The sequence below is a fragment of the Mus musculus genome, chromosome 3, assembly GCF_000001635.26.
Source record: "Mus musculus strain C57BL/6J chromosome 3, GRCm38.p6 C57BL/6J".
NCBI lineage: Eukaryota > Metazoa > Chordata > Mammalia > Rodentia > Muridae > Mus > Mus musculus.
The window spans coordinates 83,766,165-83,827,112 of NC_000069.6; the positions used below are offsets into that span (position 1 = coordinate 83,766,165).

At 44.5% G+C, this 60,948-nt stretch overlaps 1 protein-coding gene and 1 pseudogene across 2 annotated transcripts in view; both read left to right on the forward strand.

Moving 5' to 3' along the window:
* Nucleotides 1–8,150, forward strand: part of Sfrp2 (secreted frizzled-related protein 2) — an 8,565-nt gene extending 415 nt beyond the window's left edge. The window contains exons 1-3 of one of the 2 annotated variants that reach the window (XM_006501183.4): nucleotides 1–879; nucleotides 3,162–3,242; nucleotides 5,876–6,934. The exon at nucleotides 1–879 is cut by the window's left edge and continues 415 nt beyond it. In XM_006501183.4, the coding sequence (XP_006501246.1) occupies nucleotides 378–879; nucleotides 3,162–3,242; nucleotides 5,876–5,931 (639 nt within the window). In that variant the 5' untranslated portion in view covers nucleotides 1–377 and the 3' untranslated portion in view covers nucleotides 5,932–6,934. The other variant, NM_009144.2, reaches the window with a different exon arrangement.
* Gm7115 (predicted gene 7115) lies at nucleotides 23,561–60,135 on the forward strand (annotated as a pseudogene).
* Nucleotides 60,136–60,948: the final 813 nt, after the last annotated feature.

The window sequence follows — 60,948 nt, forward strand, 5'->3', positions numbered from 1 at the left end:
CGAGCGCGTGAGGGGCATTCTCAACGCAGCCAGCCCCAGAAAGTAGTGACCGGCCTCCTCGGATTACTCCGGTTTGGCTCCTCCCTTGCTCCCCCTCCTCCACCTCCAGATTTGCATAAAAAAGGCCAAGAAAACTCTGGCTGGGCCCCAGCCTCTGCTCACTCTGCTCCCCCGGGTCGGAGCCCCCCGGAGCTGCGCGCGGGCTTGCAGTGCCTTGCCCGCGCCGACCTCCCGGCGCCCGGCTTCGCGCGTTCGCGCCGCCCGCTGTCCAGAGCCCCCACGAGCAGAGCGAGGGAGTCCCGGACGAGCTCGAGCTCCGGCCGCCTCTCGCTTCCCCCGCTCGGCTCCCTCCGCCCCCCGGGGGTCGCTAGTCCACGATGCCGCGGGGCCCTGCCTCGCTGCTGCTGCTAGTCCTCGCCTCGCACTGCTGCCTGGGCTCGGCGCGTGGGCTCTTCCTCTTCGGCCAGCCCGACTTCTCCTACAAGCGCAGCAACTGCAAGCCCATCCCCGCCAACCTGCAGCTGTGCCACGGCATCGAGTACCAGAACATGCGGCTGCCCAACCTGCTGGGCCACGAGACCATGAAGGAGGTGCTGGAGCAGGCGGGCGCCTGGATTCCGCTGGTCATGAAGCAGTGCCACCCGGACACCAAGAAGTTCCTGTGCTCGCTCTTCGCCCCTGTCTGTCTCGACGACCTAGATGAGACCATCCAGCCGTGTCACTCGCTCTGCGTGCAGGTGAAGGACCGCTGCGCCCCGGTCATGTCCGCCTTCGGCTTCCCCTGGCCAGACATGCTGGAGTGCGACCGTTTCCCGCAGGACAACGACCTCTGCATCCCCCTCGCTAGTAGCGACCACCTCCTGCCGGCCACAGAGGAAGGTAAGCCTTCCCTATTCGATCCACCCACTCCCAAGAAGCCTGAGGTGCTAGGACCTGGGGAGTGGGGTGGGTGGGGTGGGGGACACCCCGCAGCCACCACTCCACATCCTAGTTTGTCCAGGCTGGAGGTCCCAACCTTGGATATGGCAGCTCTCCTTGCCCTAATCTGTTGCCATACGGAGTTAGAGATATCCACCCATGCGCCAAGATTCCTCCTTGGTTCTAACAGTTCCTCTTAGGTAGTTAAGAAAGCCAAACAAAAGTGGCAAGCCTTTTTTTAAGATTCTTGCTCTGCGTCCCCGCTTCTGAAAGCATTTACCATGATTGGGTCCTAGTGATGAGCACCCAGGCTCAGCCTCTCTCTGCACGTTCTTGTCCCACTGGATAAAAACAAACGATACACGTTGATCACCTTTTGAGATTGTTTTTTTGTCCTTCGCCAATGTAGGTTTGGAGATAAAAAAACGAAGACTGTCTGGGAGCGAGTGGAACCCTGACTATTGGTTTTAACTCCCCAGGTGTTTGGGGGAGAGAGGCTAAAGGCAATCAACAGGACTCATCTCTCTGTCACTATCTGCTTTTATCTTAGGAGTGGTTTTAATTAGCTGGGGAAAAAATCATGCAGAAGAGTTCCCTCAAGTTTTTAGAAAACAGAGGGAAGTTCATAGGCAAAAACCATCAAAGCAATGAAAACCTCATGCACTCTTGATACTTTTCCTGAAAGGAAAAAGTATACAATGTGTCTGAGCTGATTTGGGCCCCGGAGATAGAAAAGGGGGCTTCCTTACCCCTCTCTGGCTGCAGCCGCATCTCCCTTTCAATCGCTAATTTTTTTCCTGCAGACATCATTAGTTAAAGAAAATACAAAGTTGTTTAGCAATCTTTCCTGGCAGGCACCATGAGTCTGCAATCATCTTATTGGTTAGGTTTCTAATTTATTGCAAATGTTTGGCATTTTTCAAACATTTGCCCAACATATACAATAGAATAACCAATACAGGTTGGTAGCATTTCATACACACTCCGAGCCTCCCGATTGGAAGTGTTTCTCTCTGGTTGGGTAGGGCTGGGGTTGTTTTGTGGGGGTTGCCTTTGTTGTTTTTCTTCCTGCCATCAACCCAAATAGACACAGGGTATTCCTCCAGAGTTCACTTTCCTCCTTCAAAATAAGCCTGGACGCCTGCGAAGTTTGCTTGATATTTTCAAAAATCAGATAACTTTTCTTTTATGGGTCACAAGGTTTTTTTTTTTCTTTTTCCCTGTGAAAATTTGATTTCATACTAGTGAAAACCTACAAGATTGCACTTGAATTTTAATGATATCATTGGGCATATTTATAAATTAGAGAAAGAAAGTGTTTCCTTCATGAGAGTATGTTTTTTCACGAGGGCCCCAGACAGACTGATAGCTGTAAGCCCACAGCGCGCGCGCACACACACACACACACACACACACACACCGGGTCTGTTCAGACAAACCCCACCAGGAAGTTCTTACTCACTCACATCGCCTTGTCCCTAGGTTTATTTGCTGGCACAGGCAAGGCTAGGCAACAAGCACCTGTACCAAGGAGCTGGAGTGGGGGGATAATGAAATAAATCATAACTGAACCGCAGACTTGGCAGGGAGTACAAGGTGAAGGAGAGCCGGTTATTTGCTGGCTGTGGGAATGACTGAGCTGTGCTTCCAAGATGCAAACAAGCAGGCCCTATAGGTTCCTCGCAGCACAGCACTGCCATCCTTCCCAGCCCAGATGAGGAAAAAAAAAATCTGCAAAAGATCCCTAGAGCCCTGCTGAGCAGGAGGGGCTTTCTCCATGTCCTGCAGATGAGAAGCATCTTTCCATTGTGTTTTATGGTTATACCTTTTCCCATGCCCCTGTGGGGTTTGGATTCCTGACGGTCTTCTTAGAGATCCTGGGATGGCTGGAGTCATGTGAGGAGGGGAAGGAACTGAGAAGCACAGACTCTCCAGAGCATCTTGCCACACACTCCTACCCACCCACTGTCCACGGCTCCTACCCACCCACTGTCCGCAGCTCCCTTTTTATTTGAGGGCTAGTGCTCATAAAGCTAGACATGCGGCCACTCTGATGTCACCCAACCAGAGTTGGAAAGGGCAGCTAGGGAACAGAGGGGTCCGATTTCTATGGAGGAGGCTGAAGCAGGGGTCACACAGGACAATGGCTGCGCTGGCCTGGCTCGGTCCTTTTGAGCTGTTTACAGACGCCACCTGCTGTTCCCTTCTTAGCAAACTCACTGAAGCTCTTTTCACACCCCCAGCTCCCAAGGTGTGTGAAGCCTGCAAAACCAAGAATGAGGACGACAACGACATCATGGAAACCCTTTGTAAAAATGACTTCGGTAAGTAGCCGCCACCGCCAACAGATGTCACATCCATCCAAGTTTCAGTCACCAGGAAAAGTTAAAAGTAGACATCATGGGTAAGAAGTCGCCAGATGAGGCTGGGTGAGACATGATCACCTCTCCCGGTCCCTAAAGTCACCTAACTGGCTCTTAAGTCACTTGATATGTAACTGTCGCACTCTGAGTTACACTGAATTACACTCACTGTTTCCTTAGACAACAACCAAATGTGAATTTCCCAAGGCACCAGTGTACAATGGCTAACTTCTCATCTCTTCGGCGTCTTTTTGGTTTTTTTGGTTCTGGTTTGGTTTGGTTTGGTTTGGTTTGGTTTGGTTTGGTTTTGGTGCCAACACACAGAATCCCATGCCATGTATCTTTTTCAGTTGCTTGGCATGTGTGCCAGGCACTGGGAGGCACCTATGACCCTCAGCAAAATAGATTCAAACTTTTAAGGTGACACAAAAGAAACACTTGCACTAGCATCAAATGAAAATATTTTCACTCGATCTGTAGCCCCATAGCGACACATTGGTCACAGTTTGAGAGAGGGAGAGGGAGAGAGAGAGAGAGTTTTCCCAAGTTAGGTGAGGTGAAAGAGGTTGGTCGTGATCGAGTAGTGTCAGGGTAGATGAAGTAATGCAACCCAGGTGACGTTATTCAAGGAGCATAAACAATAAGTCACTCCCTTTAGGAGATGATAGGAGGAAGGAGAGACTTCTGCAAAGAACATTACCTGCACCTACTGCTGTCTACAAGCTCCACCCCCAGGTGTGTGGGGGGGGGGGAACTACCTAAACAAGGGGTAAAGCCAAAATCCCACATGGATGTCCCACCCATCAGCACTGTTGCTTTAATCGTACCTCAAGGATAGACATGCTTGGTTGTATTACAGGGGACTGTACCCCTAAAGGGTATTATTCAGTCGAAAGCTGGAAGTTACTGGTAAGCAGAGATCACTGGTCTACCAAACAACATAGAGTCTAACAGAGCAGTGTTAACATTTCCATAAATTCAACACATCTTTAAGACTGAGGAAACGGGTGCCACTGTTGACGCACGCACACACACACACACACACACACACACACACACACACACACACACGCACGCGCGCGCGCACGCACGCATCCCCTCATTACCTGCTACCTTGAACTCTCAGGCCAAGTCAGGTCTCGAACACTGAGAACAGTCCTGGTCTCTGCTCCTCAGGGACTTCAGATCTTTTCAGGAGGTGTCCTGAGTTGAACCTTGGCTGGTTCCTGAACTGTGGCCCTGACACAAGGAAACACTTGGAGCTGTTGAGGAAGGAGACAGACAGAACAAGAACTCCAAGTCTTAACTAATAACTGCCAAGTAGGAGGAGCCTCACAGGAGGTCATAAGGTTTCACATGTCTGTCTTCAAACAACAGACCTCATAGTATCTATCTCAGGGCCAGCTGTGTTCACAGTGGATATTCTTCAGTCTTGAGAGTCTTAACAAATCACAATTCTTTGCTGCCATGTCAGATAATCATTTAGGAAAATGTATAATTCTATAAAGTATTTGTTTCAGCTTTTTGTACTATACATACAATTTCTCTCCTGACTTTCATGGCTCTTAAAGCAAATACATTTAGCACACACACACACACACACACACACACACACCCCACTTGCTTGCTTTGTGGCTTACCTAACAGAAGACAAACTTTCTCAAAGGGCCATGTGAAGTTCTGAGCCAAAGAAGCGGTGTGAGTAACCTGTACAGCGCAGCCGTCAGGATCTTTGCTCTCCGGTGCCCTGCTCCTTTGAGATAGGGACAATGCAGGAGTAGCTCACTTGGCCTCTGTGCTTTGAGGAGCAGTAGATGGAGCAGGCTGAGCGATGGAGCTTATTTAGCTTGCACCATCCTGGCAGGCCCAGCACTCCCCACCCTAGCTCCACACTCAGAGAAATGCAAAGCTTCTCCATACCTCCATAGCACAGGTTACACAACATGCCACTGGGCTTGTGACTGTCACCTCTGCCTGTATCCTCAGTCACACCTTCCAGAGCAAGAATTGTACCTTGGCTCTTTGATTCCCTATGTTTTGTCTCAGCTTCGAGTCTAAGGAGGAATCACTATCGCCTCCCCTATGATCTGTATTTTAGAGGTAAAGAGAGGTAACTCACCTCCTAGCTCAAACTGATGACGCTTCTGGTATTTGGCAATCAAGAATGTTTCATTGATCAGGTGGAGCCTGGCCCCGGCCCCATCTATGTCAGAGACTAGACTCTTGGCTAATGTATAACCAGTTCAATTCACCCCTATAGCAGCCTCTTATACCATAGTAGAGTCATGTGACATTTCCACATAGCATATTCCATAGTACTGAGGAGTCAGTACTATGGTTCAGATGAATACCACACCAGGAAAAACTGTCACTCACCAAGTCACAGCACCCACGCTTCACCGTGCAACACCATTCATTTCTATTTTGGCTGTTTCGAAAGCCAGCTCAGTTGAGTTCCCTGTCTGAATTTTTTTTTAAAGGAAGAGAAAACCTCAAAGACATACACACACAAAATTCTCCACTATTACTAATTTAAACAATGCATTAAACCCCATCAAAGTTGGGAAGTCAGACATGCGTGTCATCTATTACAGCTGTCGGTGGCACCAAGAGTCTTGGGACACACTGGAGCACGAGGACGGGACTTTGACATTGCCTCAAGAGAACACAGTGGTAGTGGAGGAGGAGGCTTGGAGACTGAGATAGGACACACGCTACCTGGGTGGCCTGGTACATGTCACAGACACTTCTCTCGATTTGCATCCTCGTGGACTAATGAGCTTTTAATGGGATGGCCCTCTCTAACCTGAAAGTCCTATCCTTTTCCGGCATGTGTGGAGTCCTGACATTTAATCCCGGCCTATGTGTTTCCCAACGCATAGTGTTCATGGCTATAAAATGTGTCTTTTACAGTAAACAACTTGCTTTTTGGTCTTAACATTCTGATGACTCTACATACACATTTTGAAAAGTGCATACATGATCTGTGAGTGCCTCGGTCCTGGCCAGGCAAGGGAGAGCACGTGAGGATGAAGTCTTCAGAAAAACACTTTTATGGCTAAACATGTTGTGCTCTTAAAAAAAAAAGAGACTTGCATTTTTTTTTCTCCTTGTTACTTTACCAAATCAAAAGCAGCTGCAAGACCCATTTCTCCTTCCCCTGTAATCTGGTCTTCAGAAAACGGTGACCATGATACCATTTCCTCAGGAGTTTGCCTAAAAACCTCTCTGACATAATAAACCCAGCTGAACGGTTGCCGCCAGGGAGGCTCACGTATCACGGAAGAGTCAGGCATTTCTCCGCATGCTGAAGACTCCTCCAATAGGGGAGTCGTTTGCTGGGGGTAGCAAGAACTACATGCCAAGCAACTTATCAAGACAAGGGTCAGTGTGAGGACAAGAGTTAATTCAATCCTGCAAGAAGGTTCTGGAACGATAGCTGGTTGGAAACAAAATGCTCTGCCAATGTTTGGGGACTTTAGAAATGGAGCTGCCTGCAGACCCCAGGGCCAAAGCCCCTACCCACAACACTAATGGTCTGTTCGGTTATAGGAAGCCCCTCTTTACCACATATCAAGGGCAGAATAGGCAGCAAAGCTTACAAGCTCCACAGTTCTCCGCCGTCATCACCCGTGTTTTCTGATGTCCTTTCTGCCCCTCTTGTCTTCACAGCACTGAAAATCAAAGTGAAGGAGATAACGTACATCAACAGAGACACCAAGATCATCCTGGAGACAAAGAGCAAGACCATTTACAAGCTGAACGGCGTGTCCGAAAGGGACCTGAAGAAATCCGTGCTGTGGCTCAAAGACAGCCTGCAGTGCACCTGTGAGGAGATGAACGACATCAACGCTCCGTATCTGGTCATGGGACAGAAGCAGGGCGGCGAGCTGGTGATCACCTCCGTGAAACGGTGGCAGAAGGGCCAGAGAGAGTTCAAGCGCATCTCCCGCAGCATCCGCAAGCTGCAATGCTAGTTTCCCAGTGGGGTGGCTTCTCTCCATCCAGGCCCTGAGCTCTGTAGACCACTTCCGCTCCGCGACCTCATTTCCGGTTTCCCAAGCACAGTCCGGGAAAGCTACAGCCCCAGCTTGGAGCCGCTTGCCCTGCCTCCTGCATGTGTGTATCCCTAACATGTCCTGAGTTATAAGGCCCTAGGAGGCCTTGGAAACCCATAGCTGTTTTCACGGAAAGCGAAAAGCCCATCCAGATCTTGTACAAATATTCAAACTAATAAAATCATGACTATTTTTATGAAGTTTTAGAACAGCTCGTTTTAAGGTTAGTTTTGAATAGCTGTAGTACTTTGACCCGAGGGGCATTTTCTCTCTTTGGTCAGTCTGTTGGCTTATACCGTGCACTTAGGTTGCCATGTCAGGCGAATTGTTTCTTTTTTTTTTTTTTTTTCCCTCTGTGGTCTAAGCTTGTGGGTCCCAGACTTAGTTGAGATAAAGCTGGCTGTTATCTCAAAGTCTTCCTCAGTTCCAGCCTGAGAATCGGCATCTAAGTCTTCAAACATTTCGTTGCTCGTTTTATGCCCTCATGAGCTCTGACCATTGCATGCGTTCCCATCCCAGCTACAGAACTTCAGTTTATAAGCACACAGTAACCATTCCTCATTGCATGATGCCCTCAAATAAAAAGTGAATACAGTCTATAAATTGACGAGTATTTTAAGCTTTGTTTAAAACATCTTTTAATTCAATTTTTTAATCATTTTTTTTGCAAACTAAATCATTGTAGCTTACCTGTAATATACGTAGTAGTTGACCTGGAAAAGTTGTAAAAATATTGCTTTAACCGACACTGTAAATATTTCAGATAAACATTATATTCTTTGTATATAAACTTTACATCTTGTTGTACCTATTCTTTGTCTTCTGTCATGTCTCCTTTGACCAACGACCTTGGAGGGAGCTCTGTCATTTCCTTCTCAGGAGGCCCAGTCCTCCCCACAGCAGGTTGAAGTTACCAGCTACTCCAGTGGTTTAAGACTGGTCTCCCCATACATTAGCATGTACCCCACATTTCAGCCAGATTCGTGGCCACTGCTCCTGCAGACAGCAGAGACTTCGAAGGCTCTCATTGGTCCATCTCAGCAATTCAGTTACATATCAATGGGACTCTGAACTGTGCCTCACAGTCCTGCTGTGTATTGCTGGAGATTCTTAGAGAAGAGCAGCCATTGTGAATGTGGTAAGTCCTTCCATACTTAAGTTCTGAGGTTAAAAAAAAAAAAAAAAAAAAAAAAAAAAAGCTATGATTTGTAGAACATCCACTGGAAGCCAGGATACAGAGAGAGGATGCTGAAAGACAGGGTAAGAAAGAGAAAGACAGACATCCATAAATGCTTGCCTTAATCCGTGTAGGCCACTGTGACAAGCTTTCTTAGACTGGGCAATGAATACACACCAGAAATCTATTTCACACGGAGCCAGGAGATTCAGTGTCCTATGAAGCCTCTCTGCTCCATATATGGATCCTCCTTACTATTCACTAATATGACAAAGGGGTGGCAAAACTTCCCTGGGCCGCTTTGATAAGAGCAGCAATCTCAATTCTGCCAGCGGGACCTCATCTCAAAGGCTCCACTTCCTAATAGCAACTCACTGGGGATCTCACCTTATGTCGAATTTCAGGGAAACACAAACAGACCTCAGCAATGACCATCCACATACTTCATTATTTTATTATAAAACTTGCTTAGACAGTCTATCTGGCACATGAAAGTGAGGCCCAGGGACCAGCCAGCAGCGCTCCTAAAGCACTCAAGCCAGGGAGAAAACAGATGCTGACACCTGTTCGGTGTGGGAGTGCACTGCAGACGCGCAAGGATGCTCGCCTTGGCCCAGGTGCTTAGTGAGCAAATAGTGACTGATAATGTGCCAGACGTGCTTTAGGGACTGGGGACACGGGTGTCGGTTTTATTCCTTATAGAGACCGTGTAAGGAAATGAAGAAAAGCGAAGCGCAGGAAGATTATGTCAGTAAAGCTGGTGGCTTGTCTGGAGATGGAATGCAGACAAGTATGAACACAGCAGTGCCTCAACAGCTCTGATTTTCTAAAAGAAAATCCCTGTGTGTGTGTGAGTGTGCGAGCGTGCGTGCGTGTATGTCTATTCATCCGTCTGGCTGGCTGGCTGGCTGTCTATACGAGAGTGCAATGCTTGGCAAGTCCAGAAGATGACATCACATACCCTAAAGCTGCAGTTACAGCAGTTGTGAGTCACCCAGTGTGGGTCCTGGAAAATAAGCTTGAGTTGTCTGCAGGTGAGGCACATGTTCTTAACCCCCCAAGTCACCTCTCGTGCCCCAAGGCTGACACTTCTAATGGTTGTCATGTGAGGGCTTCATCTAGCAGCATTTTCCCTGTCAGCTGAGTAGCTTCTCACCTTCTATCCCTGGCCATCTCTCTGCAGCACCTCAGGCTTCTCTGCCTCCACAGCTAATGCGGCCCACTGCCCAGGCCTCAGAGTTTAGCTGATACCTGTCATTTTTTTCCTCTGCACCCCTGCTAGATTCTGCTTCTCATCAGATCCTCAAGGCAAATCCCATGGATATCTAAATGGCATGAGAGCAGGAGTAGCAGTGCGAGGGGGTGGGGAGAGAGGGTTGGGGGAGGTCTGTGGGCTCCCTGCAGACGCTGCCTGCCGCCCTGCAGAGTAACAAGAAGCATGAGGCAAGAAGGAGATCCAGTTCGGCATGACTTAGCCAGCCAGTGTTGGCTCAAAGTTCTACAGTCTGACCCCGAGCCATTTACTTTTGACAGACTTACATGGTAAAACTTTAGGGGGAGAAAAAAGAGAAAATGATCCCTATAAAGTTTAAGGCGCGCCTATACTGAAACCCTTTTGCAAAGCACCTGCTGCCCTTCCATAAGAACGGGTCCTATTGACTCAGAAGCAATGCTCAAGAGCCTGGAAAGGGTCTGGAGTATACGTGAGAGTCCGAGGGATTTGAGACTTGGTCCTACAGATAGCAAAGATCACCAAGTTATTAACTCACCCATTCCCAGCTTTCCAGGCAGAAATGGGTATAAACCACTTCCACTGAAGAGAAAAGCATCCGTGTTTAACATTTCTGGTTCCCCTAGTGTTGTATGTGAGCATGAGGGCTGAGTGCCACTCCCAGAACTCATAGTCAGACAGTTAAACCAGGAAGCTTGGGGCTTAGGGAAAGGACAAAAACAAGGAAGAGACAAAGAAGCAAACAGTAAATAAAAGATCCACTTCATCCAAAGTCAGGAGTCAGAGTGGGATGGACACACTCAGCAGAAGTGGTGAAAAGAAACCACTTGGAAACAAGAGAAGTGCAGTGTCAAAGGATACACTCTCAGCACCAAGGAGGTGGAGGCTAGAAGATCAGGAATTCAGTCTCAGCTACACAGCAAGTCCAAAGTCAACCTGCGCTACCATAGAGCATGTCAAAGTCAACAAGCGAACACACTTGAAAGAAAGAAATCTACTTGAATGTTCTCTCTGCAAGCAAGCCAGAGGTTAGCAAACAAGCCAGAGATTACATGTTTATATAACGGGATGCATGACTTTGGGCTCTAGAGACTACGCTGAGGCCAGACAGGGCTTCTGTCAGTCACTGTGGCTCATGCTCTGTCTCCTTCTTGCCATGTGCGCCTTCTGGTGGACTTTCCAGCTCTGGCCACTACTTATCCTGTTCCCATCTTTGATGTAGGCAGAAGCCATAAAGTGGGCCCCGAGTAGGGCAGGTAGGTCTGTGCTCAACCTTGTTTATTCTTGTTTGTTTATTGCTATGTTGGTAACAGTAGTCTTAATTACTTCTTCAGTTACTAGGTTTCTTTTGTAGGCAGATGGAGCTGTGAATGTACACCCACGAATGGAAACAGGGAGAGCTTTGGACTTCTGAGTTCCTAGAAATGGTTTGTGACTCCTGGAGAAGCTCAAACACTTAAAGTAGGAGAGTTCCCTAAACAGAAAAGCTAAAGGATATTAAAATTATATATCCCCAGGCAGCTCATTCCTCATCCCTTTAGTAAATAGCTCAAGATAGGATTTGATCCATAAAGACAAAACTTCAGAGTTCTTTGAGTAGCATTTCCTAACTCCACAAAGGATAAACGCACTTATAAACAGAGTTCAGTAGAGAGTCATAGCACAAAGGGCTCAGGTACCCCAAAATATTCTCCATCCCTCCTTCCCTGTTTTCTGGTCAAACAACAGTATGTCTGAGATTTGCAATGTTTTGGGGAGAAAGAGGTATCAACACTGGAAATCAAATGCAGGCAGAAGCCCCCATGACTGCTCTTCACCCTGTATTTCCCTTATGCAGTTATACTGAGGCTGACAGACTGAGCAGTGTGATGAAACACATTATGTACGTACACACTAGTTTATTAACTCAGCAAATATTCACTGATCACCAGTTATTTGACAGTGGTTTATTCTTCAATAAATAGATGGAGCAATTCTGCCCTACCCCAGCTTTACTCTAGAGGAATTATATCCCATTCTGCTGATACAGGAGTGGGCATTCCAAAAGGACTCAGAACCCAATAAAGAAGAAAGGCATAGTCAACATGGTATCGGAGGGAGCTGCACACGGCCTTCAGCAATGCACAGAGGAGAGAACAGTTAGCCAGCATAGAACATGGAATGCTGAGCTCAGGTCCACTTTGGGATCATCATATAAATGCTTACAGAGATAGAAATGTCAGTGAGTCACTGTGGGGTGCTGTCTATTAAGACAGTTAAGGGAGAGTACACTGCCTCTGATGGCTACTTTGAGGTATTAACCTGACTGGAGGGTGGAGAAATGTCAAGTGCGTCAGGGAAGCACAACTCTGGGCATCCTGGAGACTGTGACATCCTGTGGGCTCTGATCTAATCCTTGTTGGGTACATAACGTGCTAACATTTTTTTTAATTTGGCGGGGGCGGAGGGAGGGTATTTTGAGACAGGGTTTCTCTGTATAGCCCTGGCTGTCCTGGAACTCACTTTGTAGACCAGGCTGGCCTCGAACCCAGAAATCTGCCTGTCCCTGCCTCCCAAGTGCTGGGATTAAAGGTGTGTGCTACCACTGCCCGGCACATGCTAACATTATTAGGAAGCGGTGAGAGGTGGGAGGTAGAACCTAGGTGGAAGAAGACAATAAGAGGTCATAGGGAAGGTGACTGGAGGGCTGTGTCTTGCTTGGTCTCTCCCTTTCGATGTTTCCTGGCTGCCATGACTTGGCATGAACTTCTCCACACCGCCATGTCCTCCAACCCTCTAAAACCAAGAGCAAACACAACCCATTTTCCTTTTAAGCTGATTGTGTCAGGCATTTTGGCACAGCAATGAGAAGGGTGACTAGCACAGCGCTGCCCCTTTGGGAGGTATCTGATCCAAAGACTCCCTACCTTGCTAGTCTGTGATATTCCATGATAACCCAGAAAGCACCTTCCTTTTCTAGTGACAGCTGCTGTGTCTGGAAGGCCTCCGACTGTGAGGAAAGTCACCTCTCCTACAATCCTACCTGTACACTACCTAATACATCCGCTGGGTCCACTGTGATAGTGCCAACTTGTGATCTTTTCCTGCCTTGCCCTGAGAGTCATGCACTCACTGTGACACAAGCACAGCAGAGCATCCTCCAGCTCAGATAACACAGGAGACAGGACCAACCTCAGCACACCTGAAAGGATTGTCCCAAAGACAATGGATAGAAGTAGACATGAATGACAGAGGAAGTCGGGGAAACTCACAAAAAAGTGGGAAATAACACATTCCTAGACATTGAAATTGTGATAAACAAAAGGAACCATATGGAGATGCACAGGACAGAGCTAAATCAATGGTCAGGCAGGAGTAGCTACTGAAAAAGAAGTTCTCACATAGTAACCTGGCATCCACCTGAACACGCAAGGGGCACAAACCACACCCAAAGTGAACAGAAGGAAAGGGACAGCAGAGCTTAGCACGCAGGACAATAAAGTCTCTGGAATTTACTAGACAAAGTCCATCAACACAATCAACAAAAGCTCCGACTGACCAAACAAAGAGACAAAACCCAAATAATTAGCGTCAGGAACGAAGGAGGGGCGGTACCAGCAACCTTTCAGAAATACGCGTGATTATAAAGGAGTGCTGGGAAGAACTTCCATACTTATGTATGGAAAGGAGGAGGGGAGGAAAGAGATCATGAAAATGTGTATTGGAAAAGGAAGATCTTGTTTATTAACAAACAAGATGATCTAAAATATGGTATAAAAAATTAAAACCAGCAAATAACAGGATCTTACCAATAGAAAACTTTAAGGAACACACACAAGACAAAAAAAAGGGGGGGGGGAGAAAGAGAAAATATTACCACTAAAAATTAAGCTCCTAAAATTTACAAGATATAATACAACGTATCAAGCAATTGCATTTCCATAACAGTAAGCAATCCTAAAGATGAATTAAAAGTATGGTTGCATTTATACCATATTAACAAAAATAACCAGAAATAGAATCTAATGAAAGAAATTCAATACTTTCACACTAAAAACTAAAACAAAATCCTAGAAAGAAAATATAAAAACAAAAACAAAAATAAAAAAAAACCTAAATTAATGGGAAGGCATCCCATGTTCATGACTTCAAAGATTCAATATTATAAACATCAAAACATTCCTCCAACTAGTCTGCAAGCACAGCATAATACAGTTGCTATCTCAGGTGCCTCTTTTGTGGAAACTGACAAACTATAAAATTCTTACGAAAATAGAGAGCAGCCGAGATGAGGTGGCAAGAGAACAAAGGTGAATGATTCATACTTTAAAATTTAGTATTTCAAAATCTAATACAAACCTTCAAGAAGTAAGATAGTTTGTCAGACCCACTCAAAAAACGAACAGAATCAAGTGCGTAGAAATAAATAATTATAATCATAATAAGGCAATTCAACAACTCAATGGAGAGCTAATAGTTTTATAATGACTGCTACCACGACAAATGGTTATCTACATACGTACAAACAAACAAAACAACACCCAACAGAGAAGATGGACCCTAACCTTACGTCGGATGTAACAGTAACTCGGAGCTAACCACACACTCTTAGAGAAACTGCAGTGAATTTCCACAGCCTTGGATTAAGCAACAGACAACAGCTACAGCACAGGAGTCCCAAGCAGCAAGAGAAAACACAGATAAATGTAAGACTAAGTGCATGCCACAGTTTACTGAGGAAAAAAATATACAGCCACAGAGTTAGGGACAACACCTGAAAACTGTGTATCAGAGACAAGCATCCATAGATACAAAGAACCAGGGGAAGACTCCGAGGCCATGTATCTTCTAAGACACTGAAATATGTGACATACATACAAAAAGATTCTGTGTGACTGCTTGGTAGGGAAATACAGACCAAAACCACACTGAAACACTGCTTCTCACCCACCAGAATGGTAGACTGATCTTCGGGTGAGCATGTGAGATCCCTCACACATTACAAGCAGAATTGTAACACTGCAGTCATTTTGGAAAATGGTGTGGTAGATCTTCAAAATTCTAAACACACAGTTAACTGGCCGCGCCTGTCCAGACACATTGAGAAGAATGAAAATGTATGTCTGCAAAGAGAGCTGGTTTACAATTTTCCATAGGGTCATTATTCACACTAGTCCCAAAGTACAAACATCCCCAGAGTGCCTGATTTGTGAACAGAACGTGGTGTGTTCCCGAACTGGAGTACTATTCATCCACAAAAAGGAACGGAGCGCTGTCGTGTGCTACACCTATGAGAGAAGCCAGGCAAAAGCCCACATAATAGAGGGCTGCATTTATGCACAGCAACGTCCATTAGAGACAAGCCATGGAGATAGAGGGTGGACTGATGGTCACCACATGAGAGGCCAGGGACAGAATAAATCGTGACAGCTAATGAACCTGGGGTTTCCTGGGAGGCAGGGGGGCAGGTAATAAATATGTTCTGGAGTCAGAAGTGGTGGCTGATCCACTTTGTGAATCTATAAAAAGCACAGAACCATCAGCTTTAAAAGGGTGAATGATGCAGTGTGTAAGTTATATGTCTCAAGTGTTCTCTTAACAAAGCCTGGTGTCCCAAGGTTGGTAATCATATGAGGTTGTGTGTCACTGAGACTTGAGTGAACCCCAGCTGTTTGACTAGAAATCCCACAGCTTCCACCACCAGTGTTGCTCCTGGACCTTCTTCTTGTCTCAAATTACAGGCCCCTGGTGACACGGTCACGCCTGGAGGATCCCCTACTGTCAAACACCAGCTCTCTACCCCTAACTTTGTGCTTCCATTTGTCTTCTGACAAAACACACACACACAAAAAATAACGTGATCATTGTTCTATAGAAATACAAAATCAAGAGAAACAGGACAGACCTGGGTTTTGCCCTTTGTGTTGACTTCCTTCTCCCAAGCATGTCAGAGCACCTCCACGTAATGGCAAAATCGCACATCCTAATTAACAAGCTGTACACGAAGAAGTACAGTAACAAAGATGTACAGTAACGTGCTAGGTAGCAGATGGAGTGTGTTTCAAGAAATCCACCACTAGGCGATCTTATTAATGTTTATCACCCAGTGAACCCACACAAACCAAGGACAGCCCTGGTGACTCATAGGTCACAGAATCTTATGGAACCACAATAGAACAGAGTCTATTGTTAGCTAGAACATGGTTATAGCACATGGCTGTAACGCATGCCCATTACAAAACATTAACGGTTTCATATAAAACAAGAACCTGCTCACACAGATGTGTGCCTCCTGCCCACTGTACTGCAAGTCCCAGCAGGTGATCCTTCTGAACTTCATGGAACTGTGTGGACACACTAGCAGCCTCTTTCCTTATTTGCAACCCATAACCCCGTGAAACTCTCAATGGTTCTGGAATGGGTAGGTATAGAAAGGCTGTGGCCACAGGAACAACAGTGCTCTCTCCTAAGAGGACCTTCTGCGGGTGATGGGCTGAGGGAGACCATATGTCCTTCCTCTCCCTCCAGATTCCAGGGAGAGGCCTGGAGCAAAGTGGCACCCATTTGGTTTGGCTTCACATGGAAGACAGTCTCTATTCTTCAGAGGTTTAGTCTCTCTCTCTCTCTCTCTCTCTTTCTCCTCTTCCTCCTCCTCTTCTTCCTCCTCCTCCTGCTCCTCCTGCCATCTCTCCCTCTCTCCCTCTCTCCCTCTCTCCCTCTCTCCCTCTCTCCCTCTCTCCCTCTCCCTCTCCTTCTCCTTCTCCTTCTCCCTCTCCCTCCCTGGCTCTGACACGCACACAAACACACACACACACACACACACACATAGTTTTGCTTTGATTAGTTTCATTTGCCTGTAGTCACTTGTGGCCTTAAAATATTGAGTGGGAAATTCCAAAGATACACAATTCACCAGTTTAAAACTGCACTGCCTGGGTAGCACAATGAAAGTTCTTTTGGTGATGTCTTGCCAAGGACATAAACCACCCCTTTGTCCACTGTGTCCACACTCTATGCACTACCCATCAGCTAGTTCCTTAGTAATTCCTTCAGTTATTAGATCCACTGAGGAGATGCTACGCCTTGTATATTCCGTTCGGTACTGTCCACAGTTTTAGGAATCCACTACGTCTTTGGATGCCTCCCTCAAGCACAAAGGAGAATTATTCTACATACCAGCACCTTGAGCAATCCACTACTAAGCAATCTGGAATTGAATTGGATGCAAAAGACTGGGAGAGCCAAGAATTGAAAGAGGCATATTGCCACTGGGGTCTGGGAAAGACCAGTAGGGGAACAGAGGCAGCCAGGCCCTGGGATGAGGGTGGGATTTCCAAAGAGTCGAAGGAGAAGAGAGAGTGTTCTGCAAGCTTGGGGGTGGGGTGGGGGAGTCCTTAGATGTAGGTACTACAAAAAGCTTCAGTTATCTAGAATGGGGATGGAGCTTGTTGGCAGAGAACTTGCCTAGCATGCAGGAAGCCCTGGTTCTACCCCTAGTGTGAAGCTAATGATATTGATGATGATGGTGATAAATAATAATTTTCAGCTATTGCTATGGATAAGAAGCAGAGTAGGAGATCAGGCCAAACGTGTGTTAGAAGCCAAAATTAACGGTGGTCTCTGGATGGAGGGTCTATAGCTGAGCATAAGAATGTTCTATAAGAATATTCTTGTTTCTCTTTCCTAAGAGTGTGACTTTGGTGGGACAGAGCTGTGGTGTGATTTTGGCAATTAACTGAAGTTCTGAAGCTATGCTGGCAAGTCCTACATAGAGGACCCCACACCACAGGCTTGAGGTCAGACTGCTGGGACAGCCTGGATGCTGCTACCCACTCTCTTTTGATCTTGCTATAAACTGGTGACAGCTACCACGGGGAATGAGTCCACAGATGAAATGATATCAGACACAACCTGTGCTTAGCCCTGTGCCTGGGCTGACTGAGTGTCTGCGAAAGATCAGCTCCTTTTATGGCTAGGCCAATGGACTGGCTTGCCTGGGATGGGCTGTCTGGCTTCTAACTTAGTAAAGAGGAGACATGTTAAAGGCGCTGGCAAAAAGAAAACAGGGCGAGGGGAGGGACAGGCGCCCCAGGGAGGACTGAAATGTGGTTTTCCCTCCCACTGAGGGGCCCCTGCACTCAATAAACCAGAATGACCCTGGCTGAACTTCCAAGCTTGAAACTACGGCTGCTTTTTAAAAGGAGTTCTTCTTTCTCAAGATCAATTGTTCAGCAGAACTGAAAAGCTTACCCTCGGAAGAGGATCGGTCCTAAAAACCTGCAGGGCAAGCCACTAAAAGCAGGAATGTGGCATTTCTCCTAGGGAGTGGGCACACCACACCCACCCTTGTCACTGTGGAGTCGCTTGCCCTCCACTCTAAACTACCCAGAAACCGGAGAACCTGAAAGCCCCGGGTCTAGCTAACATTATTTAAATGAACTGGCTGTTACATGAACCTTAAACCACATGTCATTTGGTTGTGGGGCTGCCCTGGGCCAAGAGCTGTTTGTTAATACTGTCAGCCCCAGCTTACAAACAGACTGTGTTCCAAAAGTGCATTTGCAAGGCTGTGGTTTGAAAGGCAGAAGGCATTTCCCCAATGGATGCAAGGTAATAAATGACAATTGGGGCTACAGGCCAGCATGCAGGGGCACCCAGGGGTGCACGTACACACACACACACACACACACACACACACACAAAATGGTCAAGTGGGAAGAAAAAATAGCAATCAGTAGTGTCACAATACCAATCACTAAAGAATGAGAAAAGCAATTAAGTTGAATATCTTTCCTTTGCACTGATTCTCATTATTTAAACAAAACCAGATGGCCTCAAAGGGCACAAATAGGTCTGGACAGCCAGGCTCAGGACTCCAGGAAAACTGGGGCTATAGAGACTGGGTAGTTTGGGGGTCATACCAACTTGCAGGGATCTTGGCAATTCTCAAGGGCCCAATGCCTGCACCTGAGGGTTATCCACAAAGCATCCCGGGGGAGCAGAGCGGAGAACTTAGCTTGGTCAAGACTACACAGCTGTTCCTTCACCTAAGATGGAGGCTGACTTCAGGCTCTAGCCTGTAGGTGATTAGTACCGCTGAAGCACAAGTTGGCCTCTGACCCCACTAATCAGGGCACAGAACCCAAGTGCCTCTTCCACACTGGTAACTGAGACCAGACAAGCTACTTCCACTCTCACTGCCTGTATGACAGTGAGATTTAATGCTCCCACCCCCACAGACACTGAATCTACGCTCCACTGAGGCCTGCCCCCACCCCCCACCCCCCAGGTGCCTGGATTGTACCTTTGCTTGTCCAAGTGCCCTTGGCTGTGCTGGATTCATTTGGAGACATTGAATTAGCTTAATGCTAATCAGTTACATATTTTATGGGGGGGGGGAGAAATGAATCAATGAAAGGAAAATCTCATCTGTAAAACAACACAAAGGAGTTTTGCAAGATCTAGCCAACGAGCAGTTAGCTTGACCCCAGGAAGCCAGGAGAGAGGGGAAGAATTGATGACCGGGCAGAGAATGGCCAGGAAAGCTGAGACCAGGAGCTTAATTTCTACACAATTCCTCTGAAGTGTTTTCCAGACTAGCACACATCCTCGCAAATGAAACTCTTCCCTTGAAATTCCAAAGCCTTTCATTTCTCCCAACTGTCCATGACTGCTCCCATTTCCTACTGACTCGGAATTCTCCTTAAACTATATTTGCTTTTGGTTGTGATTTGGACTTGCTGCTGTTGTTGTTGTTTTGTTATTGTTGTTTTTTCTTTTAATTAGTACTTGATCCCACTAAGCAAGCAAGTGTTCTACTCCTGAACTATACCCCTTTGTACTTTCCTATTTGATGCAAGGTCTCAGGAGGTTGGCCAGGCTAGCATTAACTCACTGTATATCCAGGGAGGCTTGCACTTGTGATCTTCCTGCCTCAGCCTTCTACATAGCAGGGATGGAGGCTTGCAGCCAGATTTTTGGGACTTTGGTCGGGTAAACATGAGCAAGTAATTTCTTCTGGAACACGGCTTGCCTCTTAGGGCAGAGGGAGGGAGTAAAAGAAGCAATGTTACATTTATTTATTTATTTATTTATTTATTTATTTATTTATTTACTTATTTATTTACTTATTTACTTACTTTTTACTGGGGGACAAGGGCACACAGCCTGGGTCAGAGGACAACCGTGTGAGTCAGGTCTCTCTTTCACCCCATGGATCCCTGGGATTGAACTCAGGCCATCACGCTGGGAGCCATGTGCCTTAACCTGCTAAACCATCTGGCTAGGTCCCTTACATAAAGGTAAGGTGCCTGTCCTTGAGTCATGTTTAATGTAACCGATCCTATCCAACTCCTCACACTCACATTAAGTTTTCACTTTCCCTCAGTGTTTTCCCTTGCTGTGATATAACTGCTCATGTGGATAGGTCAGTTTCTAGTCAATCCCTTTCTTGCTCATGAAACTATTTCTCTAGAAATGCATGTGCCTTTCTAGGGTGTTTCCACTCTCTTCTATGGGTCTGCATGTCCAATCCTGCATCTAATCTTAACCCGCACTGTATTTTCTAACACCTCCACTACAGTCACCCACTTCATCCATTACATCATTACAATCACAGTCTGGATGAGAGGAAGTTGCATAAACAACCTCATATTTTAAATATATTAGTGCCAAGCAACAGAAAGATAGTTAATTTAGCCCAGAATTTAATTTGTTGTCCACTACAAGCTATTTGGTTTGGAAACAACATTGCAAATTAGTCTTATATGTCACTTCTGTTGCTATAACAAAGAGCCTGAGGCTAAATGCTTTTAAAGAAAAGGAGCTATCTATAACAAAGCTTTGAAGGGTGAAAGTCCACGCTCAGGCTCTGGGAAGGACCTTTCATCATGGATAACATCACAATGGTGAGACAGGAAGCTAGTGAGATTTAGGGCCCAGGTTTACTTTTTATAATAACCTGCTACCTTAGTTACTATTCTATTGCTGTGAATAGACAGCATGACCATGGCAACTCTTATAAAAGAAAGCATTTAATTGGAGGCTTCCTTACAGTTTCATGGTGGGAAGCACGACAGCAGGCATGGCAGGCATGGTTCTGGAGAAGTAGGTGAGGGATATATCCTGATCCACAGGCTGGGGGTGGGGGGAGGATACAGAGAGGAAGAGAGGGAGACAGAGAGGGAGAGGGGGAGGCGGAGATGGAGAGGGGGAGGGGGAGATCTGAGGTCCAAGACGGAGAGATTGGTGTCCTGGCTTAGGTTTTGGAAACCTAGAATCCCATGCCCAGTGACTTATTTCCTCCAACAAAGCCACACCAACTCCAATAAGGGCACACCTCCTAATCCTTCTAATCCTTTGAAACAATGCCACTCCCTGGTGATTAAGCAGTCAAATAAAAGAGAGCCATTCTCATTCAAACCACCACACCTGTTCTTATGGAAATTAACCTCTGTTCTGGAAGGAATAGATTAACTCCTCTGAGAGACTCACCCAATACTCTAGTGAATCCTGTCATATCTGCCTTGACTGAGGATTTTGCAAACCACAGCACTGGGGTTCAGAGGGGTTTTATTCAAATGTAACTGTTGAAGTGAAACCAGTGAGAAGATGCCAACTTTAAGATGCCCCATGTCTTCAGGCCAGTATTTGGACCTTTATGACATCAAACCAGGGAAGAGAGTCTCCAATTAGGAAGCCAGAACCCAATAATAATAATTGGCCAGAACTTTATAGGAAAAGAAAATTCCTATTTTCATCTGGAAATGTCTTACTGTCTTATTTACTTGACTGACTTGGGAAAATCCAGATAAATGTGAGCACATGCTACACGGGATAAATAATCCTGACCTTTGCCCCGGAAGGCAAGCCAGGAGCTAAAGCAAGGATGTCATCTGCTCAAAGAATCCCAGCTCCTCCAAATCTGCCTTACTCAGTCTCAGTAACAGCAACACCTAAGTAAATAAATGCTAGACTGCACCAGCCGCAGGCCAGGGCCTCATCACTGAAGATTAGTCAAGCCTTGCAGAGCCTAGCACCTGAACTTCCCGGTTTTGCCTGAATCTTTCCACCCTCCCCCTCTGACACATATCCCCGACAGGCACCCTGAAGGCTCCTTGGAGCCAAGAGACAAGTGTAGTGATGTCCTCACTCCACACTAGAAATAACTTTCCATTCTCCTGAGGCCCTGATCCACGCTGCCTGATATGACTTACCTAGACTTTCACAACCATGGTCTGGAGTGGTTAAGAGCCAAGGCAATAGATTCAGGCCTCTGGGGCTTCAAATTCCTACTGTACAACCTACCAGCTTTAAAGTGTTGAGAAACCTTTTCCCCAGTCCTGGGAATGGAATCCAAGGGTTTGCTTGGCACGATAGGCCAGGGCAGCACCATCGAGGAATACCCGCAGCCACTTTTCCAAGCCTCTGAACCGTCATGCTTTAGTTCCATGGAGACGGCAAGAATATGCCTGTGGGGGTGGGGGTTGAATATGAACAACCTGCTGTAACACCTGGCACACCGCAAGCATTCTGTGTTAGCTAAGGTTTTGGTTTTGGTTACTTCCATTCACAATTTCCAGGCCTTCACATCCTCTTTCCCTCCAGCTAGAGCACTGTCCCTGATCGTGCCAGGGAGATCTCTGGAGATAGTCAACAGCGGCAGCATCACCAGGAACCCTGTTACAAATAGAAATTCTCATGTCCTGGCCAACATCTCCTGTACCAGAGCACCTCAGGGAGGGTCCAGAAGTGGAGAGCTGTTGTAGCCTTTCTGATAGAGCCAAGCTCCCGGCATGCACACTGATCCTCACAAGTGGTCCTTGAACCTGCGTCTGTCCCTATCCTCTGCTAGGAAGTAAGTTTCCTGATTGCAGAGATGTGACCATCTAGCTGGTCATTTGATCTACGGTAGTAACATCTTGTGGGTGATGACGTAAAGGCACATCCTATAGGCTGGATGATTGACTGGGTGTTTCTTCATTGTATGCTTGAGTAAATCTACACTTGATGTTAGGAGAGAGGTGCCCTCTGAAGGTAGAGGGCAAAGGTACGTTGTGAGTGGTCTCCCAAGAGACCCTACAGGTCCTGGAGCACCACCCTGAGGACCATAAAGTTCTGCATACTCTTCCCTGCGGGACTTCTCAGCTTTGTTATCTTTGAAAGTACTGAAGGTGGAGGAACAGTGGACCCGGGAAACAAGAAAGCTCCAAGCTCATCGTGTGGGCTGCCAACCAGACTCTGTTCTCCTAATGGACCCCCTCTACCAGAGAGCTAAAAAGGAAACCTCTTTCTGCCTCCCCCTCCTTCCTTCTGTCTATCAACCCCTTCCCTCAGCTTCTTCCAGTCTTCTGCTCATCTCCTCTTCCTTCCTCCTCTTCCCTTCCTTTCTTCTGTGCTCTCCTCCTCTCTTCCTACCTTTTTTCCCTCCTCCTCTCCTACTCTTCTACCTTGCTGTCCCTGTCCTCCTCTTACTCTTTCCTCCTCTCCTTCCTCTTCCTCTCTTCCCTCCTCCGCCCTTCTTCCTTTCTCATGCCCTCTGGTCGCCCTCCTCCCTTGCCTTATCCTCAGCACACCGTTCTCCCTCTCCCTTTACTCTTCCTTTACCCTCCCTCTTCCCCACCACTGCCCCCTTGCCCACTCCGATCCATTGGTTCTGAACTCCCCACCCCTCTTCCTACCTGTTCCGGACCCTCCTCCAGCCCAGTCACCTCTGGTTCCAGCAGAGAGTACAGGGCGTGGTGGGACGCAGGACCTTTCATCATGTAGGAGGACCCGCAGAACGTGCCCATGCCACACTGAGGAGTCCCTCACTACGCTAGGGAGGTGCGCAGTGCATGGTGACCTGGGCTCCGGAGGAGGTACCACTGCAGCCACAGCCAGGCCACCCGCCCGGCCACTGTCAGCTCGGCTCCAACGCGGACTCTGCTACACTCTCCCGGCGGGGATCCGACGCGGCGACGATCATGGCGGAGCTCAAAGCGGCGGCCGTGCTGGAGGTAGCCCCGCAGCTCGAGCAGGTACCCGCGGGGTGAGAGCCAGGGACCCCGCACGAGTCCTGAGGATGTGGCCCCGCAAGCGCGAGACGCGGTCTGTTCTCCAAGACTCCGCCCACAGGGATGTAAGCCGGCCCCGGACGGAGGCAGGGTCTCCGGACCTTCTGGGAAATGGCCCCTTTCTCGTTCCTCCTTCTCTCCGGGCTTTCTTCCTTCTCTTCATCCTCTCTCCCAGGCTGTTCCCTATCTGTTCCCACCAGTTCCCACTGGCTCAGGGTAAAAGAGAGGCGAGGCACTGTACTTCCACCTTCTCCTTCCGCCTTGAGGTAATCAATCTAAGAGTGCTCTGAGTCACTAGATGTCACCTTAAAGGGTTACTTGCTGGGCTCTGCCCCAAGGTTCGGATTCAAACCTATGTGGTGGGGCCTACCTCCAGGGAGTTGATGATGCTGATACTTGAAGTTTCTCCGGGCTAGTTCTTGCCTCCTATTGGTGGGAACTGAAAATTCAGTCTAATCTTTGTGTTTGCTCATGGGACAGTTCTTCTGCGCTGGCCCACACTAGAACTATATGTACAGGCGAGATATTGAAACTATCAGAGACTGGCTTTTCTTCTGGAGCCTGAATCCTTAAAATAAGGACAAAAGTATCCCACTGAAAGTGGAAGACTGGCCACAAAAGACTGCTCCTGATGTAAGGAAAAGAGCAGGAGAAGCTGGGAGCGTGGCAGGAGGGTGTTCCTTTGAGCTGGTCTTAGAGAACTGATTGCTGCTTTCAGTTAGACTTCACAGAGCTGGGGACATAAAGAAAGACTGGAGTAGCTACTGATAAGGTTGTTTGTTTGTTTGTTTGTTTGTTTATTTTTCTCGAGACAGGGTTTCTCTGTATAGTCCTAGCTGTCCTGGAACTCACTCTGTAGACCAGACTGGCCTCGAACTCAGAAATCTGCCTATCTCTGCCTCCCAAGTGCTGGGATTAAAACCAATGCCCGGCCTGACAAGGTTATATATGATAATTCCCCACAGCTCTAAACCTCAGCCTGTTCTCTTTCCCCCTAATCACCTTTAGCATGTCTGGTTGTGCATTGTCTGAGAACCTCCATCAGCATCAAAGGTTCAAAAGAGCTGGCTCCTGGTCATATTTGTTGGCTGCTGGCTTCCTAGTATCCAGAACTGAGTCTAGCAAATGGCAAGTCCTCAGTATAGACTTGTTAGGTGAATAATTCACTGACCAAATGAAAAATAGGCTCAAACAGCATGACCTAGGGCCTCAGCTCCCAGTCCTCCTTCTCAGGCAAACACCAACCACCGGCCCTGTAGTCTAGTGAGCCAATTTAAATACCTTTTGTACATGTGAAACTTCTCAAATCTCACAAGCGATTTCAAACAATTTTTAAAGGCAAGAACCACTTATGCAGAAAGAGAGGTCATAACTTTTTCTTTCAAGAATTTTGTCTGGTGCAGTTAGGACAACAAGCTGTCTTATAAGAAGGGGATTAAGTTCTGAAGAGCACCTGTCTGGCATGTATGAGATTCTGGATTCCAATATACATATATGAGAAAGAGAGAGAGCAGTTCTCAGAAAAGAAGGGGAAATGGTAAGAACAAAGAGAAGTTTCTGAGAAGAGGAGGTTTGAAGGTAAGAAGACCTGGGTAGATGTCTCCAGCATTGACATGTTCTACTTTAGTGAAAACTGTAGCTCTCCACATGTAGCTACAGGATGTGGCAACTTGCATAGCCTCAAAAGTACACTTGGAGGCAGGCATGACTTAAGCACGGTCTCATGTTCTGTCTGGCATTTTAGAGCAGCCCAATCTCCTTTTGTCTGCTTGGTTTTGAGTTTTTATGACCTATGGCCAGGACTCAGCAGGTGCTCAGATGTGGTTAGGGGACGTCAGTAGTTTCTGAGTTCATTGTTCTGGCTTTGCCACTTGGAAAGACGTTAGAGTTAGTAAATAGAACCCAGAATTCCCTGGCATATGAGCCTTTGGGGGATTATCTCGATGTCAATTAATATGGGAAGCCCCACATGAATTATGAGAGGAACCATCCCCTGTCCAGGGGACCCTGAGCTGTATAAAAATGGAGTTAACCAACACCTTCTGTTGGTGTCTGACTATGGATATGATGTGACTGGCTACTTCAGGCCCCTGCTACCTTCTCTTCCCGACCATGATGGACTCTGAACTGACACTAACAAAACCTGTTCGTGTTTCAGTTGCTCTTTGAAAAAAGTAGCACCTCTCCAAACCTGTTGAGTGTGTGGTGTGCCATCTGAAGATATTATAGGCGACTGTTTGAAGCATAGTTTCTCTGAATGCATGGAACCTTTTCTATGTCGTGATCTGTGTGCTTCTAATGGGATCATACTTAAATTTTGAGGCAGTAGAGATCCCTGGGAGTGGAGCAAGCTTTGGACTGTCCTTCTCTATCTTGTCCTCAAGACTTTCATAGCCATCCCAGCTCAAGGGTGACAAGGCCTTCCTCCTGTTGCTCATTCTCTATGGCAGGTTCTGTTTATTTTCTTCATAGTGCTTGCAAGATTGGGCACTTGTTTTGATGGCTTCTTTGTAGTCATTCATTTCCTCTGAAACAAGGGACCTTTGCCTGTCTTCTTTGACCAGTGTATGCCATCTCTTAACCTAGCACCTAGCACAGCCAAGACTTAGTTGCTGAATGGATGAATCGATAAATGAGAAGATAGTTATCAGTCCTAAGGGGTGGAAAGGAGTGAACATGTGTATGAGGTCCTACTTAGAAGTAGGGTCAGCAAAAGGTTGGGATCTAGAATGGGGCTCTGGTTCCCTGCTTTCAGCAGTTAGATAGGTGAGACATGGGTCTATGGTGCAAAATTGGAGACGCTGCACTAGGTGTCTGAGGGAGAGGGGAGTAGGTAACGTCCTCATAGAGTCAGGTTGGTCCACCGTAGGAGTTACAGGTTGAGTAGAGGTTTGTATGAAGCACTGAGAAGAAACTGAAGCTCAAATGTGCAATTTGGCAAGGCTAAAAAAAAAAAAAAGGTAAGAGGTAGATTCCAACAAGTAATGGTAGAGAGAAAGATGTCTGGCGATGGACCGGACAGAAGGAAAAAGATTGGGAATGGAAACTAATCTCCAGGTAGACATTTCATGAAGACGCATACAAAAGGAGAGCCTCTGTCCCAAGACACGTTCCCACCTGGGGGACATTCTCCATCTTAGTGTATGCATCCTGGGTGTCTTGGTCATCTGGATGTCTTTTTATAAGAATGCATTTCCTACATACCTGGAGATGTATTAGGAGCAGCTATTTTTGGCATATGCCTTCCTCTAAATATGTCATGGAGTAACAGTTCGTGTTATCCTTTCAAAGGCCCCGCAGACTTCATTTCAAAGGAAAGATAAATGAGGATACTTCCATCTACTTGGTAAGTATTTCAAAGAGTAACTTTCAGGCTTTGGCAGCTTTCTTGTTTAATTTAAGTTTTTTTGTCATCTGCTAGAAACAGTTATTTGGATGTGAGCCCTCCTGGGAAAATTCTCTAGTAGTCTTATATTTTCTGCCCTATGTAAGAGGGCAATTCTTACAATTCTGTAAATTCTTTCAGAGAGTTTCTTACTTTACACCCAATCCTTCCATTCAGTTGTATGTCTGTCGCTTTATCTTACTTTGTTTACATGTTTATGGGGTTCTTGTCATTATGGGTGGAGAACCTTCTGTCTCTAACAGCTATGACCTCTAACTGTCCACGTATACCCACAGGAGACTTTGGATGCTCTCCTGCAACAGAGAACACGAGCAGCAGACAGTGCTGGTAGCTGACTTGCAGGACATTTTCTCAGGGTGAGCGAGACCTGTACACAGCTATAGGTCCTTTCTCTGAGGTTAGATTGCTTCCACAGAATGGAACCTTCTCATCTTCCATGCATGGTATGTGTCTGGTCGCCAACACTCTGAGTCAAGTGGACAGGTCTGTGTCCAGTAAGCCAAGGCTAATAACACAACAGAAGCCCATTTGCCAAGACCCTAGTTACTATACTCTGCCTATCCACCCCGGATCTACACAGCCTGCTAGGCTTGGAAGCTACAAGGGCTCTGTTCTTCCTATTGTGCCAGCACAGGGGAGGTCCATTGACTCTCAGCTGAACCTGCTGTTACCAATCACAGGCGTGCGGCTGCCCCAGAAGTCCTAGGGCTCCTCAGTCATCCCCCCACACACACACACACACACCAGGGTGTTGGCATAGTCAGCTGGCTTTGTGTCTTCCTGTGACCTCCATCAGTATCCTGCCTCCATGTTGATATTTCCCCAGAGGTCATCTGCTTTCCAATCCTGTAACTGTTGATCAGATCACCTTCTCTTCCTCTGTTTGGAGGCCCATGTCAGTCTGTCCTTCTGATGGCATCCCTGCTCTGTGTGAAGGGGAAGAATCAACTACATACATCTGACTTGCCATGTTTCACTGGAACACCTTGTTTTTACTTTTTTTACTTTATTCTCTTCTTTAAAAAAAAAACATGGTTATTATTGGTGAGTTTGGACATCATTACAAAAATATAACGGCCGTTTGTGTTTCTCCTGTAAATTTCTTGTTTGCATACTCCATCCTTTGGAATCTTGTATCTTTTAAAATATATACTGCATAGCTCTTTGTACACCTAGGTTGTTGACTTTCCGCCTGTCAGACTGGTTGTCTTGTCTCAGTATGTCCTTCAGTGGAGACAGCTGTAATAGATTTGATTCTTATGTGCTCAGAACCCATCAGCTGCTTTGCTCTTCATTTTGGACTCTGTGTCATCCTTCTAAATGTCTCATCCACTGCAAGATGTATAAAAATATTTATCCACATTGTCTTCTAAGGCTTTAAGAGTTTTATTCTTGCATTTAAATATTTGATCCATAAGGGGCTTATTTTGAAATACAGAATGACTATAGATGGATCCAACTTACTGTTTTCCAAAGACCTTGCCATTTGCCCCAGCACCATTTATTGAACAATCCCCTCCCTTCCCCCTCCCCAAACTGATTCTAAGTGGCTCCTTTATCATATGCGCTTGGGTTAATTCCTGGACCACTCTGTTCCCTCCTGTCTTCCTATCCCTAAGCCAGTACAGTTTTCAGATGGTCTCTAAGGACATATCATGGATTTCAGAGTCCAGTGCTCCACCTCAGTCTTGTCTTATTTCATATGTTCATCTTTTCAGAAGAATTTCAATCTCAATATCATTTCCAGACTCTTGGGGACCTTGAATAAGCTTACGCAATGGTATCTCAGAAAATATGGCCTCAAAAGTAGGCACCACCCTGGCAGCGTGGTAAAAGTTGTACTACTTAGGACTGTAACAACTTTTTATAAAGTATTTGTAAGATTATTATTGTCATATCACTATCACCTTTTGTTAGAAAATAATAGTTTCAATATCGTGTTACCTAAGGAACTCACCACCGGTAATTAACAGAAAAATGTCTTAAGTAGGGTTCTCCACCTTCAGCTGTTCTAGGCTTTAGAAGGATAATTTATCACTCTCTATTTAAAACATGACAGAATCCTTAGGACTGTTATGTTAGGAGAGCTATGCCCAGGACTCTATCCTAGAAAAAGGCAAATAGATTGTTCACCCTATTGGATACTCAGTTCTCTATTTGAGTCTAATTTTAACATTAGCACCATTAACCTAAAGATCTCTAACAGCTAAAGGAGGGGAGTCTTAGGCTTGTTTACAATTTCCAAGGGTGAGTCCATGACCACCATAGCTGAAAACATGGCGGCATACAACCAGGCCCTGGAGCAGTAGCTGAGCGCTTACTTCTGATCTGCATGCTACAGACAGAGAATGATAGACTGGGCCCTATATAGGCTTCTGAAATCCCCAGCCACACAACTATCCCAACAAAGCCACACTTAACTCTAGCAAAGTCACTCCTCCTAACGCTTCATAAACAGTCCCTCCACTTGGCACCAAACATGCTAACGTGAGTCTACAGAGACTCTCAGTCAAACCACCACACACAGGGACTGCTACTGAGAGTTTCTGTGTTCCTAGAACTTAGCACCTGAGCCCAGCTGCTGTGACCTCCCTCTAGGTCCCACCTATGGAAGCCCTGGGATAGATGCCAGTGTCAAGTGCTGCACTAACCACTTCCTGTTTCCTGGAATCATCCAGGAAGACATTGCACAAGCCTATCTGAGAAACTTAAGAGTCACCCAGAGCCTTGCTTTTTCTTCTCAGCGGATTCCTCATGCCTCTCACAGAATTGCACATTCAGACAGAGTCTGTTTGAGTTGGAAATCCTCGACTGAGCCATGTCAGAATTGCTTACACCTTTTGAAGAAAGTGTAACCTGGCTGGTACTGTGTCTGTATAACTAATGTTCTGTCGGCCTTCTCTTTGCCGTCGCTGGGGATTTTAGCTTTTGAACGGTATCTTTTAACACTGCTTAGCCTAGGAAAAGAGCTCATAAGGTTATGTTTTTCTATTGATCGGTTATAAGGTTTTAGTTAATTGAAGGCAGTCTTTGGTGGATCCTGTGCTGAGAATGTCTTGCTCAGCAGTTCAACTGCATGGATATGTGCTCTGCTCAGTTATGCCTCCTTACCTGGAAGCCAGAACAATACTCCAAACAAATACAACTTCTAGTCAGCTCTGGCTCTAAAGCCTTGAACTTGGAGCTGGTGTCTGATCACTGGCATCTGCCCAGACATTATCAACCAGATGGTTCTTAGGCATACTGGATTTACAAGCAATGTCCCTGAAGCTAAAGGGGCATTGCCCACGGGAGGCCACTCTACAATCTTGACTGATTTGCCAAAACAAAAGTACAGAATGGAGACACATCTGGTCTTCTGACCTAGGAAAACAATCCAATATTTATTAATAGTGACTCGATTGCTGGTGTCTTACTATATTTTCTGTTTGTTTGTTTTGTTTTTATTCTGTAAGCAAGTTATTTTATAATTACTTTCATCCTAAATGATTCCAGGGGTGGGACCGTGACTCTTCTTTTTTTATTATTATTTTCTAGTTTGTATTTCTCATGTAATGTTTTAAAATACATGTTGAGAAAATAAAGCGATTTTAATGTGTCCTTTTATGTTCTCCAGCTCTGAAGCTTTCTGCAGATGATGCATGGAAGTAAGTTATTAGTATTTTTATTGCTGTTTTTATTAACAACAAGATTCTCTTCTTAACAGTTTGAGAGACTAAATGGAGTCATCGTTGTATTTGTAAATGTCCTAAGATGGAGAGGGGGTAAGATAGCATTGCCTGTGTAACGCTGATACTTTAGACCCAGAGAGTGTGGATTTTATGTTCCCTCTGCTGTGATCTGTGCTGTACCAAGTTAGATTTGTGTCTTCTTAGAAATGTGGCACGATGAAGTTCCCGTTTATTTTAGGCACATGAGACATATGGTTTTCTTTAACTGCTGTTTTCTCTGTGTTTGGGGACCCACAGTGGGGCCATTGGGTATTGCGAGCACCACATGAAAGAAATAAAAACGAAAGCACCTCCCTTCTTGCATTATAGTAATCAATTATGGATGTATTCCTATTCAAAGTAGGAGATACTTACTACATGCGTATACTAATTTATGCTCTTCAATATAGGTTCAGCCACTTGAGATGGATTTCATGTATATGAGCATGTGTGGCGGGATGTGTATGTGCATGTGTGCACACACACACAAGTATACACACAATGGATTACTATCATGAGGCAGATGTGGTTTTCTATCTATGGAAATCCCATTTTTAGATTGATGATGAATCCACATGTCCACCCACCCGGACTGTGTGGAAAATCCACTCATTTCACAGAATATGTAATGCTCATTTTGGATTTAGGTCTGTAAAAGGCATGAGTTCTTAGAATCTGTCCTTTCTTTTTCTTTGCTTCCATTTCTTACAGGGAGTGAGTGAGAGTATTTCTTACAGGCTTTTAAAAATAGTTCCCGCCTTCTGAGATCAGCTTCCCACAGACCCACTGACCTTACATATGTAACTTCCCTGATTTGACTCCAGCATCTTCGCTTGATAAATGAAGGGTTCTAACTCATCCCGTCGTCCCTCTCTGCACTGCCGCCCTAGGTCCATCTCCAGGCAGGACTCCACGAGGCGTGACTATCTCAGAAAGCTCATTTCTCTGTCTTCTCCAGCAGGGGGCACCCCTGGGGTTTGGTTCGGGCCCTTTTCTGAAGTGCTGGCTCCTTCCAGGCCCTGTAGAAATGCTGGGAAAGGAGAGACCCTAAATGGCCAGCATATCCAACAAGACCCTTTGCGAGGTCACAGGCTTCTAACTGCAACACTAGCTAACTGCACTTGCACGTGGTAACCAGCCAGACGTGGAAAAGCATCTCCAGAAGAGCAGTGACTGAGGGTGCCCCCCCCCCCTTGTCTTGGAACTACACTTTCATCCTCTCTCCAGTTTGAATTGACTTTAGGTCTGACTCCTCCTCCTCCTCCTCCTCCTCCTCCTCCTCTTCCTCCTCCTCCTCCTCCTCCTCTTCCTCCTCCTCCTTCTCCTCTTCTTCCTCCTCCTCCTTCTTCTTCCCTCTTTTCTCCTTTCCTCTCTCCCTTCCCTTCTTCATCTCCTCTCCTCCCTCCTCTCCCCTCCACCTCCCTCCTGTTTCTCTCCCTTCCTTCCCCTCCTCTCCCTCTCTCCCACGTTGTGTCTCTCTGCCTCCCTCTCCCTCCTCTCTCCTTTGGACCAGTAGTTCCCAGTCTTAACCACCCTTGAAATCACATGGGAATTATTTTGTTAAAATAACTGATGCTCTAAACATTACACAGCCTGTACGTGTATGTAAATAGTACATAGTCTCCAATTCAAATGTAGTTTTATGTAGTCATTAAAAAGAAACATGATTAAATTTTTAAATTTCTGTCCTGGAAATCTCCATTACTTTGCTTGGGCTACCATTATGAAGTACCACAGATAGGATGGCTTAAGTACCGAACACTGATTTCCTGATGTCTCTAGAGGCTGAAGGGCCATGATCAAAGGGTTGGCAAGGCTAACAAGGGTTGGTGAGAGTGGCTATGTCATTGTTCATGAATTCTGGCAGGCTGAAGAACTAGGGGTTGAGCCTTCAGTGTGGGGGTCATCTCTCAATGTTCCCTGTTTGCCATTTAATGAATCTGGGGTACATCTTGGGCACTGGGACTTTTGAAAGCTCCATTATGATCTTAAGTCGGTGTCAAGGAGACTTGCTCTAGATCAGTAGTTCTCAACCTTCCTAATGCTATGACCCTTTAATACAGTTATTCAAGTTGTGGGGAACCCCTGAGCGTAACATTATTTCATGAGTACTTTATAACCGTGATTTTGCTAGTGTTGTGAATTGTAAACATGTGTGATATATATGAGACCCCTGGGCCCACAGCTTGAAAACCACTGCTCTAGATTCTTTTCAAGGTCTCTTTTCAGCTGGTATACTGTTTAGTGACGTTATCCATCAAGGTACAAAACCAAGTGTCCAGCTAAAAGTTGAAATCCATTTATCACCTGAATGTGTGTGCTCTTGTCCAAGGAGACACTTAGACCTGCTATTCCCCCTGTAGTGGTTGTATTAACGTAGCAGATTATACAGCCCACTCTAGAACTATCATTTGCCTTTCAGTGAAGGACATCACCATTGGCACAGACACCTGTCTGCGGGACTGCTTTTTGCTTAAAGATAGTAGAAAATATTTGAAGTCAATTTGCACTTTCGTTTATAGACTTACATGGTTAATGAGTTACTAAGGAATTTTCGCAGACAGGTGACTTTCCTGGAGTTTTGAGACAGTGAAGTGATTGATCTAGAACCAACTGGAGCCTACGCCTTCTCAACCTACATGGTCTCTTACGTGAGAAGACAATACTGAGATCAAAGTCGCACACAGCAAAGGACCAGAGGAATGGACTTTGCTGCTCCTTCCCCCAATCACAAGGGAAAGGAAGAAGTCAAGAAAGACTACGACCAAAGCTTACCCACCAACAATGTGAAATCCTCATTTTCCTTTGAGCAGGGGTGGTGTTCATGTTGTGCCACACATGCAGTGGCCAGGGCCTTTTCCATACCTGTCTGTCTGTTGCAGCCTAAACTAGGAGATGCTCCATATGCCCCGGGGCCATAAGGCCATGCACGTGGAGATGTTCTTGATCTTCTTCTCTGCCCTGATCACTGTCCAGGTGACGCTGGTGCAGGGAAACAGAGGCACGGCTGTTCCTACAACGTGAGTCCTCCGGACATCCGCTAGCCTGTCCCCTGGCTGCCACCTTTCTCTTTTGTGGCCACTACAGATTAGTGTTGCTTTGGCTTAGGTCACTCCTACCCAGCCAAATGCACTTTTGCTCAGTGGCAATCCCTGGCTGTATCTGGGAAAGGTTTCTCATTGTCTAGACGTGGCTTTGGGGGACAGTGTGGAGGGAGAGAGATCTCTCCTTGTGTCCAATGGGAAGAACCTAGAAATGATGGTAAACTTTCATTGCAGGCCAGCTCCTGCAACACAAATGGCCTAGCCTAAATGCCACCAAGGGCAAGGTGAGAGACCCTGGCTTAACTACCATTTTCCCCCTTGGGCATGGACATCCTCTGCCAAAAACCTAGGAAATGAAATTTAGGATAGCAGAGATCAAAAGTGGAAGCTCTTTAGCATTGCTTCATCAGAAGGAAACAGTACTAACTAATGGATATTGCTGGCTGTCATCTTGCCACAAAAGGTTTGTATATCCATGGAAATGTGCAACCCAGATCAGGATATCCCCTTCTGCAGACCAATCTCACCAAAGCGTGTCCACCAAACCCTGCCATCCCTGCAGGCTGAGAGCTTACCTTCACAGACTTCCGTCAGAATTCCCTTGATGGCTTTGGCCAACCAGATCCAAGGCTGCACTGACAGAATTTCTGATTCAGTTGAAACTAAGTTCACAGGTGTTTCTGATATGGGCTTTCCTGAGATCACACTTGGGAAACCTCTGCTTTGCAGGCAAGCATGGCCTAAATGCAGAGGCTCTGGCAGAGGAGCAGGTCCTCTGTGGGTACTCTGTGGGAATGAGCATTGCACTGGTTATCAAAGACTTGTCTGTGAAAGATAAAGGCTTGTCTTAGACCAGTATTTCATTTTAATTTTTCCATCAGAAACATTATTTCCTATGCAGCCCAGGGTTTAGAGAAATTTTCAGTACAGTATGTTACATAAGTTTAGGTGATTTTTAAAAATATTTTAGTGAGATAATCTTGTTTTTTTTAAACAGATCCATCAAAATTGTACATCACTATTATCTTATCAATAAATAAAATAAAATAAAAACCGCACCTCCTTGGCCCCTGGTGGGTTACCCATGAATGGCTTTACACCCCTGAACATATAGGTAGCACTACCTGGACTCAGTGGGGCTTGGTGTTGGCCATTTCTTTTTAATAAAGGACGTAAGATGGGGATATGGAGGATACTCAGAGTGGGAGGGAGAGCGGGATAGATGCACTAAGTGCCTCATACACCCCAATGAGCATCTCAAGAAAAAATAACATCATAACAAAAGAAAAACCCACTTTTTTATTTTTTTTGGTTTTTTGTTTGTTGTTTGTTTGTTTTGTTTTGTTTTGTTTTTCCAGACAGGGTTTCTCTGTGTAGCCCTGGCTGTCCTGGAACTCACTCTGTATACCAGGCTGGCCTTGAACTCAGAAAACAAAAAACGTTTTAAACAACAAAAACTACCTCTCATACTGCACTTGAATAGATTTTTAAATAGATTAAAACTAGGGTCAAATATCTGCCCCACAGAAGAATTCTATCTCACAACAACCCCCACTCTCTAAAAGGGAAAAACTCAAGATGGAACTTCTGAGTCCTCATGCAGAAAGGAGCCTGAAGACCTAAGACATTGCTTTCTGCTCTGTTTGTCTTTCCTTTCTTATTTTCTAGGACTTATTTATTATGCATGTCTGAGTGTTTTCTTGCATGTGTGCACACACATCACATGAGTGCAGTACCTGGGAAGCCCACAAGAGGGCATCATCCCCTGGAACTGGAGTTAGAAATGGTTGGGAGCTGCCATGTGGGAGCTAGAAACCGAACCTGAGTCCTCTGCAAAAACTAAGTGTTCTGAAACACTGAGCCGTCACTCCGTCTTTTCTCCACACGTGACAATTATCTCTGAATTAGATAATAAACATAATAGATAATTTGTTTCTGTAGTAATGGAATGTGAATTGCAGGTAGCTGCCTGCCCTTAAAAGGAAACAAAGCCACAGGAGTCCACTGTCTGTTTGCCTTGCTTCCTTATACAGTTTTATTTGTTGGTTTTTGGGGTGGTGAATGCTAAGGACTTCACAGGTCAGCCTAAGCAGCGGTCTGCTTCTCCCTGAGGACCTGTGTCCATTGGAGTTAAGGACACATTGGGTCCAGGTGAGCTTTGCAAGCCTGACCCAATCACCCCCACACTCACGCTCTGATTCCCATCATATAGCTCTCCTATTTTAACACAACCTAAAGGGGCTCTACAGTTCTAATGGTCGCCCTGGAGATGACCAGGTGGCTGAGATTGTGGCTTCTCTTGAGGCAATCCTGTCTTACTCTTTACTATGCTGGGAACCTTGCTAAAGGGGTGCTGACAATGACCAAGAACAGAGCCAGGTCTCTGTGACCATATCCTGTTGGATTAGCTTAGAAACTAAGTAGGCTAACAGTCCCTTAATGGCATTGTCCCAAAAGATCAGGTCAAGTAGCCGTTCCCCTGTGTGTCTCCACTGGTGCTGTCCCTCGTGGAGGGTATTCAGTACCATGGCCTGGCTTTCCCACATGTAGCTAGCCCTGACTGCTCTGGGCTTTGCATTCCTTCTTGAAAATTCATTTCCAGAGCAGGTCATCAGGGCCCAGCATGGCTCTGGTGGCATCTGCCACCACTGGAACTGGAAGCTATCCAAAGCATCCATAGCTTGTTAAGACTCTGCTTATTATTATTATTATTATTATTATTATTATTATTATTATTATTATGTGTTAAATGAACTGCATTGAGAAAACCAGTACTGAGAGTATCACTCGAGTCAAGATCCTGAGGCTATGATATCCTAAATTGCTATCCAGAGAGAGTTTAGCTTCTGCGTTATTTCTATGGATGCTGGAGATCTCATAGCACCTCCCAGGGCTACCAAGAGCCTCAAACTTATTCATAAGGTTTGTGAAGTTTCTAGCTCTTTTCTATAACATAATATAACAGAGGACTATATCATCTACAATATACCAAAGGGTCATATCATCTACAATACAACATATCAAAGAGTCATATAATCTACAATACAGGGTCATATAATTTAAAACATAAAGGACCATATAGTAAATAAAGGACCATATAGTAAAGTTTATTTCCATCATTTTCTGCTGTAATTTCGACCAATATATTAGTATTATATAGCATATATAACTATAATAATCACCTTATAATAATTTTTATAATTACTGTAATAATAATACAAGGTTTCCAAATTACTATTAGAGCCATGATGGGGGCTTTTTGAGTGGTACTTAATTTTGAATTCATTTTGTACAGTGTAAATACAATGTCCAAAGCTGTATAATTAATTGGTTGCAGATAGAAGGTTAGAATCCAGCCTTGCTAATTATTTCCTCTCACATCAAGAGAAAACTCCTTAAAGATCCCAGAGCGTGACTTCCTTCTCTATACAACAGACACACCCAAGGACATATCTCACAGAGGTGTGCCTCAGAAACATTTCTACAAGTATTTCTAGCATGGGTACTGGATGGTTCGGAACCATTAGTTGATTCTGAATGTGCAAAACAGATAGGGCATGTATATAGGATCCACACATATGTAAATGCATACTTCAAAGCAGTCTGCTAGTGGAAGAATTCTTTTCTTTTCGTTTCGTTTTTTGGTTTGTTTGTTTGTATGTTTTTTGTTTGTTTGTTTGTTTGTTTGTTTTTGGGTTTTGGGTTTGTTATTTTTTTTTTTTTGGTTCTTTGAGACAGGGTTTCTCTGTGTAGTCCTGGCTGTCCTGGAACTCACTCTGTAGAGTCCAGGCTGGCCCAGAACTCAGAGATCCACCTGCCTCTGCCTCCTGAGTGCTGGGATTAAAGGCGTGCGCCACCACTGCCCAGCAATGGAAGAATTCTTTTCTAGAGGCTTTGGTAAAGCTAAAGTGACTCACTGGTCATTGGTCTACATTTCCCATTAGGGCATTTGGATGAATTTCTGTTTGAAAGCAATGCACTTGTGCCCTGCCTTGCCACACCCTCTACTCTGCCCTGTTTGTTTGGAGAACAGTTCCCTGGGCTAATTTTGAAAGATGTACTCATTGGAACTGGAGGCAAGATGATGCAAGGGAAGACGACAGGCTTGCTCAGGAGCTGAAAGACTCCAGCCACTCCTTTAATAACAGTGGCCGACATTTTCCTGATATTTAAGATAATAGAAAGTAAAGAAATAGGAAAAACTGGCAGATTCCAATATATAAAAACTTTAGGAATCATCACTCCCATCTTAAAACAGCTTGAGCAAACTGAGCATCAAGACCTATTGAACCTGTCAGAAAACTGAGGACACCACCTTAAAATCACAGAGATAGATGCATGAGGGCAATCCAGGTCAAGTCTCCCGTTCACAGTAGCGTGGAGAAAACCTAGGCATGAACCTAAGAAAACACGGGCAGGATCTACACGCAGGCAACCGAAAAGCCCGGAAATGAATGGAAAGATGCTTTGTGTTCAAACTACATATTGTTAAGATGCTGATTCTTCAATTTTGAAATTATATATATATATATATATATATATATATATATATATATATGATATATTAATATATATAATATTAGAATCAATAAAAGTCCAATCCAAATTTGAACAAGCTGCTCTATGGATTTTAATAAAACACTCCACAGTTTATATCAAAAGACCAAGGAACCAGAATAGGAAGCCAGCTCTGAAAGAGAACATGATCAAAGGATGGACACTCTCCAACTTCATTACTTGGTATAAAGCTTCAATCATCAACAGTGTGGCATTGGCAAAAAGAATAAATACATACTTACTGGCCAGAATGGAAAGTCCCCTAGCAGGACCACACAAATACAGTCAAGTCATCCAAATCAAAGACAAAGTCAATTCAAATGAGAAGGACTGGGCTTTTCAATAAACGGTGATAGATCAGCTCAACTTTCCATACCAAAAAAAAAAAAGGTAATCTGGATACAAAATCTATAATTTCCACCAAATTCAAAATATACTAGTCTTAAATATAAAATCCAAGACTTTCATAAGATAACATAGGAAAAATACTTCAGTCCACTTGGATTTGATGATGAATTCTCGAGCCTGATGTCAAAAGATCTGACTCATGAGTAAAAATGAAGTTTTGTTTTATGGAACTTAAAAACTATCCTGTTGGGCTGGAGAGATAAGAGAGCTCGGGTTAAGAGCACTGGCTGTTCTTCCAGACGTGCCTGAGTTCAATTCCCAGCAATGGTGGCTCATGACCATCAGTAATGCGATTTGGTGGCCAGCAGGCATACATGTAGGTAGAACTCTGTATATAAAATAAATAAGTAAGTAAATAAATAAATAAATAACCTGTCAAAGATACTGAAAAGAAAATGAAAACCAAATAAAAAATCAGGCCTCAGACTGAGAGAAAATACTTACAGAAGCACACACTTGGAAATGAACTTGAATCCAAAATCCACTTAAATTTTAACTATTAAAAAAAAGCAATTAATTTGGGGCTTAGGAGGAGGCTCAGCAGTAATGAACATTTACTGCTCTTACAGAGGACCTGAGTTTGGTTCCTACCCAAATCAGGTGACTCACAACTTCCTGTAACTCCAGTTACATGAAGTTCTGGCCTCTGTGGGCTCCTGCATGCATATCACACACACACACACACACACACACACACACAATTAAAGGAACCTATAACAACTAATTAAAAAGTAACAAGATATCCGGAAGGACACCTTATGAGAACAGATGTGAAGACAGCAAAAGAGCCTATGTGAAGAGGCTCTACGCTCACATCATCCGTCCCGGGAGAGTGAAAACTGAGCTGATAACAAAATACAAATGTGTGCTATTACAAAGGCTGACATACAAGAAACTGAACATGTTAAATGCTGCTGAGAAGGCAGGAAAAGAGCTCTCCTTGCTGAGAAGGCAAAATTGGGAGGCAAAATTTGTGGAGCTATTTGGTAGTCTCCCACAAAGGCTGCTTGTGGTCTTACCACATGACCAACACTAGGTGTTTACTCAGTTGAATTTAAAACCTACATTCACTAAAAGATCTGGTGTGTGTGTGTGTGTGTGTGTGTGTGTGTGTGTGTCTGTGTCTGTGTCTGTGTCTCTGTGTGTGTGTCTGTGTGTGTCTCTGTGTGTGTCTGTGTGTGTGTATCTGTATGTGTGTGCCTGTGTGTATCTATGTGTGTGTGTGTATATATCTGTGTGTGTAACAGATAGTTGAGTAGGTGGATGGATAGATAGATGATAGATACATAGATAGATCGATAGATAGATAGATAGATAGATAGATAGATAGATATCATCTTAATTCATAATCATCCCAACTGGAAGTAAACCAGGTGCCCTTTAACCTCTGAATAAATGAGTTAACTGATATATTTATGCAATGAAATATTATTCAACAAAAGTAGAAGCTTTCAAATCATGGAAAGACACAAGGGAACCCTGGAGAAGGGCTGCATATTGTATGGTTCTAATTATATGGAATATGCAGAAACACGAACCTATTCAGTAAAACACTGAGTGCTTCACAGGGAAGAGAAGAAGTAAACAGATGGAATCAGGTTTTTTTTTAAGAGCAGTAAAATTGATCTGTGTTATACTGCATTCATGAATACAAAACACTCATTTGTCAAATCCCAAAGAGCTGCATAGTACAGAAAGTGGACCTTAAGGAAAAGTTATTTAAAGCTCACATAAAATATTGGGAATCCGAGGAAGAATGTAGACTATAGGAAAAGGGTCTGAGAAAATCATGGATTTGGGAAACAGCAGTGAAGGAGGATAGTAGGAAAATGTACTTCCAAGTCATGTTGGCGACTAGTGGGCTCTGAAGATGGAGGTATCTGAGAGTGCACGTGAGCACAGAACACTAGTGCATAAGGGAGCTCCCCACATGGGTAGGGAATAAGAATTCCACTCTGATCCGAAGAAGTGTGCAGTTAGGTGAACAGGGAGCTAGCTGGGTTGCTTGCTGCTTGGATAAAAGTGTACAGACTCTATGCAAGAGACAGAAGTAGTTAGGAAATGTCTAATGTGGGCAAATAACTTTATACAGAAGACACTATCATTTATATGTGTTGGTTATACTCTGATGGTATCATTATTTTCACATTTTTTTCAAGCATAACTAAGGGCATGTATTTAAGTGGACAGAGAATTCCCGAAGCTAGAACACTTTCTGATCCAGGTATGGAGGCTCATGCCCCGTGCTGCAGAACTAGAGGCGAAAAGATGAGTCCAAGGCTACATAGCAAGTTTCAGACTACTCTGAACTATATGAGACCCTGCCTTACACAAGACACACACATACAAAATTATCTTTTAATTTGTCCAGATTACACTCTGTGGTCTATAGGAGCTGCAGAGTCCAGAACAAAGAAAAAGCAAAGAACACAATCTACTTGTCAAATAGAACGTAAAAATATAATTAGCTGGCCTAGGTGATACCAAGTGTAGGTGCAGGGGAGGGAACCCCCTACTTTGCTTGGGATATTACTAAATACTTAAAAGGTTCTACCCACATTTTTAGCACAGTATAGACCAACCATCTGAAAGTCGGAATTGTTCTCTTTTAGCCAGTATTTTTTTCCCTCAAGATGATAATCTCAATATAGAGTAGACATTGGCAGTACTTCAAGGTTAAATCATTTCCAAGTGCTTTTAACAGACCTTAATTACAACGTAAAACCTTTCAATACTGTTACAATGTGAAGCTGTTTTTCATATTTTCAGGAAGTAAGGAGAGATATCTCCCCCGAAGAAGACTCCTTCAATGACCCCATAAATTAATAGGACCTCAAAACTGCCTATACAGAATGTAGAGTTCAGATACACTGTTAATTTACCTCAATACAAAAAAAATAATAATTTATGGCAGATCAAAGTTTTGCTCTGCTTAAATCAAACTCCCTATTAACAGTCATGAAACACTAGAAATTATTGTTGTGCCAATAATGCATGTGTCTGCTCAAATCTTTTGAAAAGGAAGCAAGACACATAGACACAGTTATGTATGTAACGTTGCAGAGTCTTCTTCAAGAGTTAAGTGACAAAATCAACTATCTGGGTTTATTGAGATAGAAGTGTGGGTAACTGACATTCTCAGATCCGATCGTACGCCAGGATTCCATGCGTTCCTCCCGTCTGGATTCATGTCCACACTTTCTGTAAGTGCCTTTGTGCTGATAGCACCAGTGTTTCCTGGAGTCGTGTATTTCCATAATGTTTCCCTCCTTACATCTGTGTACCCTCCTGCCCCCCTATACACATGTGCACATGCACACAGTTGTAACTAGCTGAGGACCCTCAGAAAAGTGAGCATCACACATCTTCCCTTTAATATTCTTGGCACGTTCATCCTTATGTCCAAGTGAAATAGAATATACCTTCGGTTTGATTCCATCTGTTGATCTTCTGGCGTTCATTTATATACCCGACAACAAAAAAAGGAAGCATGGTACCTTTGGGCAGCATCTGATCTGTCAGGAAATTCCTCTTGCTATGATGGGTGGGTGGAGAGAAGATTCGATCCAGATGCTCAGGCTGCCTCGGCCAGTCCTGCAGATGTGCATTCTCCTCACATGCCCAGATGGTGACCCCTCTGGCATTGTTAATGTGTCCCGCGTGCCAGGCATGTGCATGCCTTCGTCACACTTGGTGCATGTGTGTATTTATGAGACGCGGCACTCCTACATTTCTTATGTGGCAGTAAATATTAAAAATGAGGAGTTCTAACTGCGTTGAAAATTGATATAGAATCTTTTAAATTGCTACGAAATGTGGCCCTTACTTTTGAAACACCTCCTCATACAATTATTCAATTCATGATGCAAGCTTTTAACCTTTCTCTTGAGAAAATATGGCACTGGGTATAGGATTTAAAGATAGTTTAAGACGCGATCTGTTTCGTATGCGCATTTTCTGATGATGCCAGGGCCCTGTTTTCCTTTCTGATCTCTGTAGCCTCTTTTTAAGAATCATGCCTGTACACTGAGTACTGCTATTTGTTGATGATTAAATCCAGGCATTACAGACACAGATAGTTGGGGTCTTCTAGAATTGGTTCCATATTTTTTTTTAAGATTCATTTTTAAGTGTGTGTAGGTGTGGGGAAGAGGTGCGCACAGGACCCACTGTTGACCTGACGTACACACACACATACAAGCAAAACTCTCATGCATGCAAAATAATAACATAAATCTTCAAATGTTTTTTAAATGAACAGACTCAGGTTTTTCTTTTCCATAAATTTCACTTTTACAGGGGAAATGTAAAAGATGAGTATATTCTTAGAAAGATGAAGACTACAAAAACAATAAATAAAAACAGATGATGGGATTTTGAGAAACACCTGTCTCCTTTGATATCAGAAGTAATGAACCTTATCTTTAGTCACCATGATGAGAACTAGCATCTGGGTGTGTATCTTGAGTTTTGGTTATCTTGCAAGTGATCTCAGGCCCTTAAGAAAACTGTACTGTTTTCTAAAGTAAGGCTCATTTCTTCTCCCTCCTTTTCCTCTCCCTCTTCCTCCTCTTCCTTCCTGGAGTTCTTGTCCCCTTCAGGGCCTGCAATCCTTTCCCCCACTCTTCCAAAAGAGTCCCCAAGCTCCATCCACTGTGTGGCTGTGGGTGTCTGTATCTGTCTGAGTCAGCTGGTAGGGTAGAGCCTTCCAAAGGACAGCCATACTAGACTCCTCACTGTCTGTCCTTTGTAACCATTCTAAGTAGATAAGAGGTTGACGCTGGAAAATGTTAAAGACCAAAGGTATTATGCTTCTAAGTCTGCTTTCTACACCCAGCCCAACTTGAGACCCATCCCATGGGAGACTATTAATGATAGTCTGTTATATGTGTAGACAGGAGTCTAGCATGGCTGTCCTCTGAGAGGCTTCATCCATCAGCTTGGGGACTCCTCTTATGGAAGAGTGGGGGAAAGGATTGCGGGCCTTGAAGGGGAAAAGAACTCCAGGAAGACCGGCAGAGTCAACATGGACCTTTGGGGTCTCAGAGACTGAACCACCAGCCAAACAGCATAGACAGGCTGGACCTAGTCCTCCCCATACATATGTAGCAGATGCGCAGCTTGGTCTTCATGTGGGTCCTGAACAACTGGAACAGGAGCTATCCCTAAAGTTGCTGTCTGTCCATGGGATATGATCTTCTAGCTGGGCTGCCTTGTGTGGCCTCAGTGAGGGAAGATGCACCTAGCCCTACAGAGACATGATGTTGGGGGGAGGAAGGGGGACTCCCAGGGGAGGTGAAGATTGAGGAAAGGACTGTGAGAAGGTGTCTAGGGAGGAGGGCAGTGAGCAGGATGTAAAGTGAATAAATAAAAAAATGAAAAATAATTAATCTTTAAAAAGGAAGGAAGGGAAGGAGGAAGGAAGAGAGAGGGAGGGGAGGGAGGGAGGGAGGGAGGGAGGGAGGAAGGAAGGAAGGAAGGAAGGAAGGAAGGAAGGAAGGAAGGAAGGAAGGAAGGAAGAATAGTGGCTTGCTGATAGGTCTGCTCTTAAAGTACAACTGTTGAAAAAACAACCCTAACAACCATTGACTTACAGCCCATCAGCTCAGTCTGTCCGGACCCCCAGTAGTGTGGGTTGGACCCAGCCAGATTAAATGTACCTCCTGGAGGCCACTTGGACTCTGGTCAGTGGTACAGACACAGAGAACAAGGAAAGAGTGGGGTCCCTACACCATGCTCTCTGGAAAGGGGCACAAGTAGCTGAAGAGGAGAAAGAGGAAGGGGAACAGGAGAGGACGTGATAGAGGCAGGAGAGCTGAGCGGGAAAACTCACTGTTACCCAGGTAGGCATCCCAGAAGCTGCTGATTCACTGACTGACGATCCTCTAAGGCCTTTCATGGGGGCATGTGTTAGTAACAGCAGCCCCTGGGCTCCGTGTAACACAGTGTGATTTTCAGAGTGCTTTCTTCTCTAGGTTATGTTTGAAATCTAGGTCACCCTGCAGGATAGGGAGACAGCCCAGATTCAATGCTCCCAGTTTCACAACTATAGTGATACTTGTATGTCCAATGCACTTCACTATTGAGGCCCTACACGGCTTCCTCTGAAGCAGTCAGGTGAAAGGACCAGGCTTGGGCGTTCTGGGGTAGCCCCATGTGATCTTTTAGACAACTACCAATTTTCTCATCTGTAGAATTAACTCACAGCTGGTAGGTAAGCCATTGTTATGGAATAGACATGGTGGTGAGGTTGCTCTCCACCAGAAAGAGTGTGTGTGAAGCATTTAGTGAGTGATGGAGGTCCCAGGACTGAAGTTTATCTAGTTCAGCATCATACAGCAAACTGGGGCGCCATTCGAGGTCCCCATCACTGAAGGAGACTGTGTTTATTTCTCTGATAACTGGTGGCCTTGCTGCAGATGTGGGTTGACCCTTTGTACTTCACTATAACGCTCTACTGGTGGTGGTTTCTGTCTACGTGGGGAATGTTCTCCATGGTTACAAGTTACACCCTCTTCAGAGCTTCCTGGAGACTGCTCTCAGGGCAAACACCAAGGTGTGTATTCCAGTCACTCCTCGTGGTCATGTTTAGTTCATCTTTAATTTAGGCTGAAGTTTTTATTGGGTTGGTCTTGGGTTTTGTTCATTTGTTATTGTTCTTGTTTTATTTTAAAATAAGAATTCACAATATATGGCCCCAAACTCACAATCCTCCTGCCTCAGCCTCTCCCAAAGTTGGAATTAATATTTGTATCTTTCCTAGTATTTTAAATGATAGAACCAAATACCTACATAGGTAAGTGATGCTGAAAATAATCTGCAGGCTTGCACTAGCACGCCTAGCTTTATCTCTTTCTTGTAAACATTAAGGAATATATGGAATTTCCCTCATTCGTGGAGTGTCTACAGGTTTCTAGGCATCCCCTAATCCTTTTTTTTTAAACCTTTGCAGTAAAAACATGTAGACCCTGGCTATCACAGCATCAATCCACATATCCTGTGCAATGGGGACTGACTTGTCTCCTGTAGAGTTCATAGCTGCAGACTTCAGTTGGCAGAGGCAGGAACAAAAGGAAGTGAAACTACTTCTTCTTTAAATCTCTAGAGCACTGTTTGCATGATTATTTTTAGCTCAGCGTTTTGTTTTATTCTCCTGTAAGTTGGGTCAAAAGCACTTTAAAGCCCGCAAGGACTGAAGGTTTACGATCTGACCTGACCATACCTAACACATCAGAAAAACGCGGAAGCGTGTCTAACAAGTGGGGTTTTAACATCGAGGGGCAGCCACCATCCTCTTGGGGTTTACACAATTCCCTGGGATCCTCCAGGCTTATATGGCCTCAGATGAGCTCTTTGTCCCTTCATCTGTGAGTGGGGTGCACGTCCTCACTGAGCAGCCCCTCCAGTAAGGACAGGAGAGAGTGTGTAGTGTTCACTGTTTGTGAGACAGTGGTGAAAATTTACCCTGTTGGAGAAAACAAAATCATAGGCTTCAGGGATACATAGTCATGATATTTCTCTCTGTGTGGATTTGCTTCCCCCTGTTAAATACTAAGAAAGATAAAACAAGAAGTTTTCCTTTTTAGCTTGGAAGAGGGGACATATAGAGTGAGAAATGTTTAAATAAACATGATGGTAACTATAACATACATTTTCTTTTGAGGAAGTTTATGAGTTTTAGGCCAGCCTGGAATACATAGTGAGTTTCAGATAAGCCTGTCTCAAAAAAACCCAAACCAAAACAAAAAAATCAGCTACATGACTGCCAGGTTTGCAGATAGTTAACTTAATTGCCAATTTGGAAGCCCTTGGGAGCAATGTCAGGAGACTATTTAGACATGCCAGAGGTCTTAGAAAGCTTTTTAAAGTCAGTAAAAAGTGAAAACATGGCCACCTCTCTCCTGACTACCAAATGCTATTTAAGATTTGTCAAAGTGTTTTGGGTTGCAGAATCCAAATGTGCTTGGCACTTGTACTTGGAGCAAGTAGTTCCCTGGCAAGGAGGGCATTTTACTTTCCCACTGTATAATGAATTCTCCTAGCTCAGTGCAGGCTCCTAAGCAAGTCAGCTCACCCAGTGCAGATACTTCACTACAGGAGTTACTCAAATTGGCTTTGCTAGCTTTTGTGACCCAGATAGCTCAGGTGTCCAAGATACCAGGCTATCTATGTCTGTGCCCACAGCAATCCCTTTCAACTCCTGCCTGCTCCAGACTCCATATACCTCAAGTGCTGCCCAAAGTCAAGGTTCCCACCGTGTTCCGAAGCAGAGTTTCTTAAATGTTTTCACCCCAAAACTTCTTCTGTGACCTCCAGGTATACAGGTATATAAAACACATGTGTGAATCCAACATTTACCAATGATAAACCACACGGTTTATCTTAAAGCAATTATTTGCTGAACCTTTACTTTTGCTCTTTGCTAAAGATTAACAGCTGCGCATGCTGAAATGGATTTGGTTTTAACACAGCACACTGCAAAATGGCATTAATTGGATATTTACATGCTGAGAAATGATGGTAGGGTAATATTTTCATATGGAGGCTGTTCTGAGGCAGGAACACAGTCTCTTGCCTGAAGTAAATTCAAGCAGCCCAGAAGCTCCAGGTTCTACTGTTCCCAGAAGTATGTGTAGCCCAATACGCAGGGAGATGAGCGTAGGGATAATCTATTTGTGACACTGATGCAGTATGTTGGGGACTTAGTGTGCCCAGTCTTTTCTTTTTTTTTTTGTGCCCAGTCTTTTCAACATGAATGCATTGTATATATAATATGTACATGTAGAATATATATATTCACACACGTACATATCTTTCAGGTCAGTGTTAGGAACTAGCCCCATCACTGTCACTTTACCAAATGAGGCAGTCATGGAAGAACTGTCAAGAAAGTTCACCAAGGCCCGTGGTGCCTAGCCACAGATGACAGTCTACCAAGTTCTGTCTCCAAAGGCATGTCACTTGGCATAGAGTGGCCTTGCAGTTCAAGATGCTGTTAGCCAGGAACATCTCCTGTATAGACCTTAGCCTAAGAAAGATCCTGATTATGTGTGGAGTCCAAGGAACCTATTGTATGTTGCTATCTGGGGCTGAGGCTTGGCCAGGAGGAGCCTCTAAATCCTTGTTCACATTCCTAACAGCATTAGTTTTGTAACATAAACCTCCACGTTGAACTAGTTGCTTTTGCAACGATGTAAACTGCTCATCACAGACAGATCAGAGTAACTGATGGCTCAAGTACCTCTCAGCAGAAAGACCTTACCACCTTCTCTGGCCTTCTTTAGAGACACCATAGTCTCCTGGTATACTGGCTGACTTTGACACAAGCTGGAGTTATCACAGAGAAAGGAGCCTCCCTGAAGGAAATGCTTCCATGAGATCCAGATGTAAGGTATTTTCTCAATTAGTAATCAAGTGGGGAGGGCCCATTGTGGGTGGTGCCAACCCTGGGCTGGTAGTCTTGGGTTCTATAAGAAAGCAAGCTGAGCAAGCCAAGGTAAGCAAGCCAGTAAGAAACATCCCTCCATGTCCTCTGCATCAGCTCCTGCTTCCTGACCTGCTTGAGTTTCAGTCCTGACTTCCTTTGCTGACGAACAGCAATGTGGAAGCATAAGCTGGATAAATCCTTTCCTTCCCAACTTGTTGGTCATGGTGTTTTATGCAGGAATAGAAACCCTGACTAAGACACCTGGGAACAAAAGCCAATGTGTGCAGCGGGGCCGGTGTCTGATCCACAGACTCTACCATTGCCTGCCCCTCCATGGGCATAAGTGCACCTGGGTAGGAGGTGCCAGTACATGGCTCTTGTGTGTTTGTTTCTTGAATGTGGAAAGGCATTCATCATTAAAAAAAAATGTAAACAATTCAGTTCTCGGACTAGCCCACAAGCCATATTCAAACCATATGGATTCAAATAGTCCATTCTAATTGGAACTCAGTGAGGTAAACCATCTTGCTGGGCATGCATTGGCATGCATTGGCATGCACTGGCATGCACTGGCCTACTCAGCACTTTCCTTCTAAATGATCAAGAAAGAACACATTTTTTTTACATTGTAATGAAAGCTTGATTTAATAACATCAGGAATTTTAATTAAGCACATGATACATTACCTCCAACAGGAAGCAAACTGGGGGACAGTGGTAGGGTTGCAACAAGCAGAGAATTCAAAACCATAGAGGGAAACTGAGGAACGCAGGGTAATTCCCACACTTCAGAAGCTAAGTCGAGAGGACGTTGAGTTTGTGTCTAACCTGGCTGCATACTGAGGCTCTGCCTTAAAAGAACAAAACCATTCTAAGCTCCTTAACCCAAAACGTCAGCATAGAAAGATTTTATTTAAATAGTGTTTGGAAAGACAAAGTGATTTCCTCTGTGCTTCCCCCATTTCTGTTCCCACAGTCTGGTCTACACATGGTTTCTTCTAATCTAGAAGATCAGTTACATGCTTGGTGTAGTGAGTTATTTGGTCATCATGTTTACAATGTGTGGAATCAATGTAATATCAAGTAAGTGTCTTCACTTAAGAGGTTAATATCTCTAAGTACCTGCTTCGGTCATTCACCTGGTCGTGGTCTTCTCTCACCTGGAAGCACTTGGCTCTGCCATGTTCTGTGAACACATTCTCCATAGTAGATATCTACATGTAGCTTTGTCATTGGAGGGACCAAGGGAAAAGCCAGAGAGGGGCAACCTACAAAATAAAACTTTGTAAAGCTAACGAGCTTTAAAGAGAATCTACAGTTCGCCTGCAGACTGGGCTCACCATTGAAAATGGGGCCAGCATGGAATAGAATAACTCATTAAACTGTGTGCTCTCTTTCCATGAAAGTTTAGCGTCCAGAGCTCCTTTGAGTATCTTGTTTCTTAAAATCCTTAGAACTGAGTTGGCCATGGACAAACTCACTAGCTTATGTGACGACTGAGCACTCAAGCTGTGACGTAAGATGCCCATCGTGCGTAAAAGGCACAAAGGATTTCAAAGATGGCATGACAAGAATAAGGATCTGTATTGATTGCATGTTGAAAGGGAAGTGTTTTAAACACACTGATGGAATAATGTCACCCGTCCCTGTTTACTTTTAAATGTGGCTGCTAGAAAATTTAAAATGGCCAGCTCTAATCCCTTAGTGAGGATAATGTGCTCTGCGAATCGTACTAGACGGCTTCATCATTGTGTAACCCTCACAAGTAGTTTTCCACAAACTATGATTCAATGTTATGGGAGCATCATTACCTATGAGGCCCATCGCTACAGAAATGGCAGCTGCAGTTCCCAATAGTGTGTTTGTGGCTATATTCCCATTTAACATCACTGATCTCCAGCAGAGGGGAATGGGTACTGAAACAGAAATCAAAGGATACCAGAAGAGTAGGCATGAGAGAAAATAAACCGGGATAGGTAGTCATTATCTGTGGTCAGACCTGCTCCTCCATTAAGATGCTGGCTCAGGAATTAATGAGTCCATGGACCAGGCCTGTGCTGTGGAATGGGGATTTAGGAAAAATCACAGAGCTATGGAAAGCAGCTCAAATAAAAATTCCCCAGAATATCCCTCATCCTGAAGTCACTCCAAGGCTCTGGGTCCGTAACAGAAATGAAAAAACAGAGACTGGCAGCCCCTGAGCCATAAAATAAAGAAAGTAGGTGGCTAAGCAGTCAGCCCAGTGCAGAGGTCTGGTTTTATTAGCAGTTCACAGGACTTCCAGAGAGAGCTGCTAACGTTGCTAGCGAAGCAGAATAGAGGCACCTTTGCCAACCAGATGCTCTTAGTTTAAGATGCAAAAAGGTGAGGATTGCTTTTTTTCTTTTTAGCACATGTTATAATGCTTTTTTTTTTAATTTTTTGACTGTAGAAACATTTGAAAGGACTTTCATGAAACATTTGGGACTACAGTTAATCCAAGATTATTACTGCTTAGGATTTTCAGACCTTTATCCATGAACTTTCCTGCAAGAAGGCACGCCAAGGACTTATCCCTTCAGCTTTGGAAGGGTCTATATTCACTACTAGTGGTGGTGAATATACTACTAAGATTTTTCTGCATGAAGCTGTGAGTTTGTTTCTGTACTTTTAATCAAAAAGACAATTCATATATACTGACCTGCATGTGGAAGGAAGATAGAGTGTATTTCCCCCACTGCCTTAGTCCTTATAAATACAAGGTGAATCCTGAAAGAATGAATGGCCATCCACTTTGGAATTCCCAGTTCATATAACACACACACACACACACACACACACACACACACACACGCGCGCGCGCGCGCGCACACACACACACACGCACACAGACACACACACAACTACCTGGTTTTTCTAAATATCAAGTCTTTACTCTATCCTCCTTAAATTAATGAGCACAAAGCTGGTCAGACAAGCTGGGCATGGGAATGAGCACGTGTAATTCTAGCACTTGGGATCCAGAGGCAGGAGGATTGAGAGTTCTAGGCCAGACCTGGATCTGGTCTCACAGAGCTCATGCATCAGTCTTGCCTGATAGGTGCAAGTGTTACGACTCATGAATTAAGATCAGGACTAATTGTATGGGTTGGTTAGTTAGTTTGTTTGTTATTTAAGATCTTTCCTTTAGAATGTGGGAGGAGACTGTCACAGGGAATCCTAGTGTATTTGAAAGATAACTCAACTTGTAGAGCCACCGGCTTGTTGCTGTGTGGCAGCTACAGCGGAGAAAGAAAGGGCCTGAAGCCCTGAGCTTCCTTCTTGCCTACCACGTGATGTCTGTCCAGGCGTCATGCTTTCTCATGAGAAGAAGGAAGGATATTTTTTCCAGACTTTTTTTTTTAGATAAGTCAGAATATTTGCAAACATTCCACAGAGCCCAGAGTCTATGGCAGAGATTCTCGGCCTTTGATGTCCTAACAGCTGCCCCAGCAAGGTTTCCTTTACAACTCCAGTACACACGACCTCAGAAGCCTTCGAGGGAAGCCCCATGCATCAGTACATCAGAAAACCTTCCCCCGCCCCCAGATGATTCTAATCTATGTTATGTCTAGGAACTACTTCTCTAATGGTTAATGATCTGATCTTAGCTGCCCTTGGAGTTCCTTGGGGTCAAGGGACCATCAGAATTTGCAGCTGTCGCCCTGAGATTTAGGATTCCATCCTGAGATTATAATGTAACTTGGATACAGTATCATCTGCAGACAGTTATTATTATTGTTATTGTTGTTGTTATTTCACTTTCCATCCCTATCACTGCCCCTCTCTCACAATCCCTCCCCACATGCCCCTCCCCTTCTCCTCTGTGAATAGACCCTCCTGCCCCTGGTGGGTCCCTCGACCCTGGCACATCAAGTATCTGCAGAGCTAGCCTCATCCTCTCTCACCGTGGCCAGACAAGACAGCCCAGCTAGAAAAATGTATCCCACAGACAGGCAACAGCCATAGAGATAGCCCTCTCTCCAGTTGTTCCGGAGCCACATGAAGACCGAGCTGCAGACAGATTTTATAAATTGCCCAGGCCTTTCTGTGTCCAGCCAAAATTAAAACCAGTTAGAACAGGTTTGTCTAAGTACTGCATTACAAAGAAGCATTTCATGACTGTAGCAGCCCCTGTCTATCTGTGGTTTCACTTTCTGCAGCTTCAGAGCTACACAGATGCAATACGTGAAGTGGGAAATTCTGTAAATAAATAGTAACGTTGACTTCCATGACTTTCTGAGCTCAACAGCCTTTGAAATCCTTCTCCACTCTGCTCCATCTCACTGAAACTTGAGTCACCCTTTGTCCAGGGCCTATGTGTATGCTATGGACCTGTTAGTCAATGAGCAGCCAACTCAGTTATTAGATCAGCAATCAATGAATCATGATACCTGTGTCCAAGTAACCTACATTTCATAAAGCTTACCCTCAAAGCACAGACGTTTACTACACTGTATTCATTATTTCATTGTTTTTTTCTTTTTTGGTTTTTCAAGACAGGGTTTCACTGTGTACCCCTGACTGTCCTGAAACTCACTCTGTAGACCAGGCTGGCCTGGAACTCAGAAATCCACCTCCCTCTGCCTCCCAAGTGCTGGGATTAAAGGCATGCGCCACCACTGCCCCGCCATTGTTCTTTTTTTTTTTTTTTTAACTTCTTACTGTGTTTAATTTGTAAATTAAACTTCATAATAGATACATGTGTGTGCATGTTTTGGAAAAAAACACATCATACGTAAGGCTCTCTACTACCCAAGAGTTCATTAATTCGTGGTAGGTTTGGAGCATATCACCCAAAGGAATTCCTTTGTCCTCTTTCCACTGGAGCTGGGTGGTACAATTTGATAAAGAGAACTTTATAGTCTCCAGTTTTAAAAAGGAAGATAACAAGAACAGCAACAAAAACGAGTTATTGAGCAAATGCATAACTACCCTGTAAAATATTATGGTGTTAGTATTTCCCAAGCACCTGCCATCTCCTACCCAACCAAAATGCCACATTCTTACTTCCTTCTACATTGCTTTTTCCATAGACTCAAATCTAAAGACTGCATGGATTTGGAGATTGGATCCTTGTTCTATGGCCTTTACTATGGAATATGGACTTTGCTGAGATCTGCTCAGACCACATGACATCTACTCTAGGGGTAAGTGGGGTTTTCTTTGTTTGATTTATTTATTTAAATGGAGGAGGAAGCAGCCCCATCTTCTACATCAGTCCCTTCAGCACTGTCATGGTTCTCCAGACCCATTGCTCCCTGGAGTCACATTCTATCAAGAACTATTTGTTGTTAGTTTATTGGAAAATACATCCCTAGGGCCAACAAGATGGCTCAATGGATAAAGGCACTTGCTGATAAGACTAATGACATGACTTTAGTATCTGGACTCCATATGGTGGAAGGAGTGAACTGACTCCTGCAAGTTGTCTTCTGTCCTTCATATATAAGCCAGTGACATGTGCCCATCTACTCCACCACACACACACACACACACACACACACACACACACACACACACACACACTAAATAATTTCTAAATGAGAAGAAAATGCATTCTTTGTATAAAAGTACTTGGGAAATGTGATATTTTGTAAAATGTGTTACTTATTCGCGTTATCATGTCTAGCATATTCTAATTGCCAACATTTAAGGAATTAATTAAAGATGAGTCATAAGAGAAACCACTTAATTCTGACTGAAACTTCATCTAATGGAATAAAAGTGACATTTCAGGAGTCAGGATATAGCTCAAGAGTAAAGCACTTGACTAACACATGTGAAGCCCTGAGTTGACTTCTTAGTCATGGAAGGATATAATCTGTATTTGATGCTACATAAAAACATTTTAGAATCAACTCAGGGTAATCTTGTCATGGAGATTAGTCACCATTATGCAGCACATGAAAAAGTAGAAATATAAAAAGTGATAAATGTGCTCTGAGTGTACCTCCGTAACTGGATTACTTTTAAAGCTTAAATAGTTTTTAATGCTTTTAAGGTTAAAATTCAGAATGGACTAGGTCTTGGTGAGGTGGCTTCTAGACCCAGGTATTGGGAACAGTCACCTGTGGCATGTGTGCATTTCTGAACACTCACAAACCAAGGGCTCCGTGTTCCTACGAGTTCTCATCTTGCTCCTCCTGTGTCCGGTGCACAACTAACGTGATGTGGGGAATCTGTGTAAGAAGCAGAGGGTGGGGTCTGGGCTCTCCTTTTGCCCATTGTGAATCAGGACTTAAATGGACATGAATCTGACTTCCTGGGCTCCTGATATCCTCCCTGTCTGCCCTAGGCTCAACTGTACCTTCTTTCTAGAGTCTGCAACCCAACTTCTGAGATGTGAAGTTTTACGTACTACACCTTTGTGGTTCCTCTGCCCTGCATTGCCTAGGGGACATATGCAGAAAACTGCCCTTCTCATAATGGTCAAGATGTGTACAGGAAGCAACATTTTTGCTCCCGGTTCCAATAAAACCCAGACATCCTGTCTCTAAGATAATTTCAGGTGCCTCTCATGCTTGTCCTCGAACACCAGAGAAGAGAAAGATTGTGTGTGTTCTTTTCTCCCATGGACCAAGAAGAAGAGCTTCAATGGTGGACAGGACAGCCCAGTCATCAAGCACCAACTCTCTATAATTCTTGCTTGGTCCAACCCCTCAGGCCTAAACGTTATCACCACCAATCATCTTCATTCTAGCTCCAAAATCTATTTTTAAAACAACAGGAAACTTTATTGAAAATGTTGACAGGGTGGGGCTTGTGCTGACTTTAAACTGAGTGGAGATTATAGGTCTAAAAGCAGAGAGAGCTGTGCATAGCATTATACTCTCGGTGATCATCATCGACAGAGCTATGGACTAATGAGTCTGATTGTTCTAGATGTGTATTCTGGAATGGAACCATTAGATAAAAGAATAGCTGATAATGGAGTCTGAGTTTCTCCTTGTCTTAAGATTTTACTGCTGTGAACAGACACCATGACCAAGGCAACTCTTATAAGAACATTTAATTGGGCCTGGCTTACAGGTTCAGAGGTTCAGTCCATTATCATTAAGGCGGGAGCATGGCAGCATCCAAGCAGGAATGCTACAGAACGAACTGAGAATTCTACATCTTTGTCTGGCTGCTAACAGAATAATTACTTCCAGGCACCTAAGATGAGGGTCTTAAAGCCCACACTCACAGTGACACACCTAACAGGGTCATTCCTTCAAATAGTGCCACTCCCTGAGCTGAGCATGTGTAAACCATCACAACCACATTAGCCATGGGGTTAGAACTGAACAACATAAAGTTAGAATTGCAACTATCAGTATGAATATGTGTTCTTTACTATAAGTACAGACAAATACATATAAAAGTATTTATAGACATGTTTATAGACACAAGTCGGTAAGTATAGATACATTTCCTCATCCTCTTAGCCAAGAAATCATAGAAGCAATGGCACCCCAACGCCCAGATCCTGGTTTACCACACCACCCGACAATAAAAGGAACCAGGGTTTCTTAGAGAAATAGCTAATTATAGAACTGGGTAAGGAATATTTAGTATGAGCGTGGAACATATCATAGCACCCTAGGGTAAGAAAGAACTGAAAACAGCAACACCCACAATGACAGGGAGGTAAAAGGGCAAAAAGCCTCCTACATTCACAGCTAGGTCCTATTATTGCCTGGAGTATAAAGCAAATAGCCCAGAGGTCAGATTGATATAAAACATGAACAAGTGCAGGATGGTGGAAAGACACTTACAGAATGCCTCCTCAGTGTTATAAGATTAATGCTATGTTCAAACAAAATGTTTTTCACCTCGTGGGGATTCCAACGTGTTACTACTATTGATCAGAGTGTCATCCGAGGCTCTGGGAAAATGAAAGGATCCCAAGTTCACATTCTAAATGCGTTATTTTCAGGGGCTGATCAGGCTGAGTGCTCAGATAATAATGTGAGAGTCTTGAAAGGGAAATATATGCTTGGATGTCCTGGGTCTCTAAAAGGGACTCTCCAAGAGTAAACTGGAAGGAAAGATCCAGGAACTGGATAAGCTCAGCTCAGATTTGCTACTGTGGACAATAACTGCCACTCAGAGACAGAATAAGGTCAGAGGTTTGATGGATGGCTATAGCTAAGTGCACCAGGTTTGTTGGTGCTAATGGGCCCGACCAGGGATGATCAGCCCCTCTGAGCATTGTCTCTACAGGAGAAGGCATCTCAGATACTAGTTCAGTTCTGTTTTAGTTAGGGTTTACTGCTGTGAACAGACACCATGACCAAGGCAAGTCTTATAAAGGACAACATATATTTGAGGCTGGCTTACAAATTCAGAGATTCAGTCCATTATCATCAAAGTGGGAGCATGGCAGCATCTAGGCAGGCATGGTGCAGGCAGAGCTGAGAGTTCTACATCTTCATCTGAAGGTTGCTAGTGGAAGACTGGCTTCCAGACAGCTAGGACAAGGGTAAAGCCCATGCCTACAGTAACACACCTACTCCAACAAGGCCACACCTGCTCCAACAGGGTCACACCTTCTAATAGTGCCACTCCCTGAGCAAAGCGTATACAAACCATCACAGTTCAGAAGCAATGAAGACCCCAGGTGCTGACGACGACTGTCTGATTCTGTATCTTCATTGGCTGTCCTGTGTGCACTCGATGGCAGGGTCTATCCTCTCCAATGCTGTTCTTTTTCCTTCCTGGTAGTTCTTCAGTGTCAGTGGGATCCCCACCAAGAGCCTGTCTGGCGACATCTGTGAGATTTGCAGGCAGAAGATCCTTGTGGCACTTGACAAAGAAGGGCTCATTGAAAACACTTACCAGTTGTCATGTAGCCACATGTATCCTTCCCACGGAACCCTTTCTTGGATTTCCTGGAGCTTTTGGCTTCCCAACCTCTCCTTCCAGCTCTGTTTTCTCTGCCTTGCATAGCTCCCACCTTCAAACCTTTGTCCTCTGAACCTATCTTTTCTTGAGACTTTCTGATAATCCACATGCTGAATAGTGAACGGGTGATTAAGATGAGCTTTCTCCTTTATATTAGTTTCCTTTTAAAAGAAGGCTCTTCATCTCACATGGGCAGGAAAGCTGGTCACTTGAGCAGGGTGCTGCCTGGAGAAGCAGGTAGAAGCCATGAGTGAGCATGTGAAGAAAAAGAAAAACAGAGGCAGAAGTAGGCTGAGAGTGAAAAGAGCCATGCATAATTTGGGGTATCACTGGATGCCAGGGTACATGTTTAACATGCAGGAGGCCAGCATCACAAAACCCTGTGGAGTGTATCAGGTGTGGGGGAGAACCCAAGACTGTTCCTATAGAGCCTGGGGTTTAAATCTTGGTAGAACAACACATTCAAACTCCACTTTGACTGGAAATAATGTATAAGGAGCTCACATGTAGCAACAGAAAGGGGAAGAAGAAAACCAAAGCTCGGCCTTCCGGTTTCTGTCTCCGCCTGTACCAGATCCTCTGCCACAGTACTCCATACCCAAATGGCGCTGGGAGGGAGTGAGACTCCCAGGAGTACAGACAGGCCTATGAGTGCAGGCAGGACCACCACTGCTGCTCAGAGGAACCCATCCCAGAACCCTCAGGACACAGGAACTGAGGTGCTGCCTGGGACAGGAGTCTTCCAGTCTCCATCTGTGCCATAGAGCTACATACACATGTACCTCCAGGAGAGAGCTTTTCTCCCAGATGTGCCTACACACCTCTTGAGCACAAGTAAGACCACCACTTCTCTTCAAATTCCTGGCCCAAAGGGACCCCCACAGAGCCATCAGGACACAGGAACCAAGGATCAGCTAGGGACAGGATCTTTCTGGACTCTCTCTGCACCCCAGAGCTGACCCTGTACCACAGCTCTCCATACCCACATTCCTCCTGGAGAGAACTGGTCTCCCAGGAGTACTGACACACTAGTTTGCAGGAGGGATAAGCCAAAGTCAGAGACAGCAAGACCAGCTAACACCAGAGATAACCAGATGGCAAAAGGCAAGCACAAGAACATTAGTAACAGAAACCAAGACTACTTGGCATCATCAGAACCCAGTTCTCCCACCACAGTGAACCCTGGTTACCACAACACACCAGAAAAGCAAGACTCTGATTTAAAATTACATCTCATGATGATGATAGAGGAATTTAGGAAGGACATACAAGAAATACAAGAGAACACAGGTAAACAGGTAGAAGTCCTTAAAGAGGAAACACAAAAATCCCTTAAAGAATTACAGGAAAATACAACCAAATAGGTGAAGGAACTGAACAAAACCATCCAGGATCTAAAAACGAACTATAAACAATAAAGAAATCACAAAGGGAGACAACACTGGAGATAGAAAACCTAGGAAAGAGACCAGGAGTCATAGATGCAAGCATCACCAACAGAATACAAGAGAATACAAGGAAGAATCTCAGGTGCAGAAGATACCATAGAAAACATTGTCACAACAGTCAAAGAAAATGCAAAATGCAAAAAGCTCCCAACCCAAAATATCCAGGAAATCCAGGATACAATGAGAAGACCAAACCTAAGAATAATAGGTGTAGAAGAGAGTGAAGATTCCCAGCTTAAGGGCCAGTAAATATCTTCAACAAAATTATAGGGAAAAAAATCCCTAACCTAAAGAAAGAGATGCCCATGAACATACAAGAAGCTTACAGAACTCCAAATAGATTGGACCAGAAAAGAAATTCCACCAGTCACATAATAATCAAAACACCAAACGCACTAAACAAAGAATGAATATTAAAAGCAGTAAGGGAAAAAGGTCAAGTAACATATAAAGGCAGGCCTATTAGAATTACTCCAAACTTCTCACCAGAGACTATGAAAGCTAGAAGATCCTGGGCAGATGTAATATGTAATACAGACCCTAAGAGGACACAAATGACAGCCCAGGCTGCTATACCCAGCAAAACTCTCAATTACAATAGATGGAGAAACCAAGATATTCCATGACAAAACTAAATTTACACAATATCTTTCCACAAATCCAGCCCTACAAAAGATAATAAATGGAAAATGCAAGGAGGGAAACTACACCGTAGAAAAAGTAAAAAAAATAATCTTTTTTTTTCAACAAATTCAACAGAAGCAAATCAAAACAACCCTGAGATTCAACCTCACACCAGTCAGAATGGCTAAGATCAAAAATTCAGGTGACAGCCAATGTTGGCGAAGATGTGGAGAAAGAGAAACACTCCTCCATTGGTGGTGGGATTGCAACTGGTGCAACCATTCTGGAAATCACCTTGGCAGTTCCTCAGAAAATTGGACATAGTACTACCTGAGGACCCACAAATACCACTCCTGGGCATATACCCAGAAAATGCTCCAACATGAAATAAGGACATATGCTCCACTATGTCCATAGCAGCCTTATTAATAATAGCCAGAAGCTGGAAAGAACCCAGATGTCCCTCAACAGATTAATGGATTCAGAAAACACAATGGAGTACTAACCAGCTAATAAAAACAATGAATTTTTTAATTCTTAGGCAAAAGGATGGAACTTGAAAAATATCATCCTGAGTGAGAAAACCCAATCACAAAAGAACACACATGGTATGCAGTCACTGATAAGTGGATATTAGCCCAGAATCTCAGAAAACCCAAGACACAATTCACAGACCACATGAAGCTCAAGAAGGAAGACCAAAGTGTGGATACTTTGGTCCTTCTTAGAAGGGAGAACAAAATACCCATGGGAGGAGTCGTAGAGACAAAGTGTGAAGCAGGGACTGAAGGAAAGAGCACCCAGAGACTGCCCCACCTGGGGATCTATCCCATATACAGTCACCAAACCCAGACACTATTGTGGATGCCAACAAGTGCTTGCTGACAGGAGCCTGATATAGCTGTCTCCTGAGAGGCTCTGCCAGTGCCTGACAAATACAGAGGTGGATGTTCTAAGTCAACCATTGGACTGAGCACAAGGTCCCCAATGGAGGAACTAAAGGAAGTACCCAAGGAGCTAAAGGGGTTTACAGCCCCATAGGTGGAACAATAATATGAACCAAACAGTACCGCCCAGAGCTCTCAGGAACTAAATCACCAACCAAAGAGTACACATGAAGGGACCCATGGCTCCAGCCACATATGTAGCAGAGGATGACCTTGTAGGTCATCAATGGGAGGGAAATCCTGTGAAGGCTCTATGCCCCTGTGTAGGGGAATGCCAGGGCCAGGAAGCAGGAGAGGGTAGGTTGGTGAGCAGGAGGAGGGAGATGGGATAAGGGTGTTTTGGAGGGGAATCCAGGAAAAGGGATAACATTTGAAATGTAAATAAAAAAATACTTAATAAAAAATCTATAAATTAAAAGAAAAGAGAAAAGGAAAGGAAAGGAAAGGAAAGGAAAGGAAAGGAAAGGAAAGGAAAGGAAAGGAAAGGAAAGGAAAGGAAAAGAAAAGAAAAGAAAAGAAAAGAAAAGAAAAGAAAAGAAAAGAAAAGAAAAGCTCTTGTAAGGCTTCTAGGCAGGGACCTTTAAGAAGACTGGTGCCATAAGGTAGTCCAACACACACACACACACACACAGAGAGGGGGGGGTACTAGCATTTGGCATCTTGTTTTCAGAACACCCAGCTCGTCTACCTG